General features: G+C 41.2%; 2 protein-coding genes across 3 annotated transcripts; one reads left to right on the top strand and one right to left on the bottom strand.

Moving 5' to 3' along the window:
• Positions 1 to 5,482: 5,482 nt before the first annotated feature.
• LOC147633596 (uncharacterized) lies at positions 5,483 to 12,165 on the bottom strand. Its single transcript, XM_086805872.1, has 3 exons — positions 12,010 to 12,165; positions 11,537 to 11,666; positions 5,483 to 6,901 (listed from the first exon to the last, which is right to left on the bottom strand). Exons 1-3 carry the CDS (start codon positions 12,140 to 12,142, stop codon positions 5,692 to 5,694), a joined length of 1,473 nt encoding a protein of 490 aa, XP_086661998.1. The 5' UTR covers positions 12,143 to 12,165; the 3' UTR covers positions 5,483 to 5,691.
• A 24,834-nt stretch (positions 12,166 to 36,999) lies between these two features.
• LOC147633595 (dolichol-phosphate mannosyltransferase subunit 1-like) lies at positions 37,000 to 66,440 on the top strand. Of its 2 annotated transcripts, XM_086806716.1 has the most exons (9): positions 37,002 to 37,144; positions 63,261 to 63,377; positions 64,314 to 64,413; positions 64,543 to 64,576; positions 64,672 to 64,748; positions 64,947 to 64,972; positions 65,262 to 65,426; positions 65,514 to 65,628; positions 65,745 to 66,440. In XM_086806716.1, the coding sequence occupies exons 1-9, from the start codon at positions 37,044 to 37,046 to the stop codon at positions 65,847 to 65,849; spliced, it is 840 nt and encodes a 279-aa protein (XP_086662842.1). In that variant the 5' UTR covers positions 37,002 to 37,043; the 3' UTR covers positions 65,850 to 66,440. The 2 variants fall into 2 exon arrangements, with proteins under 2 accessions (XP_086662844.1, XP_086662842.1); XM_086806718.1 differs by lacking the exon at positions 63,261 to 63,377 and having other exon boundaries at positions 37,000 to 37,144.
• Positions 66,441 to 72,089: the final 5,649 nt, after the last annotated feature.

Raw genomic sequence — 72,089 nt, 5'->3', positions numbered from 1 at the left:
TGCACCTTAGTGATAAGGAGGAGGACCTAGCATTTTTTCTCCTTCAAAGAGCATGATGGAAGTTATACCCTCCTCTCTCCCTGTCCCCTCTCTCTCTCTCTCTCTCTCTCTCTCTCTCTCTCTCTCTCTCTCTCTCTCATGCTTGCAAAGAGATAGAAAGAGAAGGCTAAAATGCACCCCAGAATGGGAACTACCAAATATTATATATAAATTTATTTATTTATTTCAAAAAAAAATCGACTATTATTTCGACGTTTATTTCAACGCCTGTTTCCACGTATATTTCGACGGATATTTCCACTACTTTTTCCACCCATTTTTTGACGGATGTTTCGACGCACATATCAATGACACGTCTAGGCGTGGAAACTAAGGGTCGAAAAATAATGATTCTCTTGTAGTGAAAAAGCGTCGAAAATTTCATGGAAATAAGAGTCGAAAAAATAAATTTCCCACGGTTATTTCGACGGATTTTTCAACACTTTTTTCCACCATGATTTCGATGCTTTATTCCACGGTGATTTCAATGACTTTTTCAACGCTTATTTCAATGATTGCTACTTTTCATTCAAATTCAAAATCTTTGCAGTTCCTGCACACCCCCGGCATTTCAAATTACCTATCACCGACTACCACCCTCCACAAATACTTAAGGGAGAATTCCCCTCCAAAAATAAGCATTCGTTCACAAATCAATCATAGAAACCATGGATGATGCCACACCCTCAAATTTTATTGATTTAGAGGCGAAGACACTTTGCCTGTGTACTCGCTGCAAATACCAAGTGGCTCAACGTCAATGAATTTGCAATGATCATACAAAAAAATGGGGAATATTTTCGATGGAGCGATTGGAACATCTAATTAGTGGCAATGCGCGCTTCAACAATGACGAATCAGTGGATATCTGGCTGGAACGATGGTGAGTGACCAATAAGAGTAGCCACAAACGAGGTGATCCAACAACCCGAGGAACTTGAGGCGGCAGATTCGGAGCAAACACTAGAACATGACATGGATGACATGATAAATGCCTTACACGATGGAATAGAAGATCGAGGTTTGGAACACGAAGAGATAGAAGAAAACACACGACATGTGGAATATGCTTCCCAAGAAGAGAAAGAGCTACGTAAGCTTGCTCATCTTCCACTATATCGTAGAGCACACGTGTCTGTTTTACGCGCTTGCCTATCCATATTGAACTTGCAATTTTGGATGGTATGATACGAGCGTATCAAAACTTTTTACGTAAGTGATGATATAATATGCAATTAGTGAGTTATGTATCTTTATATGCATTTTCTTAGCCTGACTATTTTGTGTAACAACTTATTGAAACATCAAATATTACCAGAAGATAATGAGATGCCAGTGGACCGTAGTAAAGTAAAAGCAATATTGCACTCGATTGGCATAGACTACAACACACACCATGCTTGTCCAAATGATTGTATTCTTTATCGACAAATATAGCAACGCACTATAATGTCTGCATCGTGATACATCGAGATATAGACAAGATGTACAAGGAGAAAAGGTACCAACAGAAGTTTTACGACACTTTTCCATCATTCAAGTGCAAATCCATTGCAGGATTGATGACTTGGCACTGTAACACTAGGTCCACAGATGGTGTTATGCGTGTGCCCGTAGATTCCCCTCCATGGAAGCACATTGAAGAGAAGTTGGTAGCCTTTCAGGAGGAGGCTTGCCATATTCGACTCGAAGACTAGCGATGGATGGAGTGAATCCATTTGGTCTCGAAGTTCATCATGGAGTACATGGCCTGTTTTTCTAGTTAACAATAATCTTCCACCATGGTTAGAGATAAAAAAGGGCATCTTTTATTGTCTTTGATAGTTCTTGGAAAGTACAAGGTGAAGAACATGGATGTGTATTTAGCCCCTTTAGTTGAGGAGCTTCGTGTTTTATGGGAGGACATTGAAGTTCATGATATTTCCAAGAAGTTTGGATAACGTGCGCTAACATTGAGAGGAATACTTATGTGGAATATGCATGATTGGCCTAGCTATGGAGAGTGCTCAGGTAATACTGTAGCTTGTTAACATATTATGTTAAGTCATGATTGTCATCCAAACTTACCTCCTACAATCTTTTTTGATGTTCTACAGGGCTTTCAGTGTCAGGGTATAATGGATGTCCATTATGTGGGCCGCAACTTAAGGCTCGATACTCAAAGTCTATGAAGAAGATAGTATACGAGGGCCACAAGAAGTATCTCCTAGTGGACCATCCTTTGCATGAGGGATTTCTAGGGAGGTCTCCTCGCATATGGAAGAGCAGTGATTGGAGGACCTTATGGGAGGAGCTGGATCCAGCCTGTACACCTCCAGGAATAAAGCGTCTATCGATTTTCCATCAACTTCCATACTGGAATGACCTTTTAGTGAGCCATCTTCTTGACCCAATGCACATTTTCAAGAATATAGCCGAGGTGCTTTGGAAAACCATCAAAGGAGCAAAGGAGAGCAAGGCACAACGAGATGATTTACAAGAGGTTCAATGCATACACCACTTATGGGCCCAAAATAGAGCACATGGAAAGGTGAAGCTACCAAAAGCACCTTGGGTCATGAGGACAAAGGAAGAGCAGCGGCATGTAAAGAAGTGCATTAGTGAGTTTCATACCCCTACAGGATGCATGCATTGCTTGAAGGGAGCATTTACAAAGGACGATGAGCTTAGTGGCTTCAAGAGTCATGATTGGCACAAATTCTTGCAATTCGTGCTTCCTATAGCCATCAAGGATTGCCTCCACGATGACATTAGAGCAACAATTTACAAAATTAGTGTAGTGGTGCGTTGGATATCAAGGAAAGAGATTAGTAGAGACACATTGAAAGCAGCACGGTTAAACTTCATCGAGGCTGTTACAATGGCTAAGAAATACTTTCCAAACAAGTATTTTAACCATTCAATTGCACTTGCTAGTTCATGTGGTTGATGAAGTTGTTGTGGCTGGGGTTAGCCGATGGATGTTTTTCTTGGAGAGATTTATGAAGACACGTAAAGGATTTGTTCGTCAAAGAGCTCGTCCTAAGGTAGTATGGCAGCGGGATGGCTTGTTCAAGAATAACTTGTATATATAACTGAGTTTCTCACAGTACGTCTGATCCCGATATGCCAAGATTATGGACACAAGAAGAAGATGATCGACTAGTTGGGGAAGAGCCAGAAGGGAAAGGCCTTGTGAGAACAATGGATGTAGCATTGCATGACAAGATCAATAAATTTTGCATCTTAAACTCACATGGTATGGAGAAATGGATCGAGAGATATAACTTGGTGAAGGCTAAAAGAGACCAAGCTCGTTTGAGTTTTAGAAGGAGTCGAACAACCCGCACACTACCGTACCTAACAGAACTTGCACTTCTTTCAAACTTTCCTTCTAATAAATGGCTTGAGCAAACCATACTACATGCTAAACGCAATGGTGAATCAATAAGTGATGAGGAGGAGGAGTTTGCATATGGTTGTGATTTCCATTGTCTTTTATGTTGTGCTTTCGTGAAGTTATACAATAAAAGTGCTTATTTATTGTGCTTACAATATCATAAGTTTGGGACAATTTAGTCATGCAGGTGTCACTTTCGAGAGTAGAAGGAATAGATAAAAAGAGAACAACATTTGATTGTGGTGTGAAGGCTAATTTCATGCAAGAAAGTCATTCAAGTGCAAGTGATGGCAATACTGAAGTAGGCATGCTAGATTATTGTGGAATAATCCAAGATATTATCAAGGTTGGATTCAGAAAGTTTGATATGTTCATTTTTGATGTGAAATGGCACAAGTTGGTAACTCAAGGGGCACAAGTAACTGTACGCAAAGACAAGGGTGGATTTCTTCAAGTAGACCGCACAAAGATATGGACTGACCGAAGGGACACATTTGTGCTACCAGAGCACTGTGAGCAAGTCATCTTTGTGGAAGACCCGACATATCATAAATGGTTGTTTGTGATCCAAATAAATCCATGTGGAAAACAAATATTTGAAGAGGTGAAAATAGCAGTTGACTGTTTGCCAGATTATGCTGAGGAACTTACCACATCATGTGATGGTTGAGCACACACCACTAGCACCTATTGAACATCAAGAAGAACAAGAAGAAGACATACTAGTTGAGGAAGTAGGTGAGGCGCACACAGAATTAGGATCGGATGAAGGTGTACTCATTGAGCAAATACATCTTGAACGAGAAATAGACACTAGAGATAATCCAAAAGAAGAAGAGATTCAAGCTGAGTATGATCATCGACAGCTCTCATGCTAGAGCTAGAAGAGGATGATGACATGGAGCACTTTCTTAATTGCACCTTAGTGATAAGGAGGAGGAGCTAGCATTTTTTCTCCTTCAAAGAGCATGATGGAAGTTATACCCTCCTCTCTCCTCTCTCACTAGCCCTCTCTCTCTCCTCTCTCCCTAGCCCTCTCTCTCTCTCTCTCTCTCTCTCTCTCTCTCTCTCTCTCTCTCTCTCTCTCTCATAGACACATATGCTTGCAAAGAGGTAGAAAGAGAAGGCTAAAAAACACCCCAGGATGGGAACTAGCAAATATTATATATAAATTCAAAATTTTTTTAAAAAAATCTTGACTGTTATTTCGACGCATATTTCGACGGCGTGTTTCCACGTATATTTTGACGGGTATTTCCACACGTATTTCGATGCATATATCAACGACGCGACTAGGCGTGGAAACTAAGCGTCGAAAAACAATGATTCTCTTGTAGTGGGAGTACAGAATGGTGCCAATACAACTAAAAGCAAAGGAGTGGAATAGAGAATGATAACTACCATGGAAGACATCAAAATTTTTGAGGGACATAATCAAATCAAGGACACTAATCTAGTGCAATAAAAGCAAGCTCTATATCCACAATGTGTGTGCCACTTGTTTACTTGGGTTCTCACATAAATACAATTAGGATCCACAATGTGTGCTCTCTCCAATTGTGTACTAGTATTGACAAATACAAGTAAATTATCTCTACGTTGAAAGACATGCAAGTAATGCAACATGTTGGTCAACTTAGATACAATAGATAACTCATCAAAGGATCTATTCCAAATGCTTTTATCTTTCAACTTCAAGAGTACTATCATTTTTGAACAAGAAGAAAATGATTGTAAAACTTGTCAGACTCTTAGAGTACTAGTATCATCCAAAGAAAGTTTCCAATCAAATTGAGGAAATATTTAACATTCCATTTATGCTACAATGCATAATATATATATATATATATATATATGCTCGGGTTTTTGAATTAAAAAACACACACATACACATTACACAAAACATTTAATAAACCTAATTTACATAGTGCACTTGAAATATTTGGATCAAGTGATGTTTTTCTTCCGGTCTTGATTTTCTTTGATTTACGACAATATAGGTTGTAGCTTTTGAGCATTTCATGGTAACAGGAGGACACGAATGAGCAATTTAAAAGGGCTGACAAATGAATTGTTTATTTATTGTGGAACCCATAGGATACATTAAAGTAGGTAGCTTTATGAATCTGGACATATATAAGAGGTAATGTCCATCATAGCATGCAATAGGGAACCTGTATAGTAATGCAATAACTCAAAAGAGGTGGTGGGACACATGATAATTTAGTTCAACAATAGTAGACATGGTGGTGGATAATTAATTAATGGGGTGGTTATGAGACCATGGAGCCTAGCTCGGAGAGATCCCAAAGGAGACCATGATCTGAGGTTAAGACGCCATCAAGCGGTGAAATGTGTTGTTGATCTGGTGGCGGAATGTTGAGGCTTAGGTTGCTCGAGCTGCTCCCACTGTTGGTGTAGCTAGCAGGGCTCCATTCTGATCTGGAGCCACCCAACTGTCCCATTCCACTATTGTCTGCCTTCATATTAGTGCCCTCTTCTACTCCATCAAACGATTGCTGCTGAGTTAAATCAATATTGCAATTGCGTGCCTCTTCTTGTTGCTTCAGTAAGGCTGTGTAAAGATGATGATGCTGTGTGGACACTGTTTCATGAGAGTGTTGTGAGGCCATGCCGTTGTCGTTGTCGTCCGCCACCTTGAACATTCCCGGCTGCAAATCACCGTTTGCCGGATCCGCCCTCGGCGCCTCATTCATCAGGTTTAAGTCCGGCACTTCCTTCATCTCGTAACTAGTGCTGGAATCCAGCAGCATATCCAGCATGCAGCTGGGCATCTGATCTTGATCAAATGCATGAAACTGGGGTGACAGTGGTGACAATTGTGCCGCAAACCCGGACGTCGGTGAGGAGAGGCTAGCCCCCGCCGACTTGATTAAAGAGTAATTAGGAAAATTGCCTTGGGCAGATTGATTAAGGTTACTGCGAGCAAGGACGCCCGTAGCTGATCTTATGCCACTGACTGGGCCACACGGAGATGAACCCAAGTAATTAGAAGGCGTGCTTTTTCTCCTGAAAGCATTGAAGGAATTCGTGTTTTGATCTTCGAGATGATGCTGTTGATGACAATCAGAGTACTGTTTATCAGCCGATTTCGCAGTGATTAAGGGTGGGTGAGAGGGGATTAAGGGTGCAAAAGACAAGGGTGGGTGATAGGGGATTAAGGGTGCGAAAGACATGGAGGCGGCTGGTGATGATGAGTGATTAAGGGGGTGATTATCGGAACGTTTACGCATGAGGACGTTAAGCATGTCGTCTTTGAAGCAGCCGAGGGTGGCCTCCGCGATCTCGCTGCCTTTGGGGAGGGTCATGCTGCCGGCCAGGTCTGCAAGCAACTGTGAGATGGGCTTGTGGGTGATGGGGTCTATGCCCATCTCGCACAGCTTCTTCTTCAGCCTCGTGTTCCAATAGTTTTTCACATCGTTGTCCGTCCGGCCAGGTAGTTGGGCAGCTATGAGCGACCACCTGCACCCCCCACCATGAAAACCTCCTTGTCAAACTACCCAAACATAGTGCATATCACTATTAGCATGATATACTTAAACAAACAAACACACACACACACACACACTCTCTCTACCCCCACCTTCTCCCCCAAAAAAACAAAGGGGAAAAAGGGAGGGGGAGATCTCCCCTACCCCAATTTGTGGAAAAGGGGAGGGGGCCTAGCCCAATTTGTGGACAAGGAATCTCCCCCATCCACCTCCCTACCCCCCAAATTTCAAGGGAAGTAATGTCTATAAAGACCTTTAGGACATTTATTCTCCATCCATTTCTCATGGACGGGACGTCTCTCCAAATTCCCCTTGAGATCATGTGTAAACTCCTTTACTGTATATCAACACCACCATACCTAATGGTAGCATGATGATCTACCAACATATTAGAATGATATACTCACTATGCATAATACTACATATTTTATCATGATGATGAAACATCCCCTAAATTACATAATGCATTTATTAGCATGATCACAAAACACCACTCACCTCACTTGGATAGTCATCGAAGCATATTAGCATGATGAAAAACACCCCTTTATGATGAAATACTACATTGCGCACTTATTGTATGTAGTTGAGACTACTTGAAAAATGCAAGTAAAATAACGTTTTCTCATCATTTCACCCAAAGTAATATGGGCTCTATCACTCCAAGATCATCAATAAACCATTTCTTTAAATCAATCAACTAGCTAATACAAATTCTTTTATGTTTGCTTATAGTAGCATTTAGTTTTCTTCTTATTTTCTTTTTTTTTTTTGGGGGAGGGGGTGGTGTCTGCATGGTGGTGGAATGGTGTAAAGTTGGGATTGGTTGTAATTTAAACATGCAAAGGATATGATGGGCATAATTTTGAACTCTCAATTGCAAATAATAGGGGGTAGATAAAAGGTAGATGCATGCTATTCAATTTGTATGTAGTAGGGTTTTGGTAATTAGTAGGTTAACCTTAGGTGATAGGGCATATTTCAACAAGTGAATCCGCAAAATGACCAAGAAAGGTATGTTTAAAAGACACACAAAAAGTTTGTAGTACTAGCTTAAACAAATCCAATTTTTAAGAAAGTCAAATATAGGGGGCAATCAATACATCTCACATAGGATCTGCATTATCATTTGATTATAATGTCTAGAGATCTTCTTGTCTTAAAGAAAAGCAATGATGTACCACTATTAAAGTTGATGATACTAAGGTAGTAATGAGATCTCAGCGTTCAAACTCAATATATACCTGATTAAGTAAGCTCAAAAGGGTGCAAGGACGTTTAAGGGGAATTGAGATGCCAAAGGTGGTGCCCATTGAGAGATGAAAAATGTTACACTAGAGTCTATCAAGAGCTTGAGAGTTTCCTACACTCATAGAGGACTTCCAAGCTTTTGGTCTTTCCAAGACACTTTGTCACATACTTGATCGTAAATAATGGCAAATATGACATCCTATATAAAATGGGTATAAACCTACTTACATGTTGTGTATCACATGCATTAACTTTCAAAACATCATGGCATAACTATTTTGAACCCAATTGAAACACATTTATTCTTCTAATTGATGATCCCTTGCAACTCATGTAATGTATCATAGATATACCATCTAGGCTCCTTATAATAAAGAAGAATTGTGTGATAAAATCCCTAATTGTAGCCGTTAACGTAAAGGATATTATCCTAGCCCATGTCTCATCTCCCTCAAATCTTAAGGCTATTTTTCCAGCCTTATAAGTTGTTAATCTTATTAAGAAAAATAAAATGTTACAAGAATATGTGAAATGCAAACCAAGCCACAAAATCCAAACTTAACCTTTAAGCAAAGGGGGGATCTTGAAGTCATTAACTGGATGCTCTGTTTATGTGCATAATGAAAAAAGATAGACTTATTACAAATAATGGATTCATTTTCTTGAAAGAATGATTTTTGTTTCTTTAAAGAAATGCACAATAGTTTCTCAAGAGACGATTTGAAAGATAAGAGATAAATTATGGATCAAGATATGTTCATTAGGTGGTTAAAAAAGAGATAAATTATGGATCAAGGTATGTTCATTAGGTTGTTAAAAATGAGTGTTTCCAAATGCCAAGTCATTCTAGTTAATCTCTTTTTAATCTTAGCATGGTACAAAGAGAACTTGTGCAACATAGATCACCTTTCAATGTTTACCTTTAGGTTGGTTAAAAGTGGTGTGACAGTGTACATTGTGATTGATGTAGTGGGTCTTGACAAGAACTACCAAAATTTTGGTTAACAAACAAAGGTCTCAAGGCCTTGTAATAGTAAGAACGTAGCATGCTAATGAAGGGAATAATCCAACCATCTTCTAAAAGCAATGGCATGAACTTGTGGGCTCACTCTAAAACCTTCACTAAGTGAGACCATTTAATAAGGTGATGAGGAGCTACATATCCTTGAGTTTTTATATTTTAATTACACACCTTTTTTCAAATTGGAGCTAATAAAAATATCCTTTTTACTTCAAACTTACGACCTCTTTCACTTTTTAATCAAAAGTTCCCTCATGTGTGTAGCCTCTTTAATTACTATACTCCTATATGATGCATGGGACCCCAACTCCAAATATAATAAGAAGAATGCTCCCTTTTAAAATCATGATTTAGATGAACACACTCTATTGTTAAGTGTAAAGATTAATAATAAATGTGATATATATATATATATATATATATATATATATATATATATCTCATCAAAGGGGAACAACATGGTCAAGTTATGTTCTTGCTAATTAAAAGCATCGTTGATGGATCATGAACTAAGGAAAGTAGTGTATATGAAGTACACTTGGCTCCCTTAGACATGTAACGTGGGTCTTTGGTCTACATTAGTAAAGGTTAATGGAAGTTAAGTGAGACATAACTAGCTTCTTTCCTAAAACATATATCTTGGCCCTAGCTCCAAAAGAATAAAGGATTGAGGTTAGTTATAAATCAAGGGCCACTGATAGATCCATGGTAGGCACATAACTATTCGTTAAGGATGTGAACTTGTCAAGGTGCAGTTCATTGAGGATGTAAACTTGTCAAGGTGTAGTGTGTAAATTATGGAGTTATTTTTTCCCTCTACATGCCTAGAACCCTCCTTTATAGAGTATAACATGTCATTGAATTTAAACCCTTCATAGAGTTGGTTAATACCCCAATCTCTTGGAATTGTTATAGAAAAAGACCACGATAACAAGGCTCTAGTCAAATTCTTATTGAGAATCAAGATGAACTTCAAAAGGCTCTAGTCAAATTCTTATTGAAAAAAAGTATGTGCCTTGTTGGACAAATAGGAAGCATCCATGAACCAGAGGTTGAAGCCCGAAACTTGATCTTCCTAGGGAAAGTTGAGAAGTGAGGCTTAAAAAAGATGGAAAAAGATATCGTGAGCTCATGGAATGTGAAATTTAAGATGTGCTCTATCAACTGGTTGACAGCATCCCAAACATCTTCATGCTGCACCAAGGTGAGGATGTGATAAAACAACCAGTGTGACAAGATGGGCTTGGATTGTGCATTTTAAGTCCATGTGATGTGACTTCATGCATTCAAGAATCACTTCATGACGACACATTTGTGAAGTGCAATATTTGAGCCTTGAGGAACCATGTGATGGAAGAGTCGAGTCTTTTGGGTAGAATAGGGAAGGCAAGAGATCAAACATTAAATTTATATTTTGGGATCTGTTGTGGAGGGAGCTGACATCGTGATATACTGACGCTTCACAACCGCTCCGCTTGGTGCCTCCCTCTAGGATCTCACGTGTTTTGGCCAACCAAAACTCCCCACTCCCCACCACTAAGAAGATACAAGCAATTTGTCTTACTATTATTCCGGTATTATTGACCCCCTATCCAAAGTACATCACGCACATGTCACCCCCCCCCCTCGTCACCTCGCTCCGCTCGTGCGAATCCATGTCATCCCTTCATCACAACAAGTTTTGCCATCAAACAACAGCAACGGCCAACGTTATCTATTATCCACTTTAATTAACTCATTGCTCATCATTAACTAATTAATTAGGCCAGAGATCTGAGTATATCATTTCTTCCCTGTTGGTTGATTAATCAAAGATTAAAGCTTTGCATGCAGACATTGGGCCTTGTGCTAGAGCCTAGAAGATCAAATTCATCGGGTGATTGATCATTACCCGATATTCCTTTTGGTTAGCGTTTCCATATAATGGGCCTACATTTCGGATAATCAGGCAATAACTATTGCAGTTATAGCTTCAAGATGGGATTCACCGATTCTTAATTATGATTACTGTAGGGTGTGATTGATGATTGTGTGAAGTGCGATTAATTAGCATAGTTGAACTAGATAGGCATCGGAGAAGCGAAGTGTGGTTAACTCAATTGATGATTGTGTGAAGTGTGATTAATTAGCGTGGGTGTATTAGATAGGCATCGGAGAGGTGACGCCGGGTGTGGCCGCCGGTGGCCCTATATAATTGCGGGTCCCTAACTGCAAAGCGTACCGGACGACGTAGCCACGTGCTAGGTTAAATGCAAGACTCTTACGTTGGATTCGATAATTGACCAACTGATTATTCATGTATAAACAGGCAATTGATCTTAATGATCTCATTACCTGCTTCCGAGAGCAGCATGCAGCTTCACGATCAGCTGCTCCTCCTGCTCGCTGAATCGGCCATGCTTGAGGTCCGGCCTCAAATAATTGGTCCAGCGCAGCCGGCAGCTCTTCCCGCATCTCTGCAAGCCTGCACAAAGCGGATCAGTTGGGAGCATTATTTAAACTAACCATTGGAGATGGCTCCTAAAATTAAACTTAGTAGCTTAACCGAGACCACATGCGATATTATATCCCTGCCTATTTGTGATCAACCCTCTAACTTGCTGCATGATGGCAAGGCTAGGCTGCTATTTGTTGCAGCAACATGCATATCTGAATGAAGGATTATTGGGGGGTTGTAAGCATATGCTAGCCAAAGAATATTAGATTAATCCTATTGTTCTAAGTGACTGTAACCTTAGAACTATGAATTTGATTGGGGTATAAGGATAATGCTAGCATAATCTAACGGATTTAGTATTAATTTGTACCGGCTTTCTTGGGAAGCGTGCGCCAGCTGCCAGTGCCGTATTGGCCAATGCAAGCAAGGAGTTTGGCATCCTCCTCGGGCGTCCAAGGACCTCTCTTCACAGAGTCTTTCTCGCAGCAAGGGGCGCGACCCATCTTACTATGAGAGAGAGAGAGAGAGAGAGAGAGAGAGAGAGAAAGAGAGGAAGAAAAAAAGCAACCTAAGCTTGGGTTCTTTACACAATAAACTAAGCAAGCAAAATAGAAAAACCAGCAAGCTTTGGCTTTACTATGAAAGCAAGGGGATTTGATATAATGAGGAGGTTGAGGAGGGGGGTGGTGGTGGTGGTGGTGGTGGGTTGTTTGTTTTCTTTGGTCTTTGCAAGAGAGGCGGCTATAGGGTAGTCACGCAAAATGACATCTCTCATGCACCTCACGCACGAGCCCAAAAAGCTCTCACATTTTCACAAGAAAATGGAGCGCTTTGCATATATATAAGGTAATGCAAAGCCCCATGTAAAAATAATTAATACACACAAATAAATTGGCTATAGACTTGGCATCACTAGTAATGCTAAAGCAAAGGCCCATGTAAAAATAAATACACACAAATAAATTGGCTATAGACTTGACATCACTCACTAATAATATACCTATACCTATTAAAACAAGCATAGGGTTATCTAGGTGTTTAGAATATCACCCAACATTTTTGATAATTCTATATATTTTATGACCATATAAAGGAGGGCCATTGCACCTACTCAACATAGGTCTACTCCTCTTCCTTACTCAAGCATACCAAGCATGGCCATTTTTTGAACCTACTCAACATTGGTCTATTTCTCCTCCTTACTCCTCTTCAAAGCAAATTGAGACATAAAAGATTAGTTTTCTCTCCACATTTCCCAATATTGATTGTTTTGATCCTAAGCTTTCTAACTACAAATCAAAACATAATGCATAGACATGGGCACACACACATGTACACATTACACACACATGCATGAAAATATACACACACAAAGGCATGCATGAGTGTGCTATTTCTCATTGGATTTAGGTTATTGGTTCTCTCTTAAAGTCCCTGATCAAAAGCTTTCATACGAATTACAATTTCTTGGATTCTATTTCTATTCACACACACACACACACACACACACACACACACTCCATGCATTCACTTATGTGTGGCCATCATATTTCTTTTTCTAATTCAATCAGTTTGTTCTAATGAGCTATAGTGTTTGACCATATAATAAGAGACATAATTTTCTAAAATTTTAAAAAGATGTGATCAATGCCTCTACACATTTCTTATTAAAATTTGAATCTCTCTCTCTCTCTCTCTCTCTCTCTCTCTCTCTCTCTCTCTTTTGTCCTTTCATGTAATGCAACTCTCGTGCCTCTCATGCATGCCTCATTTGCTTCTTAGACTTTTTAAGACTGGATGCAATCTTTGACCATTATTCATGCCATGTACCTGCTCTTCTTCATAGGTCTCCATCCTAGTGCTCACACATAAAAGTCTTATTATTATATTATAAAATCAGGAAAAATCTTTTCTTTGAATTGCTACCTTCAAAAAAATGTTATACTTTCATTTTATATATTAAGCATTCCATTTTCATTTTTATTTTGTAACCTATATATATACAAGTAAGTAAAATTAGTATCGTTCCAGCTTCCTTATGAACATGGTGTATTAAAGAAAGGAAAAATAGGAACTCTCACTACAAGGGGTTGGGACCATACAAACAGAAAGTTCCTGATGGGATTACGAGCACAACGTAAAGCACATCAGTACATCTGTCTGAAAATAAAAGAATACTAGAAAATTGCATGCAATGCTATGGACGTCGATAATATAGCAAGAAAATTGGTACTAAAGATCGGATCCGAGCACTATGACCATGCTTTAGAGCTATGCTATCATGCTTTCAAAAGTATGCAAAATTGTAGCCACTATCATGATCTCGGGGGGTTCAGTATATGTAAACTCTATATATCACGTGCGTTCAAGGCTTAATTTAAAAACCCCTTTTCTATAAATTTTTCATGAATAAAACACCCTTTTTCTATTCAATCTATAAATACCCCCTTTAAATGGTACCCTTCTGTATGTAAAAAATGTGTAAAAAATGGATTTAAAAAACCCCTTCTGTTGAACCCACATGCTACGCTTACATATTTATGAGCGGCCCCCGAGATTGTGATATACATAGCTTATTTACAATTTTATCTGCACAGTTAGTCATTTGTAATCAATTTTCCACGTCTTTCCAAATATATTTTAATCCATTTTTCATGTCTTTCCAAACCTGTTTGATCGAGGCCATGCACCCACAATCATTGTACCATGCTGTCATGAACCATAGAGTTTGGTTTCCACATATACATAGGGGCCCATGGGCAAAAGGAGATAGTGACTATAAATAGGGCTTGGGGTACTTTGGTAGGGCCTTTTGACACTTTTACTAACTTTGGTCATCTTGTACCTTTGGGCTCCATCTATGGAGATATGGCCTTCCATGGTCATCCTCTTGGTGAGAGGTTAAACACACTTAGGCTATTTGTGCATCTTCTCTTGCTACATGCACTTATAGATTTTCTCTCTCTTTTGTATATTCATGTGACGAGCCATTTGATCACTAATCTCATGATTAATGGATGCTAGATTCTTGCTTTGATGTGTTTGATTCCATATTTTGCTCTAGATCCATTTCATTTGGTATCAGAGCCTTGATTTTGATCCATTTTCAAGGTTTTAGGCATGAGATTAGTCATTTTCTTGATAATTTTCTGAATTTTCTCTTGATTTCTTGGAGTTTTGGCTTAATCTTGCTTAATTTTTGCTTAATCTTTGGAGATTAGTGGAGAGAAAGCATCATTTCATGTGATTTCATGGAGATTTAGCTCATTTGGACCTAATTTGGACATCTTGGACCAAATTTTTGAGGCAGGGTACAAAAATTAGAAAAAATTTGAATTAATCATCTTCTAATCTCTCTATTAATCACGTTTATCTTTTGTGCTTCTTTTCCAAGCTTTCCATAGCCATTACTTCTCATCTTTCCCCCGTTTTGCTCCCATTTGCTAGGGCTTTTGTTGATCTTGAGGAGAGGAACACATAGAGTACCAATTTACATGCAAATTTCTGAAATTTTCTGAAATTTTTTTCCCTTTTCCTTCCCTTTGCTCCAAACCCTAATCTCTCTCACATAGCTTACCATTATCCATCCCGACTCACTCTAAATGGCTACAAGTGTATGCTATGGCTATTGAGAGCTAACATTGGAGTTGATTTTTGTGCTTTTCTACTCATGAGGATGGGCGTAGCTGCGTTTTTTTCCCACGCTTTCTCACGGCCAATATTCATAAGAAATGGCTCCATTCCATGCCATTCCATACCATTTAGTTGTTAGCTAAGATGTTTGGCATCTTTTTGGTGGATTTTGGAGAGTTTTTCATGGCTATTGGAGAGGGAGAAGTGGAGGTATGAGCAGCCCACAGAAATTGCAAAAATCTTCAAGATTTGGTTCCATTGGAAGCTCTATCAAGCAACAATCCAACCATTGAAGCTTTTGGAATACTATTGGTGAGTTGCTATGGCTATTTTCTCAAGCATTGGTGATTAATCTTCATGCTACGGACAAATTGGGGTTATTCATGAAAGGAAACCCTAATTTACAGCATTTTAACATTCCTACATAACTCATGATCCATTGAAAAGTGATTACATGCTCTTATTGCTCACATCTTATTGCTCACATCTTTCTTTAATCACACCCATTTGGATGTCATGTGGCCATTTGGGAGACAAATGCAAGATTCTTTGATGAATCCATGCATAAATGGATGAAGGAATGCGCATGCTTGGATGCATTGATTGAGCCACATGCATGGGGTGGATGTTGGGTAATAATGAGAAGGTTTTTTGCTATGGACATGATGCTTTTATGCATTGATATGATGCTATTGAGCATTGGAAGAGCTTGATGTGTGATTGGAATCAATTGGTAATGCTACATTCAAATGCAAGTTGATGCCCTTGAATGCTATTTGATGCCAATTACTCATAAGCAATGCTTATGGAAGTGATACAAATTGGATGTTGATATCATTGGTATATGGTATTACCTCACTTGTTGATTGATGTTGGATCTTTGGATGAATGGTGGACATTTGGAGCTATGTGGATAAGCATGAGTTCATGCATAATGGTTTATGAGTATATTGTAATGGGCATGAGTCATGCCACATCCTTGTAAGTGATCCACCTCATTTTCAAATTCAAGCTATATGCACCTCACAATTGTTTCCACTCACTTCAATTTCTAGAAACTAGTATGTTGTGAGGTACCTTGGGCATTGGAGAAGAGGCCCCGGGAAGAGCATGGCTTGAATCCACCGTGTCGTGAGTGCCTTGGTAAAGCGGTACGGTGGAGGATTAGGTTTGGAGGTGAAGACTTGGCCTCAACCCGTGCCTTGGTTCGAACTAGGTACAGGGGTGAGAAGAGCTTGGCCGGGAGATCGGCAAGCTTCAACGCGCTACACTGATGATCCTCTTAGTTTATGTACATGGCAATGGCACCTTGATATGGACATCTCATGGGAATTGCAAGGAATTTGTATGCCTTTTGGTGATGCAAGTTGAGGCACATGCTATGTAATGGATGGGAATTGATAAGAGGATCATGGATTTTTGCATTGTTATTTGAGAAAATTTGAGACCTAGCTCCTAAAACAAAGGAGACTATGTCAAAATTTTCTCAAATTTTCTGGTTATACATGGACAATTGAAGCTTGTGGAGCATAATTTGCAGACCTTGGGATGCCAATGAGGTGCAGAAGGTGTTGACATTGGTTTGGGAGCAAACAAGGATGAATTGGGCACAAAAAGGGTTACTTTGGTAAGAATCTGCAGATTCACAAAAACCCTAATTCAGTCCCAACCCTTTTAGACTAACTTAAAAGGGACCATATGAGCTCTTAGTGCTTCTTTAGAGCTACCCAACGAGCCCTTAACCTCCGCATTTTGATATCTCTTTAGGGTAAAATTTAGGGTTTTTGTAGAAACAATAAACCCTAATTCAGTCACAAGGGTTTGAAGATCTTCTAGATCCAATTACATAAGCTTGTAGTACTCATCGAGGGCTTCGATTTGAGCTAAAAAGTTTTGCATTTAGATATCTCTAGCTCAAGTTATACCCAAAATACCGTTTCAGCTTATAACCCTATAGACCCTAAAACAGAGAATAGTAGCACACCTCATCTCTTACAAGTCTTTGCATAGTGGTCTAGTACACTTCATTAGCTCTCCAACAAGCTTTAAATCACTTCAATCGGACATCCCTACCTCAATTTAGAGCCAAATTTTTGAAACTGAGAGTTTCCATGGGGTCGAAACCAAAAGGGCGACCGAGGCGCAACACTTTGGCTTCCGACGAGGTAGAGGGTGAAGAGGCAATGATGGAACAAGGAATTTTGGATACTCTGGAGGATACTCTTGGGCACACTTCAAGAGAAGGGGATACTTTTGGGTATACTTCAAGAGAAGGGAATGAGGAGTTGAATGTCGGAAGTGCCCATAAGCACACCCCACAATCTTCACATACCATCCCCATCGATTCAATCATGCAAATGCTGATGGAAATGAATGCCAAGATGGACACAATGGCTACAAGGGTGGAAGTCAATGGTAGGCTTGACACTATGGCTACAAGGATGGAAGTTTTGGAAGAGAGGGTCGCTCGGCCAATGAGCCAACCTTCCTATGATAGTGGTCATGGTGCTTTACATGAAGGCAAGCAATTTGGGACAGCTTTTGAAGGCCATAGGGAAGGCAAGCTACCTATGGTACAAGAGGTTTCTCCCAAGGTAACACATGAGCATTCCACCAAGAATGTCACTTTTGGATTCATGGCGGATGCTAGGAAGCCTTCTATGCGGGAGATGAAGCCTACTACATTCCAAGCGGGTTCTCGATTGGATGGAAAGCAACATGCACCTACATTCAGACATGAGGAGTCAAATTTTGGGGATCCGAGGAGAGTACCTTTGCATCCCAAAGCAAATCAGTCCTCCATGCTTGAAGAGGAGGTGTATGATATGGATGATGTGGTTGAGCTTGATTGGGAATATATGTCATTCATTGAGAGACAAAGAGAAGCTCATGATAGATGGATGGAAATGCCAAATTTTCTCAAGAGGGAGTACAAGGATTTTGCACAATTCCTTGGATCTTTTGTGCAAATGCAAAAGCACAAGCCCTCGCACCATCATGAGAATGCATCGTCAACCGTGTCAAAGGATGTAAAGGATAAGATTTCACTCTCTAAGTTCAAGGGTGATGGTTCAGCCCCACATGAGTTGGAAGAATGGATGAATAAGTTGGATACATACTTTCAGCTCTATCCGAAGAGTGAAAGGGACAAAGTGCATTTTGCATCCTTGCATTTGGAAGACTATGCACATCAATGGTGGAGACATATGCTTAAGGAAGGAGTTATGCCACATACTTGGAAAGAACTCAAGCATGAAATGAATATGACATTTGTGTCGCCTTTGGTTCTTGACCGATACCATGAAGAATGGTATGAACTCACACAAAAGGGCATGTCGGTTAGGGAGTACATCAAGAGGTTCATGAAGCTCTCTATGTTTGTGGATGGACTCAATGAAGGCATGCGATTGAAGAAGTTTGTGCATGGTCTAGATTCATACATCAAAGCGGATGTCTCGGCACAAAAGACCAAGCACTATCAAAGAGGCTATGAGGTTGGCGGAGTTATATGAGCCAAAGTATAAGAGGGTTCAACCCAATGTACCTTTTCATAAGCCATTTCACACTTCTTCAAATGTGGGGAAAAGTCTACCTTCTTCTACATCCACTTACACTCCCAAATTCCATACATCTTTTGGAAGTGGACAGTCCACAAGTGGAGTTCATAATGATGCTAAGAATAGCAATGAGTTTGTCAAGGAGCCTCCTCAACCATTCAAGAAGACTCAACGGATGGATGATCCTAAGATTGAGGAATTGAGGAGCAAAGGCCTATGTTTTAAATGCAAAGAGAAGTGGTCACCCGGGCACATTTGCAAATCAAAGAAAGTGGTGGCTACTATTGCGGATTACGATTCCAAGTCATGATGTGGAAGAGTTTGAAGATTGCAGCGAGGAGACACATGAAGAAGACTTGGAAGGTCATTCTTTTGTCAAAGAAGAGGATTAGTTTCCTTTCGACCCCGGTGGTGGAAGGGATCATGCATGCATTTTGAGGGATACAAGAGGAGTATCTTATCAATGAGAGTGTTGCTCATGTTTACAGAAAATTACAGCAAGGAGATGGTAAAGAATTTCCTCATTATAAGCTTCGGAATGGTCTACTATGGCACAAGGATAAGGTGTATTTGGTTCCAACCTCATCCTACATTTCCAAGGTGCTTCATGAGATGCATTCCTCACTGCTTTCGGGTCATCTCACATTGCCAAGCAATTTATGGAGCATGTATTCAAGATACATGGTTTGCCACTCAATATAGTTGTGATAGAGATACCAAGTTCATGGGCACTTTTTGGAGGACATTGTATGAGAACTTGGGGACTCAAATCACTCCTTCTACAGCTTATCACCCTCAAACGGATGGGGGCAAACGGAGTGCACAAACAAGTGGCTCGAAGTGTACTTGAGGCACTATTGTCATGACATGCAAGCATCATGGGATGAATGGCTCTACCTTGCTGAATTTTGTCATAATTCAAGCAAGCATTTGAGTATTGGGATGTCACCTTTTGAGGCTCTTTATGGGTATCAAGTGCATGTGCCATCTATTGCCTTCCATGAGGATAAAATGGTTAATCCTTTAGCCAAGGAAGAGTTGGAAAGGATGAGACAGCTTCTTCAATTATGCAAGGATAATATGAAGAAGGCACAAGAAGTCATGAAGGCAAATGCGGATGAGCATAGACACAAAATGGAGTTCAAGGAAGGTGATTATGTGTTGCTCAAGCTTCCTAAGAGCCATCACAATATTCTCAAAGAGTCTTCCAATTCCAAGTTGGCACATAGATACTATGGACCATATTTGGTAGTCAAGAAAGTGGGTGACTTGGCTTATAAGCTTGACCTATCTCCTTCTACTACAAGGATTCATAATGTGTTTCATGTATCCAACCTTAAGAGGTTTGTGGGCTCTCTTCCTCAAAAGATTGAAGAGTTACCACCGATGGATGAAGAAGGAGAGATTATCTATGAGCCGGAGAGGATTGTGGACAAGAGGACAAGGGTTTTGAGGAACCGGAACATTGATGAATTCCTTGTGAAATGGAAGCGCCCATAGATGAGGCTACTTGGCAATCAATGGAATATGTTCAATAACATGGTTTACTTGATGGAAGTATTCCTTGATCAAGTGGCATGATTATTATGTGAAGAACGGGCATATCGTGAGGTTTTATATGTGCTGTAATTTCTGGACAGCTTTGGTTGGATCTATTGTTGGGGTTACCAATCTACTCCAACACACTCGGAAGATCATTTGGTTTGATGACACATATGTGGGACCTTTTTGGGTGTGGCTACGCATCATTTGCAGCTCATTTTTATGGAGGTTTCATGAAGAATTTCAAGGGAAGCTTCATCGACAACATGGCTGCCATAACAGTCCTACATGCTATTTTTGGAGAAGGAGTTTGTCGGCTTCACTACATTTGGTCTCCCTATTCCAAATGTATTCGAGGCGCATTTTTGAAGACCTCTCTACTTCCCATGGGTTTACATTGAGATTGCGATTCAATTGTAAATATCTTGTATGATTTTGAGGACAAAATCTTTGGGAAGGGATGGTTTGTCATGAACCATAGAGTTTGGTTTCCACATGTACATAGGGGCCCATGGGCAAAAGGAGAGAGTGACTATAAATAGGGCTTAGGGTACTTTGGTAGGGCCTTTTGACACTTTTACTAACTTTGGTCATCTTGTACCTTTGGGCTCCATCTATGGAGATATGGCCTTCCATGGTCATCCTCTTGGTGAGAGGTTAAACACACTTAGGCTATTTGTGCATCTTCTCTTGCTACATGCACTTATAGATTTTCTCTCTCTTTTGTATATTCATGTGATGAGCCATTTGATCACTAATCTCATGATGATTAATGGATTCTAGATTCTTGCTTTGATGTGTTTGATTCCATATTTTGCTCTAGATCCATTTCACATGCTAGAAAAGCAAGTTAGAGATTAACACTACTGATAAAGCTAATTATAAAAATGAAGAATAATGACAAGGTAAAAGGTTTAGCTCAAAAGCTCATATATTTGATGCATTAGATAGAGTGCCTTTTTATAGGCTTGAGTACATCTCCATTAGCCATTAAACATGGCCCATAAGCCTAGTTAAACATCCCCTAATATTTTTTAGATTTGACCACCATCTCCCTTGAAGTGAGCACCCATTTGGCATCCTTTCCCACTTCTTTTAGGTGCCTACTTTTAGCCTCCACATGGGCTAGCCATTCTAGATTTTGTTCATCTTTGGGCTCCTTTTGACCCTTTGAACCATAGTCTATGACTTATGCAACTCTTACAAATGTTTGAGGGTCACATACCACTCCCCCTTGCTCCAAACATTTACTCTACATCACTTGCTATTTCAATACTCTTCTAGATCTGCTGGTAGTGAAGAAGTAATAAAAGTTTCCTCATCATGCTCACACATTTTTATAGCTATGCTTATTCACATGACATAAGTTTAAGCTCTTTGAATGTGTTGTATCAAACCCTAATTCATTGATAGGTGTCTTGGTCACATCAATATGTAAGAATGGTTCTTTAGGTTCACCTTGAATGTGTTGTATCAAACCCTAATTCATTGATAGGTGTCTTGGTCACATCAATATGTAAGAATGGTTCTTTAGGTTCACCTTGAAGCAAAGCAAAATGATTGGTTTCCAACATGCTAAGATGTTGATTCTAATCCAATTTTATACACTCTAATCAAATCTAGATGAAAATCTCAAGTTGGTATCAAAGACATCCATCATCCCTTGAGTAGAAAAATGATGAGTTTTCTTAATTAGCTTTCAAGAAAAATTTCTCCTCTTTTTCCAAGCTCCAAAATCATCGAGAACCAAGTGTTTTTAGTTCATTATCAAATTGGAGTTGTTACAACAACTCGAAGGACTACAAATTATCAAAGGAGAGTAACATTGATTAAATCAAAGGCTTCAAAAGTGTCCAGTAGTAGGTGACAAAATTCCAACCAAGAAGGGATAATTTTATCATTTTTCTCATAATTCTCTCAAGTTTTTGGCTCATGAACTCAACACATATGCTATAGACCTCGGATGTACTCGGATGTATACATGGATATATTAAGCAACAAACAACAATCACCGAAGCTTTAATTATCAAATCATTCTATGTTTTGTTAGCAAAAAATTGCCTATGTTAACATGATAGTTAGTGCTAATTACAGTCAATTTTCAGAGCCATTGGGAGTTCTACTCTACCATTGGGGTGTTGCTAAACACTATCATCAAAACCAATTTTCCCCTTGGTTTTACACTCCCAAAATTTTGGTTTTAGAGTTTTTGAATTTGGAAAGTGTTAATCACATTAAATGCATATCTTCACTATTGTAAGGGACTAGACACTACCTTTGGCTAACACCATTGCAAAGACCTTCCCATCCCCATAAGAAAACCATGTCAAATCCACTCATAGTAGATATATTTAATGGTGAAGGTTTCCATACATGGAAAGTAAAACTTAAGTTTGTTCTCATGAAAGATCAGCTTTAGTGTTGGATATTTCGAAGTTAGTATGGAGTCTAGTCAAGTGTCTTTAGTGGTGTGAACACCCTCTTAGTTAGAGTTAAAAGATAAGGTTTGGTGCTTATAAAAGGGTACTGTACTATGTGGTTCATTCATCTCATTCATAATATATTCACCTTGTGTTGTGCCCAATTCGCTCTCTTTTGTGTGCTCAAGCTTCCTCCTCTCTCTTCTTCACACTTTACAACCATGGAGAGATTTTATCCTCCATAGTTCCATGCTTGATCATCTCGTGATTTACTAACATGGTATCAAAGCCATAATTCTCAGTGCTTAATCTTTGACTCCAAGTATGATTAGCTTCATCTTATCACATACCCTAATCACGAAGGTGGTTTTTTGGCCTTGCCCATTGGTTGGTTATCTTCATATCACTTGCAAGCTCCTCTCTTCTTATTTCTCGTGAAAAATGGCCACTAAAAACTCTTTGCTAGGCCCAAGAAGAAAGGTTGCATGGAGAATGAGGATGCTCTCTTCAGTCAACCATCCTGGACCCAATACAATGGCTCTCAGGCACTACCTCCACAGGGCTTCTCTTTCTACAGGGGTTCTCCCTCCCAAGCGCTATGGTCTCCTTATCTAGGTGTGGTTGTTTGGTCCTTTTACCCTTCTCTTTGTGCTCCATTCCTTTTCCCATGCACTGATCATTGGGCAAGTCCCCATCAGTCTCACTCCACCCAACATTGACAATATTTGAGTAGGCAGAATCCACCATCACACCTTCTTCCTTTATAGTGTCCCACTTCTTACGAATTGATTCAATTTGTGATTGATAGGACAACCCTTTTATTTCTTTCAATAAGTTTTTCTCAAGATTTATTATCTCTTTCTCGCATTCCCTAACATATTGGTCTACCCTTAGCATGGAACTTGAAGATTGGGACTGCAAGGGGAAGGGCACTTCTATCTAGGGGTTGGGCAGGTTTATCTGTTTTCTCTGATTTCTGCTACTCGTTCCGCAAAGAATTGTCACGTAATCTCTTTTTCATCATTTTTGCCATTTAGGTCATCTCCTTCTCTACCCATAAGCATTGGAGCATCCATTTCTCTCCCCACACCTAACAATTGCTCAAGCCATTTCTTGGAGGCTATTCCCAACTCATAGGCAAAGGTTCTCATCACTTCAATTCAACCGAATCGCACATATTTTCACTGACAAGAAGCGATTAGCAAAACATAACTATTTTGGGAAAAATCAAAGTAGCGCTTCAACACAACCAAATTGACACAATCCCAGTTGGCTCTATGGGTTTTCAAGCATTGCAAACATGGCTGGATGGTCAAATTTGTGAAAAAAATACACTTAGCAACCGACACAACCTTGTGCTCACAAAGAATCTTTTTGGCAAAGGCAAGACTAATGCATGATTATAAATAATAATCTTATGTTTATGGGCTTCAAACATAACTAGACTTAGTGCTACAAGTGCCATTTGAAGCTTTCTTGAAGAAAAGATATGGAAGGCTCTCAATCAAAAGATATGGAAGGCTCTCAATCAAAAGCTACAAGTTGCCTCTTCTTCTGTACTACAAATAGTTTTTTAACTCTACTAATCAATGATTAATCAACATTACTACTAACCATTTTGGACCATTAAGGGTTCAACCCTACCATTGGGGACTTGCTACAGCTTGCCAAAGGTTCATATTGAAAAAGCCACTTGATTTTCCCCTCCGATGGTGCTCTTCAAATCAAGGAATTTTTCGCTCAATAAATAGAAAATTGCTTTCACTAATATGTTGATTTAGTGCTAATCATCTGAGATTTTTAGGGCCATTAATGGTTTATATCTCTCATTCAAGTGTTGCTAAACCTGTATAAAGCATTAAATCATATCTTTCCCTTGATTTGAGTGATCAATTTGTTAATCCAAAATTGAGTATAGATCTGTATTAGCATTTGTTGCGTGACGTTGTTGCGTGACGAGTGGTGATCAATGCAAGGATGCAACACAAAGATGCAAGCAGGAAAACAAGAGACTTGACATTCTTATTTAGGGCTCTTGTAAGGAGTTCCAAGTTGTAGATGAGTGTGGGAGTGGGCTTAAGAATAATCCCACATGGGAAGTTTTGGGAGTTTTAGGAGTTTTAGTATAAAAAGTGGCTCATTTGAGAGCTTAGGGACACATTGGGCTACACTCATGTTTGAGCTCTCTTAAGATTAGCTCTCCCTCTTGTTCATAGAGGTGCAAGCTCTTCTCTCTCCCCATCTACATTATTGTATGAGCAATGCTCTTTTTTAATTCAATGCAATGAGATGATGTTTGTCTCTCTTCTCATGTCTATTCTCTAGTGTGCATGTTTCTTTGTTGATGCTTGTGGATTCTCTATTAGGCTTTGTGTGGTAGTGGATTCAAGCTTAAGCTTCTCCATAGCTTGTAGCTTATCCATGGGCAAGGCATTGCTTGAGTAGTGATTGAGAGTGCCTGTTTATTTCAAGTTCCATTAAGCTTCAAGGTTTGTATGCATGCTAGGGAAGTAAGTGCTTTGAGAATGAAGTATGCTTTGAGCTTGTGTATGCATTAGCTTAGCTTTCTTCTTGTATTGGATGCATGAATGAGTGGGATGATAAGTGAATGAGCAATGGCAAGATTGAGCTTGTGTGTGTTAAGTCTATGTCAAGGTAGTGGTGTTCATAGCATTCTCTCCATTTGTGGATAAGCTTTTGTGCACCGGTACGGGTTGAATCCCTAGCTCCGAAAGGGATGCAAATCCCATTGGATTGAGCTACACACGGATCATACTACTCATGCTACAAGTGAGAGAGTCCTCCGTTGGTGCTGCTGCTGCCGGGGAGAAGACTCAAAACCGGTTGAGAAGCTTGCATTACTACCACTAATTCTTTTTGTTTTTAGGTTTAGGGTTAGCACGAGTGTGGAATCTCAAAGCTAGTGATTAGAAGAGAAAAAGAGGAGGAGAGGCCGGATAAGGCCGCATGGGTTTTCTTTTTTTTTTTTGCTTTTAGCACGACAAACCTTCAAAATTTGAAATTTGGAAGAGGTCCCAAAAGTTTTAATTGGAAACAGATGGGCGTTGTTTGATGAATCAGGAAATTATGGAGTAATCATTAATGTACCTCTTTTTATATCCTAAATCAGTTGTACGCAATCCTCAGGCTTCCGGGCCTGAACCGATTGCTGCAAGCTCTACACATACTTCTGGACATTTTTGCTCTTGCTTTTGTTCTTCAGTTCAAATGCTCGAGGTCCAAGACATTGCAGAGTGGGCGCCTGGCTGTGAAGGTGGTCGAAAATAAAGGCGAAGAGGCCGGGCGAAGGTTGCGGCTGCAGGTGTGAAGGGCCAAAAGAGAAGCGAGTGGGTTGTGTAGGTGAGGTGGCCGCTGAAGGGCCGAGTGGAGGCTGGCTGACTAGCCGCAAGTAAGCAAGGCCGGTGGTGGTGAAGGAGGCGGGAAGGAGACAAGTAAGAGCGGCCGGTGCGAAGGTTGTGGCGGCGTTGGTGAAGTGGCCGAAAGAGAAGCTGACTGGCCGCAAGAAGGTTGTGGCGGCGGCTGCAGCAGCTGGCGAAGGCTGAAGAGAAAGTGAAGAGCGAAGAGGCTGGCGAGGCTTGAGACAGTAGACGAAGAAGCAGAGGCCCGGTACGAAGGTGCAAAGCTGGCGGCTGCAGCTAAGGCGACAAAAGCGAAGGCGGTGGTGAAGAAGCGAAGCAGAGGTGGCCGGCTGCATCTGAGGAGGCCGGCGGAGGTAAACGCAGGAGACGAGGACGGAGTCGGTGACTGTAGCAGCTATGAGGGGCCAGAAGGCAAGCAGCCACAGCAGCTGCGAAGAAGGCCAGAAGGCGAGAAGGGCGATGGCGAAGCTAAGAAAGTGGAGGTGGCTGGAAGCGAAGGTTGTGGCAGCTGCTGGGCGTCTACTGAGCTTGTCGACGACGAAGGAAGAGGGGGAGCTGGCGAAGCTGACTGGTTGCGAAAGCTGGCGAAAGCTGTGCACTGCAGAGAACGCATGGGTGTGAAGAAGACAAGCTACCGGCGAATCCGCAGTAGAGAGAGCGTGTGGCTGTGAAGATGATAAGGACCGGCCCAAAAAGGTAAGTGTTCTATTTTTTAAAAAATTTTTATTTTTTTTAAATTTTTATTTTTTTGTTGTGTTAGTCTTTAGTTTTTTTTTTAATCTATAATTTCTGCATACTACATAATTTTCAATTTTTTTTTGCTTTTTAAAAAAATAAAAATAAATAAATAAATAAAAATAAAAAGAAAAAATAAAAAAATAATTAAAAAAATAAAAATAAAAAAAGAAAAAAAATTTATAAATTATGTGTTTCATTTTGAGTCCACATTTTTTGCATATTTTGTATTTTTTTTTGAAATTTTTGTAATTTTTTGCATAACTAGTGTGATCTGCATATTAGCATAATTCTTATTTTTTGTGTAATTATTAAAAAAATAATTTAAAAAATAGATAGTTACACACATATTCATGATGTTAGTTGCATTTAGTGGTTAGGTAGGGTTTAAAAATATATATATATATATATACATAAATATATATATATATATATATATATAACCTTAAAATTTGACCTTATGCACTTGTGGTCGGGACGTCATATAGACACTGCCATAGGGCCTAGGGCACCTTCTAGAGTACCTACACAGGAAAGTGGGACCCAATCGGTAGGAAATTTGGCAGATATTGCTGAAACCTTTTCCGAATCCCAATGTGATACCCTTTCTAGAACAACTAGCTCATTGTCCATGGACAATCTAGGGCCATCAAATAGTCATCCCTTAGCCCCAAATAGGACACCCACAAGATCTTTTAATCCATTTGAAGCCGACACCATGGGGTTACCACTCAATGTGAGACTTCAATATGTCTACACGAATGCTCAAGGAGCTGAGATCTTTAGGGATCCACAACAATGGTATCTTGTTAAGATCGCAGACTTTTTCTCAGAGCTTGATAGAGCACCTCTAGTCAATGACCAGGGTAACATGTACATGGGTGGAGATGGTGTTCGCTCTACAAAGTCACCTATCATCCAGAGAATGTAGACAAATTAGGGGAGCTCTCTAAAAGCAAGTTCTTAGACTTATCAAAGCTTTCCAGAGCAAGGGAGTCTAGAGATGATTGGCTCATTGAGCCGGACATGCTTGGACCATCCAATGCCCAGTCCTCAAAGCCATCCATAGATGATTTACTTTTTGTAGATCTAAATTTGTAAAGGGATAGGAAAGGCAAGAGCAAAATGGATCAGGGGACTGAGAACCAATGGGAGTTTGTACGACAAATTCCAGTGACATAGGTCTTACATGATGACCCACTTCAAGAGGTCTATAAGGACTCTTTAGAAGGATATTATGCCACAACTAGATTGCCAGAGCTAGATCTTCCTCTAGCACTTGTGGTGGTGGTAGTCGAGAAGCTTGCAGAATACAAGAATCGAATCGTTGATAAATGGGCCAATGAATACCGAACCTTAGATTGGAAGGAGATTCGGGAGCTCACATGGAAAGAACAACCATTATTCATGGAAGTGTTCTCAACAAATACAGCTAAACCAGGAGAGACATCCCTTTTTGGAGAAACTGCTGCTCCTCCCCTACGAGAGTTCATTAGAGAGGGACCCTCAACATCAAAGTGGACCACTGCAAGGCAGACAACAAGAAAACAAGCGCGCGTGCGCACGACACACACACATGACACACATACACACGGAAAAAGATATTATCCTACACCAAAAGTGCGACCACAGATCACACCACAACAACGTTTCTCTCACTATGACAATCAAAGGGTAGGGGAGCCAACTTGGCCTCCCATAAATGCACCTCCTGAAATGCGGGTAACAAGATCTTTGGAGGGGGTTGGTGAGGCAGGTAATAGGGGACCCACACCAATTTGGGATGCATGTGGACCATCTTACCAAAGAGAGGAACAATTCCCACTGAGAGTGAGAGGCCGTAGGCCCTATGATGAGTATTCAAGACAAGTAAGGCCATCAACTCTTTAGAAACTGGTAAAGAAGTACGAAGGGTTGGGAGATCCATATGACCATGTAGCAGCATTTAGGCAAGCAGTTCGAGCTGAGCAAGTGACTGACAAGCATACGCAAATTGAAGGATTTGGGCTCACTCTTGAGGGAAAGGCCCTTGCTTGGTTTCAGGCACTAGAGGCTTCAGACAAATCTTCTTTACGAGTTCTGGAACAGAGATTCATTGCTGCTTTTTCCTTGATGGGGATTCAACATGACACGGTAGCAAACATCTACTCTTTCAAGCAAGGCGAGACTGAGAGTGTTAGAGATTGTGTAAATAGGATGAAGCAGTACATTAATCATTGCCCAGAAGATAAGCCCACCCAGAGTCGATTAATTTCTCTCTTCTTAAAAGGACTCAAAAATTCAACACTGCATACACATCTCTATGCAAAGAAGCATACAAATTTCAATGAGTGTTGCCATGATGCTATGGATTTCACAGATAGCTTCAAATTCCAAGATGGTTCTGGCCCTGAGGTGCAACCTAGGGATCAGTGGTGTGATGACCAAAGTTCAGGGTCTAGTGTGCTAGTAAATCCAGACCAGATAGCTAACCTAGTACTAAGGAGATTGGGACAAACCTATCGCCCACCCATGCAGCCATAACAACAGCAGCGAATGAGGAGTGCACTACCTACAGGTCCTCATCTTTGTGGAGCATGTGGCGGTAACCATAAAACCGAAGAATGTAATACCTTTTCTCCTCTAGTCACAAACCAACCCACAAAGAAGTGGTGCCAGGCCTATGCTTGGAACTTTACCCACACCACACAGGAATGTACTCGCATTGCAAGAATGAGACAGGAGCGTGAGCAGCAAAGGGGTGGAGTGACTCCACAAATGCATCAACAGTATACTAATTTTGAACGTAAGCCACCGATGGCACAAGAGCAAGCACGACCTATTCTTGGACCTTACCATCATATTTGGGAGAATATGAGAACTGTTCTCAAACCTTGAGGATACCCTCCGTGCATAGAAGGTTGACAAAGGAGATGGATATGGGTATCGTGCAAGCTATTTTGTTAGCACCAGTGGCTTGTACCTTACCTTTGCTTGATTTGATAAAGCTTCAACCTGAGTTGTGGAATGATATTGCCACATGTTTGTCAGAGCAGGTATTGCTACAAAAGGGTCACCATCATTGTACTATACACCCTAAGACAAAGCATGTTATGCCAGTTCATATCAACAAAGTAGGAAAATTTTGTGAGGACGATCAGGGAAATGCTACCCTCCCATTAGAAGTGTGAAAAGTAGCTTCAACTGCAATACTTGATAGTGGTGCAGGAGTGGGCATCGTGACAAGGTCCATTTGGGAAAAGTGGGGCAAACCAGCTTAGGAGTACCAGGATGCGCTTGTAGCTAGCAGATGGAAGCTTAGAACATCCCCTTGGGCTGCTTGAGAACATATTGGTCACCACATGTGGGATTGAATATGAGCACACCTTTGCAGTAGTGGATTTTGGAAAACATCCAAACTATGAAGTGATATTGGGTAGAACATTCATGCGAAAATTTCAAATGATTCAAGATTGGGGATACAATTATTTGTACCTCTGACATGATTCTGTCATCACAAGGGTCAACCTAAAGAATCACTCATATCGTGATGTAACAAGGTCTCCAATAGATGAGTTTGATTCTGCTTCATCTGAGGGCTCAAGAGTTACATTGTCAGATGGATGAGAAGATCTATGGATGTGTGGAGCCTCATGTAGGGATTTCAACACTAAGAGACTTAAGGGTAATCGAAGTGTATCAGATGAGGCATACATTCCACAACCCTTCCCTGAGCACTTAATTGATCCACTAGAATGGAGTCATGTCCTTGCAACATTATCGACATGTGCTTTACCTAAGCCAATTCAATTTTGTGACTCAGATGGATATGACATTATTCCTATACGAATGGTACAACCACGTGACCTTCTAGATGTTTTGTACTATGGGGATGCATCCACAACAGCACTGCATGTAGAGGAAGTCTCAGTGGAGGATTTAACACTCGAATCTGCTAATGATGCTGATAAGGAAGATGGATGGGACTCTGATTTTGATAATGATGTGATAATCCCTGAGGAAGAGTTAGGAAAGGCACGCCTGCTAATGATGCTGATAAGGAAGATGGATGGGACTCTGATTTTGATAATGATGTGATAATCCCTGAGGAAGAGTTAGGAAAGGCACGCCTGCTCTTGAGAGAAAGGGAGGTTCAAGTAGAGATCCCTCGAAGCCGACCTAAACATAAATGCTGTAAGAGCCATAAGAGAATCCGTAAACAAGATGAGAGGGAACGACGTGAGAGACTACAAAAAGAAAAGGAGGAGTTTAAGAATGAACACTCTTGACCACCACCTCACTTCTCAGGAAAGAATGGATATCTATACTATGTCCAAGCACAAGATAGTATCAAAGACCAAGTAAAACAATCAGATGGATTCCAACCAGGAGAAAAGCTAAAAACTGTTAGCAAAAATCGAAAAAAAAACGAAGAAACCAAAACCAAAACTCAAGTCTCAAACCGATTCAAAAGAGAGTGTCGTAAGTGCAAAGGTAACGGTTGAACAAAAAACTCTGATGCAAGATTGCAAAAGAGAGCTCAAAACCGCATGGTCTTCAATTAGTGATGACTCAAGTGGACAAGAACAAGTTCACACAGTACACTCTTCAAGATCGGAAGATTGTTCTTCAACAGCCCATGCGACAAAAGCCAAGCATGCCAAGGGTTTCATATGATAGTCCAGAAGATGCAAAAAAATTTGATATCGCTAAGCCAGGAGAAGAGCCTCGCTTTGTGTGGATTGCCACAGACTTGTCCTTAGATGAGGAGAAGTTATTAATTCAAACAATAACTTCTCCTTAGATGAGGAGAAGTTATTAATTCAAACAATAAAGGAGTATCGCGATGTTTTTGCTTGGAGTTATAAAGACCTCAAAGGAGTTGATCCAAGCATATGTCAGCATACAATTCCATTGCGAGAGGATGCAAAGCCTTTCAAGCAACGTCCTTATACTTACAATGAGAATTTTGCACGAAAGATAAAAGAAGAAATAGACAAGCTCTTAGAGGCAGAATTTATCTATGAGATTGAACACACTGAATGGGTCTCCCCTATTGTAGTGGTGCCCAAGAAAAATGGAAAACTTCGAGTATGTGTAAACCTCAAAAAGGTAAATGCAGCTACTGTACGTGATCATTACCCACTTCCAATCACGGATCATGTTTTGGAACGAGTTGCAGGGAAAAGGGCATATAGTTTCTTGGATGGATTCTCCGGTTACAATCAAATGTCAATTGATCCAAAGGATCAACACAAGACAGTCTTTGCTCTACTGAAGATGGCATCTTTGCCTATCGTGTTATGCCATTTGGTCTAACAAATGCACCAGCAACCTTTCAGCGGTTAATGAGTCATGTATTCAAGGAGTACCTTAGGCAATTTCTTGAGATCTTCATGGATGATTTATGTGTTCACTCACAAGAGCGTGATGATCATATGAGTGTCTCTAAACGCATTGCACCACTTGGAGTAAGCTCATTAATCACAAACGGTCCTAGGCCACGTTTCTTGAGCTTTCTCTTATGCTTCTTAAGTGTGTACAAGAGCAGCACAAGGTCCCCTTTTTTGAATCGGCCAGTTGTTACATTTCTATCATACCATTGCTTTTGTCTCCTCTTCTCGGTATATATCCCCATTACCGCCAATAAGCGGGTCTCATCCAGATTTTCCAATTCATCAATGCACTGAGAAAGCTCATGACCAGTCCAGTCCAATTGTTTAGCTACTCGTAGAGTAGGTACAAGAAATTCAATGGGAAGAATTGCATCTAGCCCAAAAGCAAGTTCAAATGGGGTTGTGTCCAACAGATGTTTTATAGGCTGTTCTATATGCCCAAAGAACTGAGTGCAACTTTTGCTCCCAATCAGTCTCCTATGTCCCTCAACAATCTTTGTGAGTGCTGTGCAGAGAATCTTGTTAGTACTCTCAGCTTATCCATTGGTGTGGGGATGATAGGGTGCAGAACGCTTGTGAATTACCATAAATTCTTGAAGCAAAAACTCTATAACCTCATTCACAAAGTGCACACCTTGATCACTAATAACGATTTCAATAGGTAAGCCATAGCGTGTAAACACGTACTCATATAAGAACTTGGCTATGGTTCTGGCATCATTTTTTACTGTAGCCTTTGCCTCTACCCATTTGGTCAAATAGTCAGTTGGACTATAATATATTCGGCATGCGTGTGACGAGCTGGAGGTTTAATGGAACTGACAAAATCAATACCCCATTTTGCAAAAGCACGTGTGCTTAACATAGGCCGCAATGGCATATTGTCCTTTGTGATGGGAGGTTTGGTCCTTTGACAATCGTCACAACGTTTTACATATTCTTCGGCATCCATTTGTAAGGTTGGCCACCAAAGCCCAGACCACCTAATCAACTTAGCTGTGGTATTGCCCGAAAAGTGTCCACCCCCAACACATGCATGTGAATGCATCAAGATTTTCAAGTAGTCAGCTTCACATACACACATGCGCAAGTTACCATCCTTGCCCCTCTTGTAGAGTTGGTTCTCTATCAGCAGATAGTTGGCCGCTTCAACTTCAATAGCACGCTTTTGATGTTTAGGAATTTTTTGATCAGTATGACCATGCTGAAGATAGTCCACAATATACTTACTCCAACTTGGTGTAGTTGAAATTTGGAATAATGTGACATTATGAATTGGCTGTTGAATTTGACATGAAGCACAGTTACGAACAAATTTTTCAGCATCCGCATGCATGGTAGGCCACCATTGCCCATCCTGAGATATACGTCACACACAAGTAGTAGCTGATGCATGGATTCCACCGATACCCGCATGTGCCCATTCCAATATCTCCTCATATTGGTCAGGGTTAGGTATAAGCCGCAACACTCCATCATTACCCTGACGATGTAATCTCCCTGAGATTAACTTGAATGGTCGCCATAGGTCCAAATTAGGACCCGCTAGTTGTCTCTGCCCACTTGTCAAAATTTCTAAGATGGATTCAGACCATTTAGGAGCTGTCTCTACAAGGAAAAGTGTTGAATCTAACATATCATCATCCACACCCACAGGAGCTTCGCCAGAGGTGATTCGAGACAAATGATTTGCCCTAAGATGAGTTGTTCCTTTTTGGACTGCCACTTCAAAATCAAACTCAAGAAGGATGACAAACCACTTCACAATCCTTCCAGTTGCACAAGGCTTATTCACCAAATATAGCAATGCTTGATGGTCCACAAAAAATATGAATTTGTTTGCCAAAAGGTAATGGCGAAACTTTTTCACTGCATATATCATGGATAAACCTTCTCTTTCTGTTGTGGTATAATTCTTCTCAGCATTGTTCAACTGTCGACTAGCATATGAGATTGGGAAATCCTTATTATGTTCTCCCGATTGAGCCAAAATACATCCAATTGCAAAGTTTGAAGCATCAATATGGACATGAAAGATTGGCTCCAATCTGGTGCCCGTAAGATGGGTGCAGTCACTAATGCTTGCTTCAACTTTTCAAAGGATTCCTCACACTCATCAGTCCAATTCCCTAAGCTTGCACAAAGAAGGAAGCCTCAGCACCAAGCACATCGGCCACCAATTTATAATGTTCATCAAAGATGGGTGCTTGTGCATGTGCTTCAACAACAAGGATATTATGATGGTAATTCTATCATATGGTTGCCAAAATCGAATAATGTGAAGAAAACCTCACCACCGACTTTAACCCCAACAACTTCACCAAAAGTTCAACAAGAATGGAGGCCCAAGCAACAACAAGCAAATCAATCAACCACTCTTGTGCATTTAGCACCAACACAAGAGCTTGTGTGTTCAAGTAAACAATAAGCAGTCTTCCCTACTGCCTCAACAACATTTGAGCAATAAATTCAAGAATCAATACCCATGTCTATAACAAAGACTTCTGAGCACATCAAGGACAAATAACAATGCTCTTGTCACCCCTCTGGATGCGAGAAATAAGTGCACAAGAACCTGTTGCTCACAAGTTAGGGCCTAGTTGTCCCATAAAATCAATTAAAATAAAAAAACCATCGAGGTCAAAACCTGCACTTTCACGGAATTCCATCTCACGGAATTACATCTCACGAAATTTTAGTTCACGACCTGCACTTTCACAGAATTCTATCTCACGGAATTAAACCTCATGGAATGTCATCTCACGGAATTAATCTCACGGAATTCCATCTCACGGAATTAAACCTCATGGAATTCCATCTCACAGAATTAAACTTCATGTAATTCCATCTCACGGAACTACACTTCACGGAATTTCATCTCACAGAACTACACTTCACGTAATTCCAGTTCACGGCCTGCACTTTCATGGAATATCCCTTCACGGCCAAATACTTGCAATCTCATGGGGGATTAGACCGTTTCACGGAATACCCCTTCACAGCCAAAAAACCTACAATCTCACAAGTTCAGGTTTCTCACGAATTACAGTCTCACGGCTTAAGAACCTCACTTTCACGATTTAAGTCTCATCAGATTAATCCATCTCACGCATTAACACTTTTCCAACAATCTTCAATAGCCATTATATATTTGTTAAGCTTATGGCTTAATATTCCTATGGCTAAATTAATGTAGCAGCTGCTCTATGAGTACATATCCATACTCATGCACTAGAGAACATTTGCACCAAAGCCTCACCATCGACAACTTCGAGGTACATCTCTGGATGGGCGGGCCATGGTGGGCGAAAGCCTGGTCAATGGTATAACCCATTGCCTATAATCTTCCTTCAACTTACAAACCTCTCCAAACGACGCCACCATCTTCACAAATTAATAATCTTCAATCCTTAGTGAAGATATCTAAGTCTTTCAATCCTCACCAACAAGTGGCTATTTCAACACAGAGAAATTCAATAAGAGTCTATATGACTCACTTCTTGTACTCCATGTATATCTACTTCATAAGAGCACTTAAATATACATAAAAATAGAAAGCATGTGCTTTTTATTTATGAATGATGTCCCTTTTTATTGATGAATGTCCTACTCAACAATATTTGACAAGAATCCTACTATACAAAGGGACATCATCGAAGGCCAATTTCCTCAAATGATGAATGTCACTTCAATGGAATCAAATGAGAAACTGAGAATCACTATCTCATTTTGATGATTAAGTCTATGTTGCTCCAGATCCTTACCTCTCTTTTCTCTCATTATTAACATCTCTTAGCATCCCCACTAACACAAATCCAATGTAGCGTTGCTTATGATTGCCAAAAACAAAGTGAGCAAATAGGGAGAAAAAAAAGAAAAAGCTTCCATAAATATAAAAATGCAATCATTCACAAAAAGTCCCACCCCGTTAGAATTCCCAATAAACCACTAACCTCTTCATTCATTAACTAGCTTTTCCTATTTCTTCCAGAGGAACAAAGACCATTGAACGTCACTCAAACATCAAAACCATCGACAAAACTTATTCATTCTCCCCACACAAAGATCTTCAACGTGATCACGCGGACGCGATCGCCATCAGGAAGGGGGGATGTTAACCCAATTCTAGGGTTAACAAGATCTACCGCCATTATCTTATATCAAGGAGTCATGATAGATACACCAAAGGGTCATACATTCAAGATATGAAGCACTAATGTCCAAGCTACAACTCGGATGGGCGCCCGTAATGGTGTGACGGAGTATTTATGACGATTCCCACTTCAAGAGCATGTGGTAGCAAGTTAGGATGAAGTCCTAAGTGATGTACTTCATGGATATATTATGAGAGTAGTCATTGTAATAGCATTAGGCCTCTTATGAGTCTAAAGTGCCCGACCGACCACATTTTAAGTGAGTGTGAACACTTATGGTCATGTATATAAGTGAATCTCTCTCATAATACAAGATGAACTCTCCCATTGTGCAATTGAGTATTGCTCTTGCTAATCCTTCTCCCTAATGCATACTAGTGTGAGTGTGTGTGAGTGAAGTGAGGTGAGAGGAGGGACGAGTACCCGTATCAAAATGTGTGTGTGAGATTTATATACATACAGTCGAATGAATGAATTCTATATTATGTATATATATATACACACACTAAATTTAAAAAATCTTTTTTTTGAAAGTTAGTCTTAAAAAAAAACATTGTCTATAAAATATAATACGCGATTATTTTATCACATCCCCTGATTAGTTTCAAATGTTATTAGTCCTTTCACATCCACTTCTCCCGCACAGATTAACAGATAAACCAGCGGGAGGTCCGATCAAGCGTCGAGCCGGCTTCAGAGTAATCATAAGGTTAGCTCACACTTCTTTTAATTGGTTTAAATATATAACGCTTGTAAATCAGAAGTAAATATATTTGATGGCCAAATCTGTTTGTGCGTGTGTATGTGTGTATTCACCTTAATGCGTGTGTGTATGTATACCTCCATGTTTCTGAACGAAAAGCTGTGTATGTTTAGGGCATGTACAAGATCACGTTATGTGGGTGCATTCCATATCTTATTCTCAGGAAAATAAAAATAGATCTCTTTGTTTCCCTGACCAAGGCCGGCAAGAAGGATGCATGCCTTGGCCATGTTGTTTACATCGGGGAAGGGGGGAGTGAAAGCCCATGCTGGGGGCTATGGTCCATCGCTCCCTCTAGTGAGAGGAAGGAGCTTTGGACTCCGTGTGTGTAGGAAGGCTGCTGCATAAAAGGTCTGTAATAATCATGATGCCAGCAACTGTTGTTTCTGCTTCTTGATTGTGAGGAGAATTCACAGGACACACCTACTCTACATCAGTGTGCTCATGCATATTGGTCTTGTGTGTCTCGGCTTGGCACTGGCTTGCGTGTTTGTGTGTTAATTGGATGTGTGTGTTTGCATTGGCTTGGACGTGCTTCTCGGCCATTCAACTGTGAGTATCGGTCTTGGGCTCAAGAGGCTTATAGCAAATAAGTCAAGGAGAGATTGCAATTTCAAGAAAGGAGATTGGGTATACTTAAGGATCATGAAGCAAAGACTCAAGCAAGTGGGCAAGCGCTGTCCAAAGTTATCATTCAGAAGTTTTGGTCCTTTTCCCATCACCAAGAAGTTAAGTGATGTCTCCATGCAACTCAAATTGCCAAACAGTTGGACGATGCACATCGTCTTTCACGTCTCTTGGTTAAAGTCTTATATCAGATCTTCATTGCAAAATGTTTCAGAAGAGTAGCAATCAGAAATGGTTGATGAAGCAGAAGTGATACAACTCGAGCAGATCCTTCTACATCATTGGAAACACGGTTCCAGACACGACCACTCCCTCAATTTTATACGAAGTTCAAAGATTGAGGGACCCTGAAGCCGTTTAGCTAGATGAAGAATTCTTCCTCGAGTATCCATAGTTATTGACGATTACCTTGAAGCCATGAACCTAACGCCAAGCTAAGTAGGAGAGAATCCATGCACTATGGTATATGATGCCACCCTAGCTCATCAATAGTGCAAGAAACATGTGCATAAGTAGTGCCTTGATAAGAGATTTTGTCGTATGCCGTGACCCCATTGTGAGCTCCAGTCTACGACATGAGTACAATAGGTCTCTTATATAGGAGATGAAGAGACATTTGAAGAGGCATGTCCTTTGATGAAAGGACATGACCGTAGACGAAAGGATACAACTTTAGGCTAAGGGATGTGTCTATTCGATGTAGAGGCACAACCATTCATCAAGGGATACAACCATTCGTCGAAGGGATGTGGCTATTCGATGAAGAGGTACATCCTTTGGTGAAGAGTCGCAACCAGTCGAGGACAGGGGTTCCCTTGGCTGGTTACTCTTTGCATCTGCAACAGAAATCAGCAATGAAGAGAGGATCTGATACATACATACGTCACAATCGTGACATTCCCTCCCATTTAAAATAAAACCCATGTGTCAAATGATAGACATCCGTTTGTCAAAGAATTCTTAAAGAAGATTAGTGTACTGCTGCATGTCTTCATCTGTTTGCCAAGTGGAATCAGACTCATCCAAATCCATCCACTTCACAAGAAATTCTGTAGTCAACTTTCTTCTTGTTTCCTTCTGTTGCACGTCAAGAATTACTTCTGGAACAAGGATAATATGGTCATCTTCAATTTCTGGTACATATGAAGATAAGTCTGGAACAGGCGAATCTCCTTGAACATACTGTTTGAGCCAAGAAATGTGAAAAGTCGGATGAACCTTCCCCCATGAAGGTGGAAGTTTTGTCATGTGCACAGTGTGTATCTACCGTGTGCTATACGCACACAAGACTACCTTCGAGGTTTGGGACGTTGCGAGGAGGAGATTGGTCGGTACGTCAACCTAGTTAGCTGTTACGACCCTGTGTTTTTCTCTGGACAATATGCAGGTGTGCACGGGGACATGGTGGACAGTGTGAATGGCATCAAGTTGGAGTGAAAAAGGAAGCCCATGTGTGGACAACCCCAAGTGTGAAGGGGGCAAAAAGATTTTAACTTAAAAGGTTTCGAAAACCTTTTAAAACAACCCCAAGTGTGAAGGGGGCAAAAAGATTTTAACTTAAAAGGTTTCGAAAACCTTTAAAAAAAATCATTATAATGCCCTTCATGAAAGAAAACGTGGCCCTTATGCTATTTTGGGGCCACGTGTGTGCTTTTCTGAAGAAGAGGGGCTGGCGGGCAGAATAGAGGCGCCTATCTCTTGATGAGCATGTGCTTTTTGGGAGAAAATAGGGCTGGTCGCCTGAAGATACATGGGCTGGCTTTTTCGTTGGAAAGCAGGCTGCTTGGCTAGGCGCACAGAACTGCACGCTGAACTCTCTCTCATGCTCGTGTGAAGGGCGGGGCAGGAGATACAGAGGCTACAGGTGATTGGCTGGTTCTCTTCTTGGATACACAGTTAGGCTGCAGCATCTGTGAGCAGGTACAGCTGTGCAGGAGAAGGAGGCGGACTGGTCAGCAGGGACTTTCCCTTGCAGGCGGCTGCAGGACAGCAGGCGCACAGAGCTGGGAGTGTTCTCTCTCTTTCCCTTGCCAACAGGTGGGCTGGACTGCAGGCTTTTCCCATGCTTCTCTCTCTGTTTTTATCTTTCTCGTGGAAGACAGTGGACAGCAGGAGGAGCAAGTGGAAGGCGATGGACTGTTACTGTGTAGAGACAACCGGCTAGTGTTTATTTTCTCCTCTCTTTGTCTCTCTTTTCACTAGCTTGTGACTGTCTCGGAGTTGTTTCTCTGGCCCTTTGTGAGAGGAAGGGTTTGGCAGTTTGGAGGGTGGAAACAAGGCAAGGTTTTGGACTGTTTTGGAGGGTTCATGGACTGTTTCATGGCTGTGTTTTTGGCTACGTGCATGAGCAATTCCGGGACTGTTTTGAAACTGTTTATGGGCTGTTTTTGTTTGGCTGCAAATTCAGCTATGTGCTTGGGTTTTTGGCTGCAAGTACAAGGTCATTTGGTTATGTTTCTTGGCATGGGAGTGATGCAAGCTCGCTTGGCTGCGTGCTCATGGAGCAGATTGTTTTCTTCCTGCTAGAAAGGAACAGTGGGACCTACAGTGATGGGCATCTCTATGTTGCCAGATGTTTCATGAGGGAACAGGTAACTAGATGTATGGAAACAGGACAGAAGTTTCAAAGGGAAACAGGCCTAAGGGTTTCATGTGGAAAACAGGTTGTAGGTTTCTCGAGGAAACATGTTTTTGGGTTTCTCCAGGAGATAGGTCACATGCAGGCAGAAAGGTACAGGAATGGACACATGTTTGGTACAGCCTTGCTATTGATTGGACAGGGGACAGGGAATCCATGACAGAGATGGATAGCACCCTTGGAAGATAGAGAGGGTTGGTATAGGTGTGCCGACTGTATGGTATGTTGTGCTGTGAAATGAGTTCTCTTCTGAGAGACAGTTTGGGAGTCTGTGTTGTGATGTAGGAGCACTGGATGTGTCAGGGTGTGATGCTGTTCATAGTGTGAGAGGCTATGGATGGTTGTGGCAGCCTTGATCATGGGAGAAAGCTTCTGTATGCAGACTCAATGTGAGAGAGTCTTTCAATGTGAGCAATGGTTGGATTTGTTTGTGGATGCCGAGTGGACAAGAAGCCAGATGCAGGTTCTTTGCAGGCTTCAAGGGTTCTACTGCGACGGCTGAGTTCCCAGCTTTATATTGTAATCAAAGCTCTTTTAATCAATTAAAGAAATACCGCAAGGGGCGTCACTGCGATTTGGGGCCAATCGGTATCCGTGTACTGTTTGTAGGAGCACTTTAGCTCCCCCTGTTTGTTTTCTTTTTCTAGGTCCTCAATGGCGTTGAAGTGTTTTATGTAAGAGTGTTTGTTCCACGGCCCGACAGGCCGGTTTACAAGGTTCCTTGTGCTTACCACTTGGGTGGAGTGCAAGTAGGTTTTGGGTGCCTGAGGATGTATCAGATGAGGCTCAGATGGAAGTGGAGGAACTTGACGAGGTTCTTATTCTTGAGCATATACTGGCACATATGGAAAGAAAGGTACAGGGTAAGGTTTCCCGTCGCTATCCTGTGAAGTTCAAGAGCTGTTCACTGATGGATACGAAGTGGATGGAGGAGGTTCACTGATGGATGCGAAGTGGATGGAGGAGGGTGACTTAGCAGATTCACCTCAGGAGTTGCAGCTTTATCTTGATGCCTATGAGTTGGAGTCGACTCTTTGTTACGGCTCATTCAGGTTCAGCAGAGCATAGGTCTGGAGCATTGCCTGATGCTCAAGAGGGGGGTAGCACCTCCGCTTCCTTGTTGTTACAGACAGGCTCAGTTGTCATCTAGGAGTCGCTTGGTGACATCTTTGTATTCACCCGAATGTACTGAGGCTGACAGTACATCTGCATATGGGACTTCTATGATGTTGTGTACTAGTCACAGGAGATGGTAGTTGAGTATGGTTCACAGTCGCGTGCACCTTGAACTCTAACTGCAACTATGGATAACTCTATGGAGGGCATAAGTCTTGCGAGCAGTCCTAGAGTTGGTTTGGTTCATGGAAATATGGATCGAACTCTATTTGTGCATGTATGCATACACTTTTTGAGGTAGAGGTATTTTTGTATTCTGGTGCCATTGGATCGTGGAACCATTGAGAATACATTGGGAAATACTCTGGACTGTGTGGTGTGATGCATGTATGCTGGTATGATACATCAAGTGCTTTATTATGTCATGGATGCACCACTGGGTGTGACTCCTGCGGGATGGCCATGAGACATATGTGGGAAAGTACTTAGTGGATGTAGTGTTTGGATGCATTGAGTGCTTGCATATGCTCATGTTGTACCATCAGTCGTGGGTCCTGCGGGATGCCCACGGGCGTAAGGCTTGCGAGCAGCCCTTAGACTGTTACTTTGGAGTAGGTAGAGCATTTTGAGGAGCATATTGTCTGCGAATGCATATGTGTGTCATATGTAGAATGATGCATGGTTTTGTTTTTGGCTAACACAGTTAACGTGTTTCCATTTGGTTTTAGACTTTTGCTGTAGGTTCTGAAGGAACAAGCAAGAGGTGATTGTCACTTTGGTGTGACAAAGTGGCTTATTGTGCAGGATGATTATTTTATCACCCAGATGCATTGGAAGGCCATTGCTTTTGTCATATGGGGAGTCTTTGCTCATAAGATGCTTTACTGTGCCATTGAGTGCAATCGAGGACGCTTGCCATTTTTCAAGAGGGGGGTATGTTACGACCCTGTGTTTTTCTCTGGACAATATGCAGGTGTGCACGGGGACATGGTGGACAGTGTGAATGGCATCAAGTTGGAGTGAAAAAGGAAGCCCATGTGTGGACAACCCCAAGTGTGAAGGGGGCAAAAAGATTTTAACTTAAAAGGTTTCAAAAACCTTTAAAAAAATCATTATAATGCCCTTCATGAAAGAAAACGTGGCCCTTATGCTATTTTGGGGCCACGTGTGTGCTTTTCTGAAGAAGAGGGGCTGGCGGGCAGAATAGAGGCGCCTATCTCTTGATGAGCATGTGCTTTTTGGGAGAAAATAGGGCTGGTCGCCTGAAGATACATGGGCTGGCTTTTTCGTTGGAAAGCAGGCTGCTTGGCTGGGCGCACAGAACTGCACGCTGAACTCTCTCTCATGCTCGTGTGAAGGGTGGGGCAGGAGATACAGAGGCTACAGGTGACTGGCTGGTTCTCTTCTTGGATACACAGTTAGGCTGCAGCATCTGTGAGTGCAGCATCTGTGAGCAGGTACAGCTGCAGGAGAAGGAGGCGGACCGGTCAGTAGGGACTTTCCCTTGCAGGCGGCTGCAGGACAGCAGGCGCACAGAGCTGGGAGTGCTCTCTCTCTTTCCCTTGCCAACAGGTGGGCTGGACTGCAGGCTTTTCCCATGCTTCTCTCTCTGTTTTTCTCTTTCTCGTGGAAGACAGTGGACAGCAGGAGGAGCAAGTGGAAGGCAATGGACTGTTACTGTGTAGAGACAGCCGGCTACTGTTTATTTTCTCTTCTCTTTGTCTCTCTTTTCACTGGCTTGTGACTGTCTCGGAGTTGTTTCTCTGGCCCTTTGTGAGAGGAAGGGTTTGGCAGTTTGGAGGGTGGAAACAAGGCAAGGTTTTGGACTGTTTTGGAGGGTTCATGGACTGTTTCATGGCTGTGTTTTTGGCTACGTGCATGAGCAATTCCGGGACTGTTTTGAAACTGTTTATGGGCTGTTTTTGTTTGGCTGCAAATTCAGCTATGTGCTTGGGTTTTTGGCTGCAAGTACAAGGTCATTTGGTTATGTTTCTTGGCATGGGAGTGATGCAAGCTCGCTTGGCTGCGTGCTCATGGAGCAGATTGTTTTCTTCCTGCTAGAAAGGAACAGTGGGACCTACAGTTATGGGCATCTCTATGTTGCCAGATGTTTCATGAGGGAACAGGTAACTAGATGTATGGAAACAGGACAGAAGTTTCAAAGGGAAACAAGCCTAAGGGTTTCATGTGGAAACAGGTCATAGGTTTCCCGAGGAAACATGTTTTTGGGTTTCTCCAGGAGATAGGTCACATGCAGGCAGAAGGTACAGGAATGGACACATGTTTGGTACAGCCTTGCTATTGATTGGACAGGGGACAGGGAATCCATGACAGAGATGGATAGCACCCTTGGAAGGTAGAGAGGGTTGGTACAGATGTGTCGACTGTATGGTATGCTGTGCTGTGATATGAGTTCTCTTCTGAGAGACAGTTTGGGAGTCTGTGTTGTGATGTAGGAGCACTGGATGTGTCAGGGTGTGATGCTGTTCATAGTGTGAGAGGCTATGGATGGTTGTGGCAGCCTTGATCATGGGAGAAAGCTTCTGTATGCAGACTCAATGTGAGAGAGTCTTTCGATGTGAGCAATGGTTGGATTTGTTTGTGGATGCCGAGTGGACAAGAAGCCAGATGCAGGTTCTTTGCAGGCTTCAAGGGTTCTACTGCGACGGCTGAGTTCCCAGCTTTATATTGTAATCAAAGCTCTTTTAATCAATTAAAGAAATACGGCAAGGGGCGCCACTGCGATTTGGGGCCAATCGGTGTCCGTGTACTGTTTGTAGGAGCACTCTAGCTCCCCCTGTTTGTTTTCTTTTTCTAGGTCCTCAATGGCGTTGAAGTGTTTTATGTGCGAGTGTTTGTTCCACCGCCCGACAGGCCGGTTTACATTAGCTCAGCTCGTGGCTTGGTGGGGACAGAGTGAACACTTGGCTACATAAGTGGCAAGTTCACTTTCAGTTTCATCCATATGATGATGGAAAAAAGATCCGGTTAGCAGCAGGTTTCCTCTCAGGCAAAGCTTTGCTTTGGTGGAAGGAACTCAATCTTAAGCCAACAACTTGGGCACAATTCGAAGACATCTTCAAGAAAGAATTTCTCAAGAAAGAGGATGATTATGATGTTGTTGCCCGGTTTTCAGCTTTGACCATGACCTCGCAGCATCTCACTTATGAGGTCTACCTCTAGAAGTTTAGGGACTTGCAGATGAAAGCTACAAAGATGGATCCCACTACTGTTTTGGAGTTCTTCGTAGCTGGTTTACCAGACTTATATCGTTTACAAGTTAAAAATAACAAATGCAAAACATTGGACGAAGCCATTCATTCAGTTCGTATCTATGATGATACAATGGTCTCTTCCAAGTCGAAACCCGTTACCGAGCAGGGGAACAAGCATAAACCAAAGTTCTCTGCACCTATGGCTAACACGATTGAAGGAAAGTCTTCGGACCAACCTTCGAAGAATTCAAGTTCGACACCAACGAAGAAGAAACGACTCCTTAGGACTTTAAAGCTCAAGAAGGAAGGACGTTGTTTTATCTGCGAAGAAAAAAGACACATGCGTAACGAGTGTCCAAAGCAAAAGGGTGCAAAGATCAACGCAGGACCCAAGCCAAAGGCAACTAACCAGTTGTCCTTGACAGGTACGTCAATTATTGTACTTTCTCGTCCTAGTACTTGTTCTGATTGTCTGTTCAACTCTAAAGTATTTGACTTGCATGATCTTCTCCGCGTTTATGGAGAAGTGAATGGCCATAAGATTCACATTCTTCTAGACCGTGGCAGCTCACACAACTTTATTAACTACAAACTTGTGCAAAAATTGAGTCTTGATACGACACCCAGCGATCATACCTATGAGGTACGCCTACCTGCGGGAAGGCAAGTATGGGATCGAAAGGTGGAGATGCTTCCAATCCAGATTCAGGACTACAAAGATACTTTGGAATGCTATGTTATGCACCTAGAAAATGTAGACTTGTTATTAAGGATTGAGTGGTTTAAGACTCTTCAAGTCCAAATAGATTGGTCTAGTCATATTTTTTCTTTTCAGCATAGGGACATCCAATATAGTATTTTAGGTGATTGTATTCATGCCTCTCAGGGACCTCTTGTAATTAATTTAGGAAATATAATGGATTTTTCTTTGTATACCGCTTTCCATTGTGTATTGATTCCACTTTCTTCATTTCTCATACCTTCCATGGATGTCAATGAATTAAGTGTGTTTGAAAGTAAAGAATTACAGAAGATACTTGATTCGTTTCAAGACGTATTTCCTAAGGAACTGCCATCGGGTTTACCACCTGAACGGGCAGTAGATTATCGTATTGACTTGATCCCTAGTGCTCATCCTGTTAGTATTCCACCTTACAGGATGAGCTAAGCTGAGGAAGATGAGTTGGCTAAACAACTCAAAGATTATTTGAGGATGGGCCAGATCCGTCCAAGTAAATCACCTTGGGGTGCACCTGTGTTGCTTAGGAGAAAGAAGGACAACACTTGGAGAATGTGTATAGATTACAAGAGATTGAACAAGCTGACCATTAAGAACTGTTATCCTCTCCCTAGATCAGATGACCTGATTGACCGGTTAGCAGGAGCAAAATATTTCACGAAGATAGATTTACGTACTGGCTACAGATACGTATTCATGAAAGGCAGAACCGTCTTTCGGACTAGGTATGGCCATTACGAGTTTCTCGTATTACCTTTTGGGCTAACCAATGCTCCAGCCACTTTCCAGCAAATGATGAACGATCTTTTTCGTGAGCATTTGGAAAAATTTGTGGTGGTGTTCTTGGATGACATTTTGATATATAGTCGTACTCTTGAGGATCATGTTAGACACCTCACGATTGTCTTATCTATTTTAAGACAGAATCGACTATATGCTAAATTAAGTAAATGTGAGTTCTTTATGATCGACATCATTTACTTGGGACACAAGATCACTCGAGATGGATTGAGCATTGACTATGACCGAGTTCAGAAGGTTCTGGATTGGCCTATACCGCGAACAGTGAAACAACTTTGTTCTTTTCTCGGTTTTGTTGTTTTTCTTCAAAAATCTGTGCGAGAGTAATCTCAGCTCACACTACCGATGACAGACTTATTGAAAGGTCGTGGACGTAAGTCAAATCAGCCTATCACTTGGAATAACGATTTGGATATGGCCTTCAGACTTTTGAAAGATAAAGTCAAGGAAGCACCTATCTTAGCGTTACCTGATCCTAGTCGGTCTTATGTTCTTGAAACTGATGCCAATGACTATGCTATCGGGGCTGCTCTATTTCAAGATGGTAGACCGGTTGCTTTTGAAAGTAAAAAGCTAGACGACACTCAATCTCGTTGGCCAACCCTTGAGAAAGAGCTTTATGCTGTGATTCATGCTCTCAAGGTTTGGAGACATTATTTATATGGCTCCAAGTTTGTGGTATTGACTGATCACATCAGTCAATCAAGTATGTATGTGATGCGGATGATTTGAGAGGAAGGAAAGCTCGTTGGACTGAGTTAATGCAAGATTTTGATTTTGAGATCCGTTATAGGAAAGAGTCCATGAATAGTGTTGCAAATGCGCTTAGTCGAATTCGAGAAGTGAATACTTTGTCGTTCACCGAGATTTCTATTGACTTATTTCAGTCATTGAGAGGGCTTTGCAGGACTGATAGTTATTTTGGTCCATTTTGGCAGAAGATCCCGGATAGGAGCTCATTGATTGACCAAGACTCAATGACTGAGCAGTCTACCATTCAGGCTGCAGGAGGCAAGTGGTGGCTGATACGGAATGGTTTACTATTCCGCAATGACAAAATTTGTGTACCACAGATCCCGGACATTAGGTCCAAGATTCTGAAGGAAAGTCACGACGCCCCTTTTGCTGGACACCCTGGGGTACACAAGACGCTATCGTTAGTGAAACACACTTTTTATTGGCCAAAGATGAAAGGGTATGTTGAAGATTATGTTCTCAAGTGTCAGATTTGTCAGGCAAATAAAGCTGAACGCTTTAGACAGGCTGGCTTGTTGCATCCTTTGCAAATCCCAGGTAATAAATGGGAAAGTATTTCCATGGATTTTATTACCAGATTGCCAAGAACACATCAAGGCCACGATTCTATTTGGATTGTGGTAGATCGCTTGACAAAAATGGCTAGATTTTTACCGACCCGGAAGACTATTACGGCTACGCAATTAGCACGGCAGTTTATCGAGCAATTGTTTAGACTGTATGGGTTACCGCAAGACATAGTCAGTGATAGGGACTCTAAGTTTACGAGTGATTTTTGGAAACTTGTTTTTGAGAAGTTGGAAACAACTTTGAATTTGAGTTCCTCTGATCATCCTCAATCTGATGGCCAGATTGAAAAAGTGAATCAGATTTTGGAGGATATGCTTCGAGCATATGTATCCAAAAGACAGAGTTCATGGGAGGATTATCTTCCTATGTTAGAATTTGCATATAACAGTACTAAGCATACGAGTACAGGTTTTAGTTCTTTCATGCTTATGTATGGTTTTCAACCTAGATCACCTGTTACAGTAGGATTCTTAGGACTTCAGCATGATGCAGCACGTAATTTTTTGCAAGATATGCAAGAAATGTTACAAGTTGCGAAAGAATCTATTAAAAGTGCGCAAGACCGAGACAGATTTTATTCTAATAGACATCGTTCATATGTCATGTGCACAGTGTGTATCTACCGTGTGCTATACGCACACAAGACTAGCTTCGAGGTTTGGGGAAGCTTGGAGCTAGTGTTATATGTACATTATGTGTGCTATGTTATATACACATTATGTGTGTATATACTAGGAGGCTAACCCACATTAGGCTTGTGAGCATGGGAGCATGGGAACAAGCTCTAATGGAGCATGGGTTAGGACTAACCTTAAGGGTTAAGGTTAGGGTCAGGCATCCAAGGGTCACACATGAGGAATGGAAAGTCAAGAGACACTTGAGGGCCCTCCTATATAATAGGGGCATGGGGCACACTCAAGGGGGGCTTGGAGGCTAGGAAGCTTGAGGCTTATGCTATGGTCTCTTGTGTAGAGATCCATATCTACTCATCTACCATTTCACACTATAGCTACATGCTATTGGATTGGAGTTATACCTCTTGATGGTATGGGACGTTAAGGTAGAGGTATGATGTATTTCATTTATGGTTCATGTGTGCATCCCTTGGGCTCGGGGGTGGTTGGGTGATTGAGTTTATGCCTGATTTATGCATGTTTATGCATAACAATTATCTAGAGAGATCTTAGGGTTTTAACAGTGGTATCAGAGCAATCTCTATTTAATTGTTGATTTTTTAAAGCAAATTTTAATATTTACTAATAAAATGTTATCTTTTGTTGATTTGTGTTGATGAATTGCACGTGGATCATCGATATGGTGATTGGAACGTGTGTAACTACAATTCAATGGACGAATCGACGTTGCGGGGGAATACCGTGAGTTAATGCTATTTTTTTCTATTTTTTATGATTAAAATCAAGCATTAATGGAATTTTTTACAAAAATACCATAGAGTTTATGGTAGATATTTTTGTAGAATGGATTCCCTGAATTTCTAAAATTTTTAGAAATTTTTTTCTAATTTTTTAGAAATTTTTTGAGCATTTTTATGATTAAAAAGTATTTTTATACATTTTTGCGGGTTTTTCCGCGGGAATGCGATCAAATTTCTGTCAATTTCTAATGAAAATTCAGTAGAGGGGACAGCGTCTTGATGCATGAATTGCTCTCCCGTGTGCGTGGGGTTCTCTCCGCCTCTCAAATCTGAATTTTCTCTCTTTTCCGAGAGAAAATCTCTTTAAAATTTAACATTAATCATAATTAATGATAATTATGATTAAGATATGTTAATTAAAAAAGCTTAATTAAAAAGCTTAATTAAAGATTAAGCTAATCTCTCTCTGATTAACAGAGATCGAGAGAAGAGATTGGAGGAGAGATGGAAATGGAGAGGAAAGGGAGGAGAGGAGAGAAGAGAGAGTCCCTCTCTCTCTCTCTCAGTTCCACGCGCAGGCGACCGGGCGGGGAGGGGGGGGGCTGCCCTGCAGAGCCAGGCGAAAAAAATGCCCCCCTCCCTAAAAAAATCAAATTGGCTATGAGCCAATAAAGCTTATTTTTTTTTATTTTTTTTTATTTTTTTAAAAAAATGAGTTTTTTATTTAAAAAAAAAGCTTTTGAATTCATTTAAAAAAAAAGCTTGAAAAAAGCCTGGAAATTACGGGATTTGAGGAAAAAAATCTCTGAAAATTCCTGGAAATTTCTTATTGAAAAATTTTGGCTTTTCATCTTCCGGAAAACCTTTGGCTTTCCGTTTTTCCGAAATCTTTTGGCTTTTCGAATTCCGGAAAAACTTTTGACCTTCCGTATTCCGAAAATCTTTGACCTTTCACATTTCGATTTTTTTTGTCTTTTCATTTTTCCAAAACTTTTGGCTTTCCGTATTCCGGAAAAACCGTTGGAATTCTGAAATTTTTTGACCGTTCGTATTCTAAATGTGTTCAGGGTAATTTAAAAATTTCAAAAAAGTTTCTGAAAATTAGTGAAAAATTAAACAAAGGTTATTTTAAATTTCGAGAAAATGTGGAGTTGGTGTTTGGCATGTGGTGTGTCCATTCGGGCGTCCGTGACCATTCAAATTCCTTTAAAATTATATTTTTTGACCCAAAAAATTAGAAAAATCCATTAAAATTAAAAATTTTCATTGGATTTGAGAATTGTCAGGCGAAATTCGAAATTTCGTGAACGATGGGATTCTCGGAAAAATTTAGGAATATTCTGAAATTATTTTTAGAAATCCTAAAAATTGATATTTTTAAAATATCAATGATATTTTGGCAAATTAAATTGGTAAAAATTTTCTGGAAAAATATAGGTTTGGAATGCCATAGGATAGGTTTGGTGGATTTTAAAATTATTATATTTTGAGGCCCTGTAAAATTTAGAAAAATTAGAAAAAAATCATGATAATTCTTTTTCTCGAGAATTTAATATTTTCGAGGGTTATTTAATGTTGAAGTATGTTTTCTCGTGCTGACATTAGATAGATGCGGGTTATTCGTAGATTATTAATACGATTATACCTCGTATTAATGGATATTTATGTTTGGATTAATTCTAAACGATGTATTCATGATTTTTTACCATTATTTAGTCATTCTTTTTGGACATGTTCCTTAATTTCTTTTGATGGCTATAATTTACGTTCAAAGTGTGTTTCATCTTTGACACTTTTCCATGATAATTTATTTTGCACTTATTTAAGTGTGAATTGTGCTTAAATTCTTAAGCGTAAGACAAATTCTATCATGGGTTAGTTTATCGGTTTGTTTTGGTGGATTTCTATTGGATGTTTTTCAAGTTTTATATGGACTCATCAAGTTCTGCCTAGATCACTTGTGTCTAGGGTTTTCTTTATTGAGTGCTACACACATGTGTTTCACTTTCTTACTTTGGAGTTTTATTTGAACAACACAACGTTCATATACTCCAGATTGATGAGTTATCTACCAATTTTAATGCTTCTTTTGGTATGATTAAATGTCCATTAGATGGTATGCATTGATTTTTATGATCAACTATAGTTTTTATGGATTTAAGAAGCTTCTATGCTTTTATCCATGGTTTTATAAGGATCTTTTGATCTTTTGAATAATTACATGTGCTTTGAAGATAGCATTTGTCTTTGTTTTTTGCACCTAATTTTGGAGTATATTTTTTGTACTCTTGTACATATTCCAACTCGGATACCTAGTTGCTTATATATCTAGGTGAGTTATTTTTCTACCCTAACTTTATTGTGTTTTGGGTAGTTATCGTTAGAAAGGCGCCAATAATTTAATTTCTTTTCTAATGATGTACTCATAAGGAATTATTCCTTGATGTAGTCTCAAGTATATAGAGACAGGTTTAGTATGTGAAAGTCTGGATAAGGCCATCTTATTCCTTTTATACAGGATTTTATTCATATTTCCTAGACAGCATACTAGGGAGTTTCAAATTGTTAAGGTATGTATGGGTGGTATCATGGTGGAATGGGACGCTAGGGATCCCTCACATATATTATCTTATGGGATAATTTGGGCTCAAGATTGTTGCTTTGCTTACATCTCTTAGCATGTTGACCTCAACATTCAAAGACAATCTTATTTTCTAAATTCACTAGAAGTTATAGTGTGGACATTCTCTAGATAAACTTCTTTTATCTATAGCCTGCATGTTTTGATGAGGGTAATCTCGTCGACATTTTCACTTGTTGAAATCTCTTTCTTTAGAGTTTAAACAAGTTTATCTTGTTGTGTTCGGATAAGGAAATTTGGATTCTTCCTTTGTTGGCATTTCTTTCTCTAGTTCCGTACTTTAGGTGATTTACACAATCAACCTGATAGGTTTACGGATGGACATATGTGACTCATCGAGACGTTGATGACTCTATGTTGATATGGTCGAGACGTCGATTATTCCATATGTAGATGTGGGTATGTCGGGGCGCCGATGAATCTCTGGTTTCTGCTGTTATAATGCCATGTTTTCCTACTTTATTCCGAAAGGTTTACAACAACGAGAAAGTTACTTTGAATGTGAATTCTTCTGATCATCCGCAGTAGTCTGATGGGCAAACAGAGTGTATGAATCAGATTGTAGAGTATATGCTTCGTGCATATGTCTCTAGAAAATCATCATATTGGGAAATATTTCAATGATGGAATTTGCCTATAACAGTTTTTAATATACGGCTATTGGTTTTAGTCTGTGCATATTTATGTATGGATATCAACCCAGGGCACCTATTGATGTCGGTCTTAAGGACATCGAGCTTGATGCATCGAGGGATTTCTTGCGTGATATGTAGGAAATGCTGACCAAAGCTCGGGATTCTATCAGGAGTGCTCATGATAGGGCACGGTTTTATGTTGATAGGAGACGCTCATCTCGGTCTTTTGAACCAGGAGCGTTGGTTTATTTTAATGTTCTTAAAGATTCTCAGACTTTGTCAATGGGAAAATGCTCGAATTTATCTCCTAGATATTGTAGTCCATTTCGAGTTATACATCGGATTGGCACGGTTGCGTATGAACTAAAACTATCTCCAATTGTTAGAGTTCATCCAGTCTTTCATATCCATAGATTGAAAGGGAAACTGGGAGGTGAGGATAACACAGCTACTCCTCAAGAACTCGTTGAAGTCGATGAATTATCCTATGTTCCACATGAACCTGATAAGGTACTTGAATTCAGGGAAAGGAAACTTTCTAGTTGACTAATCCCTGAGGTTAAAATTAGGTGGAAAGATAGGGAAATTGAGGATTCGACTTGGGAGTTGGTTGAGATTGTTCAGCGCAGTTCTCCTTCTTTTCATTGCAAGAGTGCAATGTTTTGAGAGAGGGGAAGTATGTCATATGTACATTATGTGTGCTATGTTATATACACATTATGTGTGCATATACTAGGAGGGAGGCTAACCCACATTAGGCTTGTGAGCATGGGAGCATGGGAACAAGCTCTAGTGGAGCATGGGTTAGGACTAACCTTAAGGGTTAAGGTTAGGGTCAGGCATCCAAGGGTCACACATGAGGAATGGAAAGTCAAGAGTCACTTGAGGGCCCTCCTATATAATAGGGGCATGGGGCACACTCAAGGGGGGCTTGGAGGCTAGGAAGCTTGAGGCTTATGCTATGGTCTCTTGTGTGGAGATCCATATCTACTCATCTACCATTTCACACTATAGCTACATGCTATTGGATTGGAGTTATACCTCTTGATGGTATGGGACATCAAGGTAGAGGTATGATGTATTTCATTTATGATTCATGTGTGCATCCCTTGGGCTCGGGGGTGGTTGGGTGGTTGAGTTTATGCCTGATTTATGCATGTTTATGCATAACAATTATCTAGAGAGATCTTAGGGTTTTAACAGCTAGGCAGGCTGATTGACGAGCTGAGTTAGGGATAGACTAACGGGCAGGCACCCAAGTATGGACGGGCAGGACGGGCGCCCAAGTGTGGACGCGCGATGACCGGCCAAGAGCCTATAAAAGGGTGGCCAAGGTTAGTCATTAGTCATATAGAGTCTCGCAAGTTTGTGAGAGCTCTATGGTCTTGGAGCCTGGATCTAGTGCAGACATGCACCTGCTTTACGCAGCCGAGGCCGGCAGCAATCTCGAGGCCCGCGAGGGCAGCTTCGTGGCGGTATGGGACGTCGTGAGGAGGAGATTGGTCGGTACGTCAACCTAGTTAGCTCGGCTCGTGGCTCGGTGGGGACAACCAAGACTGTGGGCTTGCCCACGGCTGTCATGGTTGGGAGGTGAGTCAGGCCTACACCCCCCTTGTTTGTTTGTTTGCAGGTTTCGAGTCTCGTACCAAGAACGATCACGAGAAGATCCGGTGGGGATTCGACAAGTTCCAACTTGTAACTGACCTGAATTTTTCTTACAACAAGACCAAATCTCCTCCTTGAAAATCTGCATGTCGACGATGCTTGTTGGCCTGTTTTTGATATTTTTGTTGCACATGGACCAATTTATCTCGAACTTGCACAAGCACATCTTGCATCTCCTAAACCAACTGATTTGGCAACGCCACTTTGTGTTGTAAAACAAAGTTTGTAGGCACAAGAGGAGTATGCCCATATGCTGCTTGAAATGGAGTTAATCCAACTGTTGAATGATGGGAATTATTATAAGCAAATTCCATGAGTGGCAAATAATCTTTCCATGATGCCAAATGGGATTGAATGTAATGTCGAATCATTTCTTCCAAAATTTGATTGACTCTTTTAGTCTGTCCATCTGTTTGAGGATGATAGGCTGAACTGAACAACAAATTCGTGCCAAGAGATTTGAACAAAGACGTCCAAAAATGTCCAATGAACTTTGGATCTCTGTCAGAGATGATGGTCTTTGGCAAACCATGCAATTTGAAGACATGTTGTACAAACAATGACGCCACATCTGGGGCTGAAGCAGCTTTCTTGCAAGGAATGAAATGCGTCATTTTGGAAAATCGATCAACCACCACAAGAATCTGAGCATTGCCTTTGGATAAACGAGGCAAAGTGGTAATAAAATCCATACTGATACTCTCCCATCTCTCATTGGGAACTGGCAACGGTTGAAGTAACCCTTGAGGAAGTTGTCGAGAGGCTTTCGTTATCTGACACGAATGACAAGCTTTGACAAATTTGATAACATCTTGCTGCATCTGAGGCCATAAGTATGTAGCAGACAAAAGCCGATATGTCTTGTTGATACCAGGATGAGGAGCATAAGGAACTTCATGATGCTCTTGAATGAGAATCTTCCGCAATGAAGTATTGTGAGGCACACAAATGCGATCAGAAAAGAAAAAGAACAGCAATTCATCTATGATGGTGTAGGCTGCAAACATGTTCATTTCTGCAGGACTGGGATTAGAAGATTTGAGAGCACGGAACGTATGTTCAAAATCTCTATCAGTCAAATACTCAATTTTGAAACAAGCAGGGATTTCCATTTGCACATCTGTGATGGCAAAATTAGTGGCTCAAGGCATTCGGCTCAAAGCATCTGCAACCACATTCTGAAGACCAGGAACATATTGGATAGTCATGTGGAAATTAGCCAAGAATTCAACCCATCGGCCTTGTCGAGAGTTCATTACAGGCTGAGTGAAAATGTATGTCAGAGATTGATGATCTGTACGTACAACAACTGAATCTGCTCCAAGAAGATAGTGTCGCCAAGTCCGATAAGCATGCACGATTGCCAAAAACTCCTTATCATACACAGGATATACGTGCTTTGAATGGCTGAAAACTTCCTGCTGTCAAAAGCAATGACATGATCATTCTGCATCAAAACTCCACCAGAAGCACGATCTAAGGCATCTGTCATTACATCAAAGGGCTGGGTGGGATCTGCAATGGCCAAGACCGGGGTTGTCGTCAAGGCATGCTTGAGATCATTGAAGGATTGCTCAGCTTCAAAAGACCACTGAAGTTTGTCCAGCTTTGTCAATTTTGTCAAAGGGGCAGCAATCTCTGAAAACCTATGCACCTTGCTGTGATAAAAGTTAGCAAGTTCCAAGAAAGATCGAACATCTGAAATGGTGAGAGGCAAAGGCCAATCCACAATCGCCTGAATCTTCTTAGGATCTACTGCAATCCCATTAGCAGAAATGATGTGACCAAGATATTCCCCATGGTTCTTGAAAAATTCGCTCTTCTTCTTGTTGATGTATAGCACATTGGTGCGTAGTACTTCAAAGACAATCTGTAAATGCTCTTTGTGATCAACCATAGATCGGCTAAAAACCAGAATATCATCGAGATAAACAATCACAAACTTGTCCAAGTACGGCCCAAAAATTTCATTCATCAGGGTCATGAGGGGCATTGGTTAACCCAAAAGGTATGACCAAGAATTCATAATGGCCATATTTTGTCCGAAAGGCTGTCTTGTATTCATCACCATTACGGATACGAATTTAATGATAGCCGGACTTCAAATCAATCTTGGAAAACACCTTTGCACCAAGGAGCTAGTCGAACAACTCATCGATGCGAGGCACAGGGAATTTGTTCTTGATTGTCAGCTTGTTGAGAGCACGGTAATCAATGTAAAGCCGCATTGATCCATCCTTCTTTTTGATGCTCCGAAGAGACTTTTGCTGGGGCGGATGTGACCTTTGTTCAGCAACTCCTGTAATTGCCTTTGTATCTCTTGAGATTCAGAATAAGAAACACGGTATGGAGCTCGGGTTGGAGGAGGTTGACCTGGGATAAGATCAATCAGGTGGCAATGTCATCGGAAGATCATTCGGAAACAGATCTTGAAAAGGCCTGAAGAAGAGTCGCTCCAAGTAAGCAGTTGTTGATGAGGAGGCTTGAGATTGCTCACTAATTTCTGCTTCAATCTCCCGTAACATGACCAAGGATGTTGTACAGTCACGTTTGCGGATGAGGCGTTTGACTTGCAGGGCAGAAACAACAGTGATGGCTTTGGCACTGAAAAGGCCACGAAGTTCCAGCTCTCGACCATCATGGTATAACTGGATTGAATGAGAACGAAAGCTGATCACTGGATCATATCGATACAGCCAAGATTGTCCCAGTATCATGTCATAATGTGACAACGGCATCACTGAAAAATTAAGGTGATCTTGGTAATCTTGAATCTGGAGCTGAAGCTGTTGCACCTTTTTGTTACAATTAAGGAAGGAACCATCAGCAAGCTCTACTTGAAAAGCATCCACAAAATGCCGGGTCTGTAGGCGAAGCTTGTGAACCAAAGAAGTGCCCACAAAATTAGTGGAACAGCCACTGTCCACTAGCACATTGATGGGATGGTCGCCAATGAAACCCAGAAGACTAAGGACCTGCTTGGAAAGATTCACCAGAACAGGGTTGGTACTTTGGCCATTAAGCATCAGGGTACTGATAACTTCAGAAACACGAACAGAGCAAGCTATTTATTTGTTTTTGTCTTTCACAGGAGACGGGTCATGATCAGCATGGTGGCAACTGTCCACCTGAGAATTGCGCCGAGTGTTGGAGGGTTTAGGGTGCTCAGGACATTCATACCACCGGTGATCGCGAGAACAAAATGTACAGAGGCCTGGACGACTAGGTTGGGATGAAGCGGCAGTCGATGAAGAGGTTTGCTGTCTTGAAGAGGTTTCTCGCTTGAAGTTGCACCGATCATTGCTGCAACAGTCCTGTCGGGACCGATCTCGGTTTCTGCTGCCAGAGGATTCGGTCTGAGAGGATCCTGCGTTTGACGCGGGAACTTCTACAACGGTCCTGTCGGGACCGATCTCGGTTTCTGCTGCCAGAGGATTCGGTCTGAGAGGATCCTGCGTTTGACGCGGGAGCTTGCCCGGAGAAGCGCGACCAGAAGGACTATTGTCCAGAATATGGTCACCGATAGTTTGGTTGTCCAGAATTGGGACGCTGGGGTTGGCTAGTCCTATTGGGTGATTCCGCTGGTAAGAACAGGCGCCGGAGGAAAAGTTCCTGGGAGGACGCTTGTAATCACTAATGCGCTCGACATACGAGATTGCTTCATCCAGGGTGGCAGGATTGTACTTATGGACTTCGTCTTGGATCGTGGGTTCAAGCCCGTTTATGAAGCTGTGAAGCTGGTGAGAGGAGCTGAGTGTCTCTATCTAGAGAGCCGGTTTTTGAAACTCTGAGATGTACGCGGCCACGGAGCCAGTTTGACTCAGGCGGCGGAGAGAAGACCTGGCATGAAAGTTCGCATTACAGGCTCAAAAGCCTTGCGAAGAGCACGCTGGAATTTATCCCACGTCGGAGTAGACTTGCCATCTGAAATCCTGCGTCGCCACCAAAGCAAGGCGTTATTCTCGGGCAAATTGGTATTTGAGAAATAAACCTCCATCTTGTAGAGCCAGTGATCGATTAACCGCTTATCGCGGCGGCCATTGTAGGGCTCAGGTAACTTGATATCCATCTTTCTTGTCTGTGCTGTGGTCATTAATTTATACAAAAGTTTGAGTTCAACATTGTCTACCTCGGCGGTCGGATCGGGAGGAGTTGAGGGATCGTCCTGCTGGCCCACCGAGGATGATGATGAAGTCGGTGTACGCGATCGACACGCTCGCTGTGACTTCCTGGACCCTCGCGCTGGTGTTGGTGCCGTTGTTGCATGTCTTCCATTTGTGATCGCATTGATGCCATACCATCGAAAAGGGCCCTTTGCAAGTCCTCCATCTGTTATTGAAGAGTGGTCATCTGCAAGGCATCCATCTGTTGTTGAAGAGTAGGCCTCCATCTGAGAATCGGCGAGTGGCACGTTGTCGTGCAAAGTCGACATCTGGAGAACTCAGAGAGAGTACTGAGGTGAAGCAGGAAAGGTCCACCTGGGATGTAGATTGGAAGGAACAGCTGCTGGAGAGGCAGTAACGGGATCCTCGTACTCGAAGTCGGGGTCCTCCACTTCCTCGGGATCATCCTCGGAGGTTACTTCGTCTGCTTCCACTTCCTCGTTTGGTTCCGCCAAAGGGATGGGCACCGGAGATAATGGAGTATAATCGGGGACGAAGATCTTACAGTAGAATGTCACAGGAGGGCGCGTGGAGGAGATATTGCGGAGGCCATCCACACTGCACTCTGGAAGAAAGTGTGCCAACTGAGGGTATCGTGACAGAAAGTACTCGAAATGAGCAAGGTGCAGTGGCTCGCAGGTGAGGAAAATAGTCCAGATCGCCCAAGTGTCGGGTTCGGTTACATGCGGGCTGCTGACATGTATGCAGTACACCTGTGAGGCCGGGGCTACTGGGATAGGAGAGTCCGGGAGACTTGGAATCCACCCAGCATCGGCGGAAATTGGCACCGGTTCCAGAGTGGGGAGCACGAAGAGGGCTGTGTTCGGGAAGGAGAGCCTCGGGGATCTCGTCGATGTAACTCAAGTAGGGGATGTGCATGTAGGGCTCCTCCGGAAAATTGTCCATGAAGCATGCACGTGAATGGCAAGAGCGCACACACACTGTGACAGGCGGGAGAGAGGATGAAGGCGAAAGTGCAGTCGGCGGCATCCTGACAGCCAGGGGGGGTGTAAAGCGTCGAATCGCCAATGGAAGGGGGGGCGCTTCACACTCAAGCACTCTTTTTTTTTTTTGATTAGAGGCTTAAATGCCACGCAGCATGCCCATTTTTTTTTATTTTTTATTTTTTTGTTTATGGCTTAAGGGTGACGGTGGCCTGGAATCGTCACGTACCCGACCAGAAGAGGAGGTGCGCCTCTTCGAAAAGGCGCCACCAGCTGCATCTGCACGATGCGAAGAGGGGGGCGGTCGATACTCAGCAGCGAGGGGGGCTCAGGGCCGGCAGCTGCACGAAGCGAGGAGGGGGCTCATGGCCTGCAGCGAACGAAGCAAGGAGGGGGGGTGCTCCATACTCAGCAAAGAGGGGGGGAGGGGTTCCTGACATGCAGCGAACGGCTACCACCACCACCAGCAGGGAGGGGGTAATCCAGGTATGCTGAAAGGGTTCCCTCTCTGAGACACACAAGGTGCATGTGTGGGTGTTTTTTTTTTTTAAACATCACCATGGGCAAAGCTTTACGCCAAGTCCACCATTGCTCCGCTGCTTCCATACAACATTGAGGAGGGGTGGACGAGGGAGTGCCGCGGAGAGGGTGAGGGCTTCACAACCCACGGGTAGGAAAGGTTTTAGCTTTGATACCACTGTGAAGATTATGTTGTTAATCCCTCATATTGTGTACTAATTACTACTTAAGTACTTAACTTAGAGAACAAGAGACTTCAGGAGAACACTTGAGAGAAGATTGAATTGAATTGAATTGATTAAACTGAGTACAATAGGTCTATTATATAGGAGATGAAGAGACACATTTGAAGAGGCATGTTCTTTGACGAAAGGACATGACCATAGACGAAAGGATACAACTTTAGGCTAAGGGATGTGTCTATTCGATGTAGAGGCACAACCATTCATCAAGGGATACAACCAATCGTCGAAGGGATGTGGCTATTCGATGAAGAGGTACATCCTTTGGTGAAGAGTCGCAACCAGTCGAGGGTAGGGGTTCCCTTGGCTGGTACTCTTTGCAACAGGAATCAGCAACAATGAAGAGAGGATCCGATACATACATACGTCACAATCGTGACAGAATACCACTGCGAGTTCTGCATTCAAGGCGGGCAAGAGCATAACAGCATTGGCAGTTGAGGGCGGAGGTAGAGAGGGTGGCGAAGCTATGGCGGTAGCCACTATAGAGGTTTGTTGCATGCTACAGGAAAATGAATGAAAAAACAATTCATTTTTGAACATTCACCAACACAATTACCAAAATGAGAGCTTCATCTATCAACATGCTTCCTTCGCTATCATACTCTCAGCTCTGGCTTTGTAATGGTGGTGATTGCAGCAGTTGGCACCGCATTGTCATTATCTCTCGCTGCAATGCCTATATCAATGAGAGGAATGGCTATGTTCGCACTTTGCATAGTAAGCTAAAATCGGCGACGGTGGCCGGCCTAGGGTTTTTTTTGGCCCAAAATGTTTTAAAAAACTGCCACGTACTTGCCAATGAGGTGATAGCTCAAGTGGTGAAGATGTTTGCCTAGGGCCAAGAGGCCTTGAGTTCAAAATCTCCCTTGGTGCTTTCTTGGTGGCAGTTGGGGGGGGGGGGGGGAGGGGGAAAAAAAAACTTGCCACGTACAAATCCAGAAAGTACGGTAGAGTACCGTATTGTACACTAAAACGTACCTTATAATAAGGTACGTCGTACTTATGCAACCTTGCTAATTTGACACTGGAGATCTCTTCAATAATCCTTGAAGACAGGTTACATGCCTTTGTCGCGGATCTTAATTCCGATCTTCGTGTGGACGTGCAAAAGTAAAATCTTGAGGACCTTGCTACCGCCATTCAGTACGCCGAGCGTGTTCAGGATCTGATTCTGAATTCTCAAACATCGGTCTCTCAAGGTTGTTATTGCTATGAACAATCCTCATCAAGCAACTTTCAATTTTGACCCAACTTCCATGGGCAACATTTGCAGCAATCTCGCCAACAGGACAGGTCGTCTTTTAATCATTTTGATCGTCAGCAGTTGTTTCAACCACATGCATCTGATCGTGGACAAGACTTTGGATGTGACCAGCCTCGCAATCCTCGCTGGACAATAGCCTTGTCTTCTTGTGAACAACAAAAGACATGATTGTGCACAATTTGTAATGGCAACCATAGATACGAGAGTCCCTGACACTTGCCGAGGTGAATTAAATGACTGTGTATGTACCTGAAGACTTCTCTCTAGGCAGAAAAGCTAAGGTGGAAGAAGATGAGCAGGTGGACCGCTTGGGTCAATTCCTTGAAGGTCTAAAGCTTTATCCGCGATATCCGCCAAGCGAGCTCAATTGCCTCCAAAATCCTGAGATCTCCAAAAGAAAGTGAGAACCCAATGGATTGGCTCATAAGGGTGCCCTCCACCAAAGGCAGTCCCACTCCCGCTTGGGAACCACACTCAAAGGGAAGGAGAAAACTGCTGTGCCAACAGAAGGGATAAGGGCGCCCTCCACTGAATCCCAGTCTCACTCCTGCCCGGGATTCGGGAACCACACTCAAAGGGAAGGAGAAAACTTCTGTGCCAACATCTGTGAAAGGGGTGGGAGTGGTGGAGAACCACGCACATTGGTGTCACTACCTCTGCGAAAGTGTCGACGTCTAGAGGGAGGCACCTGAAGAAGGCATAGCCCACCGGGTGTTCTATGATGTGAGGGGGAGCGCCCTCGGACTCTTGGGAGAGGACAAAAACCGATGAAAAGCAGATGACCATCTCAACTGTGCTAGAAAAGTGCTATAGGACTTGAGGCAGGGCTAGGGGGGCATAGTTACCATGGAACGTCGTTCCGCCTTCCTGGAACGCCGGAACGCCGTTCCGGGCGAAGGCACGTTCCCGGAACGTCAGAACGTTCCGCAAAACCAAAAAAAAAAATGGGGGGTGTGTTTTGCTTGCAGAAATGTATGTTCATGTCTTGGGGGAGCAAATATTAGGAAGCATATTTGGCTATCCGTATACAAAAAGTTACATTTTTTTGTGTCATATGCTGACATGTCATATGACGTGGCGTTCCGCGACGTTCCCGATCCGCTCCCGTTCCCATTCCCGCTCCCGTTCTAGCATCCGACGTTCCCGGAACGTTCCCGTTCCGTGGTAACTATGTAGGGGGACCCGTGCTGCAAGCGGGTAGCCACAGTCGGGGGAGGAGGGGGGCATGGGGCAGGGAGGTGCTCATGGAGGGGGAGTCACTTATGAAGCTACGGGAGCGAAAGAGGGTTAGGAAGGGCCTGTGGAGGGGGAATTGGAAGGGTGCTGAGGACGAGGGTGGGACCATCTAGCTGCTTGGGAAGTAATCGGTGGGTCCATCCAGCTGCTTGGGAAGTAATCGGTGGGTCCGCCATGTCTGTTGTTGAAGCCTGCTCCAGTAGATCTGTTGCAGAATCCTCAGGGGGGGATTCGGGGAGGGTGTCCTATTTATAGGGGTGTGGCTTCCACCACGTTTGGCACGATGGTGGTGACAATGCTTTGCGAGGGTATTTAATCGTGAGAATTAAGTGTTTTGCTGTTATTTTCTCTCTCCGCAACAATGCTTTGCGAGGGTATTTAACTGTGAGAATTAAGTATTTAATATAGTAGATTTGATTGTGAGAATTAAGTGTTTTGCTGTTATTTTCTCTCTCTGCAACAATATCTGTAAATTGAATGAATATCTTCATGAGATTATCGGATTATACACTCAGTTATGCATGAGGTTGTAAGCTGCATCTTACACTTCGTTGAAACCTTCAAACAAAGAAAGAAGGCTATGGTGAACCGTTACTTGTTTCTCATTTGGAAGACATCTTATTGGTTTGGGTAGTAAGTGTTGGGCATTGTGTCACCCTTCTTGTGATTAGTAGTGCCTTTGAACTTGAGGCCTGCAAAGGGGCTTGAATCGCGATTATTATCAAAGATCTTGTTTTTGTTGTCAAATTGGGCCTATTTGCATGTGGCTTGTCATTCCATACTTGCACAAACAGGAGCAGATCTAAAACTGACACAAGGGTTTTTGACGGCATGATTTGATTTTTACAAGCTGCCATCGTTTTCCTCCAAATCAACTTTATGGGTTTGGAAATATACTTGCTTTTGATCTCAGAGGTATGGCAAATGAGGATAGCAAAGACTTTCACCCCAAGTACAGCATTTTGGTTCCAACCTACTGCGAACGCCTCAACATTGCATTACTTGCCTACTTGCTCTTCAAGTCCCTCCAGTAAGCTTCTCCACCCTCTTCTTTACGCATGTGCGCACACTCTCATTTGTAAGGCTTCCAGTCTAGTGTGGGTGTTGACAGAGATGGTCAATGTAAGGGAAGACTTAACAAAAACACAAGCACACACTAACAACTTACGACTACCGCTTTTTTTAAATTATATCTTGAGCAAACACTCTATGTAGGTGGCCTACAAAGGATGAAAACTGAAGAGAAATACTAATCTCTACTCAAGAACCGTTACATTTGGAAGCTTGGAGGATTTTCTTGGTAACATTGCAGATTAGAACCACTTAACTTGAATGCAAAGAAAGTAATATTAACATCTACAAAACAAAGGGTCTATGAGACCATAAGTGATACAATGATACCATGGATATACTGAGCCATTGAAAAGAAAAGGAAAAACGACTATCTCAAGTGTATACAGATGCGAATGTCAACATGTGATGCCATGATCGACTAATAATGATGCCCTTAGCCAATACAGAAGAGAGACTTGCACTGTACAGAAGATTGCCTCTGAAGGGCCCCCACCAATGAACACAGTTCTGTGGGCTTAATGATTACCAAGGAGAAACACCACCAATACAAGCTTTAAGGGCTTCCAGACTAGAGAAAGGCCAAATTTATCCAGATACAATAACCACAGATATATCTGCAGCAGGGCTAGAACACTGAAATTACAGTGGAAGACCCAGCTGAAACACAAGATACCTTAACACATAATATGTTACGAAATACCCGCAAGGATCTATGTATGTACAGCTGGTACTGTTACTAGAAGTGCTTGCATTAGCAAATAGTCTCTCTCTCTCTATGTTATTCCCCTGCTTTTAGACAGAGAGGCCTTACAAACCGGCATCTCTATCAGGCCCTATAAAGACATTTGGTATGCATGCAATGATTGATCCTTCCCTCTTCTTTGTGCATCAGGGATGTTAGCTTTGAGGTGATTGTTATTGATGATGCAAGTCCTGATGGTACACAAGACGTTGTCAGACAGCTGCAAAAACTCTATGGAGCAGACCGAATTGTATGATAAGACTGTTCCCCCCTCTTTTAAGCACAACCAAGTACTTCCTTATCACAATTTGCATGCTTCACATCAATCATAGCTTAAAATGCTTGCTAATGCTGTTGTGTTTAACTGCATAATATACAGCTTCTACGGTCAAGGCCTGCCAAGCTTGGGCTAGGTAAGCTGTGGGTGCCTGGTGTTTCTGTTCACAGTAGTGTTATTGTTCATAGTTTCAGTTCGAACTAACATCTTGAAATGTGCCATGCTCCTCAGGGACAGCATATGTGCATGGTTTGAAACATGCATCGGGGGATTTCATAATAATAATGGATGCTGACCTCTCTCACCATGTAAGCAGCATCTACCATGTGTATCATCTTCCGTGCGTGTATCACCATGTGTGTATCATCACAGAATTTCTTTTTGGAAGGGAATGAGATGCTGTTAAGGTTTTCAAAGTCTTGACTGTAAGGACAGAAAGTCTTGCCAAAAGAAAATAAAAAGCTTTGCTCTTACTGACCCAGTTGTGGTCCGTTCTCATTTTGCAGCCAAAGTATCTTCCAAGTTTTATCAGGTTTGTTGTGCTATATGATATATCTATCTATGGGCCCTGCTGGCTTCTGAATAACTAGGGACACAAAGGTCACTCTTCTACATGAATATTTTTCAGATGGATATATAAATGCATTAGAGGATGTAATACATGCATGCATGCATATATATACAGATACACATATATACGTACCTACAGAAACACATATATACATACAGATACACATATACATACATACATGCATGCATGCACACACAAGTTGCATGCCTTCTCGATGAAAGTTGCTAGACTACTGATTCTTGGTTTGCAGAAAACAAGAGGAAACTGGGGCTGACATTATCACAGGCACACGTTATGTTAAAGGGGGTGGGGTTCATGGGTGGGATGTTCGCCGCAAACTGACCAGTAGAGGGGCCAATGTTCTTGCACAGACGCTACTGTGGCCTGGGGTATCAGACTTGACAGGTTCCTTTCGGTAAAATTGGACTCCGGGTGCCCTTTTTTTTGCTTTATCTTGTAAGAATTTTACCTTTGTTGATCCCCTCATGTCTGAACTGTACAGTTTGTATAAAAAAGAGGTCTTTGAAGAGCTTGTAAATGCATGTGTAAGCAAGGGCTACGTGTTCCAAATGGAGCTGATCGTTCGAGCTTCTCGGAAAGCCTTCAAGATCGAGGAGGTAATTGCATTCCAAGTAGGGTCAGCCAGAGCTCCTGGCAAGTTACTTACCATGCATTCCTTTATGTTTCTCTTTCTGATTCTCTTATTGCAATTCTTGTCTTTGCAACTGCTTAGGTGCCCATCACATTTGTGGATAGAGTCTATGGGATATCAAAGCTTGGTGGTTCTGAGATAGTTCAATATCTCAAGGGGCTTTTGTGGTTGCTGCTCACAACATGAGACTTTTCTTCGATCTTTACAGTAGTGTGTGATGAGCCATACCTCAATCGTTTAAAGGGTTTTTTTGCCTTCATCACAGCATTATACACAATCACTGAACCTTTTGGGTAGGTTCCATGAGCAATCAAGATTTGGTCCCTGCTGTCCCCCTCCCCACTTCCGTATACAATACACTGACTTTTCCAACAAAAGAGTAAAGGAGTTGATTATATTTTTTAACAACAGAATTTATTTTACCTCCGTCAGTATCTATTTTTCTAGTTTTGTAGTTGAGACTATTTAGGCTCTAGAGTGGGCAAGGCCCAACACAGCAGCCCAATATCAAATAAGAGTCGTCAGAGATTCGATAGGTTTTGGAAGAGCTGAATAGTGAACAAGGCTTGTTAGATTTACTAGGTGCTACATACTTCCTACTCTTTTTTCTTGGCAGATTTTGGTTTTGGATTGACCATGTTGTTTGTATATTTAGGCTTGTGTCAAGCCATGAAATATCCCACTTTTTGTAAGTGTTTTATCTCCATACACCACACATTGTAATTCCTTCTCTTACATATTATTAGAGCTTTCTTAGAGCTTTACCTCGGTACAAAACTTCTTTGCTAGGTATTGTCTAAAGGAAATGGCTTCTTTTTCAAGGTCTTAATGAGATTAATCACCTGATGAAGCGAAGCATATGCTCTCTACGCAATCGTTGCTAGCATGAAAATATCATAGATCCAAAATCAAAGGTCGTGTTATGGAGTCATCACAAGACCACAAATTCTTCGAGGATTCATAATCTCAAATTAACTTTAAATAAAAGAACGTGGCTGTAGGTAAAGCAATGGAGGAACCTCTTATTAGAATCAAAGATCTTTGAGATCAAATGGCCACAATTAGTGTGAGCATAGCATACCTAACTCATTGTTGTCTCAAGTTATTGCTAGACAAATATGATAGTTTCTTCACATCCTTATTAGGCTAACTCCTCTTACCTTTGAGGAGTTAAGCTCTCTACTTTGAGATGGCTATAATTGGTATGAGCATCGACTCTTGGACTCTGCTTGTTTTATTGTTACTCAAATATGATAGCTTCTTCACATCATAAAATGTTAATAGTCAAGCCAACTCCTCTTACCTTTAAGAAGTTCAACTCTCTAATTTAAGGTAAGGAGATATGGCTGCAAAGTTATAAATGTGTTTTCCAACAAGCCTTTTTTTTACCACCACCAATAAGAAAAGGATAGGGATTGTAGGTCTTTATATAAAAAGAAAAAGGACAAATTCTTTTATTAAAAAAAAAACACACACAGCTAAAGAGTAGGAAAATTTGAGCATGTAAGGTGGCTGGATTTTGTCTTTTATAGAACGATTCAAAAAGTGATTACAAAGAAGGGGTTGCATTTAAATTGATGAATAAAATTGAAATATATATTTAGTAAACACAATTTTTTAAAAAACGTTTGTTGGGCCCTTTTCTCCATTTCTTTGTGCATGTGAAAGTATTGCTCTCACAACCTCTATAGAGTTGCTCCTTTTTTGGCTCGTCCTTTTTCTCGTTGATTCAATAAGTATTTTGCTCTCACAGACTCCACACAATTCCTCTTGTATTCCCTTTTTCTTTGCTTTCTCCTTTACCTTCTCTTGTCTACTTGTTCTCTTTTTATAGTGAAAGATGCAAAGGAAAGAGGTGATAAAAGGCTAGACCTTGCTATTATTCAACTTCTTGTTTAAGCCAAGTTTTTCCATTCTGCAAGTGATTTCTTTGGTGAATATGGATTGATATGTGGAAGTCAACAATCCATATCACACGGAATTGATCATAACATTAGTGATGATGATTGTCGTTACTTACTCAAAACCATATAAAGGTTAAAAGCTTCTTAATTAGGGAGATCACACAACAAGGTGTCACGAGCATTTGGGCATTTGTTTACATGGGAGAAGTGCATGTGTACATAAATTACAACCGATAACTCTTGAGCTAGTTTATTGAAAATATCATGGCCAATGTAGAACTTCATGGTGACATGGAAGCGAAGAAGAGAAAATTAAATCCCAAAGATGCTTCAACTTCCATTACAACGTAAAACATGATTAAGGGTTCCAACACACTTGTGATTTTTATGATTTTAACTACTTTGCAAATTCAAAGAGGAAAATCCATAGCTATATTTGTTAGTTTCAACAGTACTCTACTGACCCTCTCCCAAATCCAAAGACGCTTTAACTTCCATTACGAAGTAAAAACGATTAAGGGTTCCAACAGACTTGTAATTTTTATGATTTTAACTACTTTTCAAATTCAAAGAGGAAAATCCATAGCTATGTTTGTTAATTACCCTCTCCCCCCAACCCAAAAAAGAAAGAAAGAGAGTGGATATTCTCTTGTGTGTCTTGTTTGGGGATATAAATATGAAACCCTTAGCTAGCTTAAAGGAAATTTGGGAATCATTTCATAGGGGTGTGGTATTTTTTGTTTGGGCATATAATATGAAACCCTTAGCTACCTTTGGGATTCATTTCGTAAGGGTGTTGGATTCTTTTGTTCTATTGCTAAGTGTTTCAACATCTTCAAAGCAAGATAGCTCCACATGATGCATTTATGGTAGCTATATAATTAGGCCTAATAGAAGAAAGAATCATTGTGCCTTGCTTCTTACTACCTCAAGTGACCATCCCTAATCCTAGTGAAAATCCTAGCTATATATTTAGGCCTAATAGAAGAAAGAAACATTGTGCCTTGCTTCTTACTACCTCAAGTGACCATCCCTAATCCTAGTGAAAATCTCATTAAATTTTCCCCAAGTTCAAGTATTATCGGCCTAATAGAAGAAAGGATCATTGTGCCTTGCTTCTTACTACTTGAAGTGACCATCCCTAATCCTAGTGAAAGGCTCGTTAAATTTTCCCCAAGTTCAATCACTGTCTATGTATCCTAGACTTTTTATATCTTTGCATTTTTCATGTGTAAATGTGAGTTTGTATGTATGTGAAAGTCTGTGTGTATGTATGTGAATGTGTATGCAAGTGTATGTGGGTAGGGCCTTTCTTTATGCAAAGTAATGTTGCACACTAGCTCTTGTGTGTGTGTGTGTGTGTGTGTGTGTGTGTGTGTGTGTGTGAGATATTCCAAATAATGTGTGTATGTATGCGAATTTGTAGGAAAGAAAGTGAGATAAAAGGGGATCCTCACAATAGAAGACAATGTGTTACAATATGTTTGTATGACTCCTAGTGGCCCATTAGGGTGCCTTTCCTCTTAAGGCTCCTCCTGCATGAAAAAAGAGAGGAAATTCTCTTATTCTTATCATGGTGCGACTGTAGAGTGGCTACTTCAAGAGTGGCCCATTGCGGCTAGGAGGGGCCTTGAGTGCTATAGCAGAAGACACCCTAGTGGACCACTAAAAGTCATACAAATACATTATAGTGTTCTCCTAAATTGACCCCTTTGTCTTACTCACAAAAATACACAAGGTGGAAGAGAGAGAGAGAGAGAGAGAGAGAGAGAGAGAGAGAGAGAGAGAGAGAGAGGGGGATCCCACAGTTGATTATTTCACAAATGACGATGTTAGAATTATTAATGAATAAGAATTTTAAACATCCAAACATATGCACTTGTATATACACACAAATATCCATACACACATGAAAGTACAAATCCAAGAGACATGTTGTTGCCAAACACATTCACACAATTCTCAAAACATAAGCACACACATTCTCAAACATATACACACATTCACACATACATATGTACACACCTATTCTCAAAAATATACACATAATTTCACTTTTCCATATATACACACTATATGGACATTCACATATACATACATACACACGCATTCTCAAACATATATACATAATTTCACTTTTCCATATATTATCACTATATGGACATACACATATAAACCTTTAAACACACTTATTCACATACATACATGCATATCCATATACATACACACTCATCCTTACACATACATATGAAAGTACATATATATACTTACACATTCACCTACTTACAAAAAAAAATTACAAGAATAATTATCACCTATTAAATCAAAATATTTTAGTGAAGCACATACTTGTACAAGTAACTTAATGAAAAGTACAAGGTTGAGAAATGTTTTATAGGACTAGAAATAGGTCCTTGCACTTTGGAATTTTCAACTACCTTGCATGCATCATTATTATGTGGAAGATGCAGATAATTCCATGCAATCAGTAAAAGTGGCCAATCTCACACATTAGGGAAGAATTACTACCAAAGTCAAACCCTTTACTCCACCCTTGCAACCCACAAAATCGTCAATCTCTATAATAAGCAACAAGAACATAACTGTTGTACATGTTATTGAGGAACAAAGATTAAGTGAGAAGAATCAAACAAACATGTCTCCATTTTATCTCATCTATTAAGTTAATCCATCCTTCTTGATGCTTTGAAACTTATGGAAAGAGTAAAGGGACATCACACAACACTATCATATTGCTTTTGCAAACAAAAGCCAATGCATCGTTGGCATGGAAAGGTTTAGGAACAATTAGATCCACAAAATGTCGATCTATGATTGATGACTTGATGAGTTTGTAGAGATTAGCCCTAGTGCCTTATCCTCTCGAAGGCCAAGGATTTTGTCTATATCAAGGGAATGTAGGGAAATTCCACAGTGGGGTCCTCATCAACATCTTCAATGGTACCAAAGGAGGATTGACCTTAATTGCAAAGTCTCCAAGAAAGAGCCTCTTCCTCCAAAAGATGAGGTGTTTCTCTCTCTTTCTTCTATGAAGTTTTTATCATCAAAATTGAAGCTTAATTTCTCTAGGTATCTACTTTAGAGGAATTACTATCATCTTATGAACCCTTAAATAGAAACAAAATGAAGGCTATTCCCTAAGAAATGAAGGTTATACCTATATTCCAAATTCCTTTTTGGCGTGGTTTTATATAAAACTCTTATAAAACTATCTAGGGTAGTTAAAAAGGTGGTTTAAATAATTGCAAGAAATTAATATAGGTTATACCTATATTCCAAATTCATTTTTTTGGTTTTATATATAAAACTATGCAGGGTGGTCAAAAAGGTCATTTAAATAATTTCAAGAAACCCAGTTCTTTGACAATTTGTGGGGTAAAAAAGTCCACCATGTAATGCATAATACTTTGTCCTATATGCCTTTTGTGTGTGTGTGTGTGTGTGTGTGTGTGTGTGTGTGTGTGTGCACGCGCGTACATACACGTGCATGTGTGCATGTAGAGAGAGAGAGAGAGAGAGAGAGAGAGAGAGAGAGAGAGAGAGAGAGAGAGAGAGAGAGTTTATCTTAATGTATCAATATTGCATTCTTGAGAGGTAGCCATAGGGGAGGCAAAATCCCTTGACAGCCTTGAGCTAAAAATTTACAACCATGCAAGGGTGGCGACCCCCTCTCTAAGTGGCCATGTTTTTTGACGTCATAAATTATAGTGGATAGTAGTCTGTGTGGCCTTTATACATAGCAAGCAGGACTCAATCTTAAAGAGAGAATTCAAAGAGATCCTCCTCAATTAGCAAGTGATTGTCTCTCATTATGGATGGCTAGAAAAGCCTTTGGATTTGAATAAGTGTTTAAAGTTTAGGCACTCAAATGTGGTGGAGGCATTTTGTATTAGGCAATTATAGTTGATAGTAGTTTGTGTGACCTTTTGTATTAGGTAATTATAGTGGGTAGTAGTTTGTGTGACCTTTATACATAGCAAATAGGACTCAATCTAAAGAGAGCATTCAAAGAGATCCTCCTCAATTAGCAAGTGACTCTCTCATCATGGATGTCTAGAAAAGCCTTTGGACGCAAGTATGTGTTTCAAGTTTAGGCACTCAAATGTGGTGGAGGCCTTTTGTATTAGGTAATCATTGTCGATAGTAGTCTGTGTGACCTTTTGTATCAGGTAATTATAGTGGATAGTTGTCAGTGTGACCTTTTGTTTTAGGTCATTATAGTGGATAGTAGTTTGTGTGACCTTTATACACCTTTATACATCGCAAATATACTCAATAGTTTGTGTGACCTTTTGTTTTAGGTAATTATAGTGGATAGTAGTTTGTGTGACCTTTATACATCATAGTTTATGTGACCTTTATACATCGCAATCTTAAAGAGAGAGTTCAAAGAGATCCTCCTCAATTGGCAAGTGACTATCTCTCATTGTGGGTGGCTAGAAAAGCCTTTGGATGCGAGTAAGTGTTTAAGGTTTAGGCACTCAAATGTGGTGGAGGCCTT

The sequence above is a fragment of the Cibotium barometz genome, chromosome 12, assembly GCF_041138505.1.
Source record: "Cibotium barometz isolate CiBa-2024 chromosome 12, ASM4113850v1, whole genome shotgun sequence".
NCBI lineage: Eukaryota > Viridiplantae > Streptophyta > Polypodiopsida > Cyatheales > Cibotiaceae > Cibotium > Cibotium barometz.
The sequence above is the reverse complement of the archived record's forward strand: the minus strand, read 5'-3'. Positions and strand labels throughout refer to the sequence as shown.

Excerpts from the sequence above, each read along its gene's own strand:
- LOC147633596 (XM_086805872.1), bottom strand. The coding sequence starts at position 12,142 with ATGGGTCGCGCCCCTTGCTGCGAGAAAGACTCTGTGAAGAGAGGTCCT. Across the intron at positions 11,667-12,009 it reads CACGCTTCCCAAGAAAGCCG|GCTTGCAGAGATGCGGGAAG; the intron begins GTACAAATTAAT and ends CGCTTTGTGCAG. Across the intron at positions 6,902-11,536 it reads CATGCTGCTCTCGGAAGCAG|GTGGTCGCTCATAGCTGCCC; the intron begins GTAATGAGATCA and ends TGGGGGGTGCAG.
- LOC147633595 (XM_086806716.1), top strand. The coding sequence starts at position 37,044 with ATGTTATTAGTCCTTTCACATCCACTTCTCCCGCACAGATTAACAGAT. Across the intron at positions 37,145-63,260 it reads GGCTTCAGAGTAATCATAAG|AGGTATGGCAAATGAGGATA; the intron begins GTTAGCTCACAC and ends TTTTGATCTCAG. Across the intron at positions 64,973-65,261 it reads TATCTTCCAAGTTTTATCAG|AAAACAAGAGGAAACTGGGG; the intron begins GTTTGTTGTGCT and ends CTTGGTTTGCAG.